Raw genomic sequence first — 72,089 nt, 5'->3', positions numbered from 1 at the left:
GCTGAAACCCCGTGGTAGATGGTAGGCCCACACGAGGCCTGCCACGTCTTAAGCGGGCCGGGCCAGCTGACATAGTTTGATCGATCAACTATATAGCTGGGCTGGTCCATTAGTTACGTGGGCCGGGCCTAACCTCTAAGGTTGACTGGTCAAAACTTAAATGGGCCGGCCCATTTAACATGTGGGGTCCACCTTACAGCAACTGGGCCGGCCCAAGAAGCAAGTGGGCCGGGCCAAAACATAGGTGGGTCCCACTTTCCTGTTAAAGGGCCGGCCCATTTAGTGTGTGGGGTCCACCATATAGCAAGTGGGCTGGGCCAAAAACACAGGTGGGTCCCACTTTCCAGTTAAAGGGTCGGCCCATTTAGTATGTGGGGTCCACCATATAGCAAGTGGGCCGGCCCAACAAGATAGTGGGCCGGGCCAAAAACACAGGTGGGTCCCACTTTCCTGTTAAAGGGCCGGCCCATTTGGTGTGTGGGGTCCACCATATAGCAAGTGGGCCGGCCCAACAAGATAGTGGGCCGGGCCTAAAGCACAGGTGGGTCCCACCTTCCTGTTAAAGGGTCGGCCCATTTAGTATGTGGGGTCCACCATATAGCAAGTGGGCCGGCCCAACAAGATAGTGGGCCGGGCCAAAAACACAGGTGGGTCCCACTTTCCAGTTAAAAGGCCGGCCCATTTAGTATGTGGGGTCCACCATATAGCAAGTGGGCCGGCCCAACAAGATAGTGGGCCGGGCCAAAAACACAGGTGGGTCCCACCTTCCTGTTAAAGGGCCGGCCCATTTACCATGTGGGACCACCATATAGCAAATAGGCTGGCCCAACAAGATAGTGGGCCGGCCCAATAAGCATGTGGATCCCACTATCGTGTAACCGGGCCGGCCTACTAAAGAAGTGGGCTGGCCCAAAATGAAAGTGGGTCCCACACTACTGTAAGTGGGCCGGCCCAATCTGTTGTAGTGCCCTACTTGTTTGACTAGTCAACTTGCATTACATTTCATGAGCCTAAAATCTGATATCAATGATACACACAATTACATACACAAATAAAACAGGTAGGAAAATTACAAGGCAATTAATGTGCCCAAACAAAAAATTTACATAGAATCATTGAGGACTTCTATTAGCATCATCAATAACACGTTGACATTTGGCAATCGCCTTGATTGAATCTTGTGTACTCTTTGTCAACATATCAGCTACAGATCTTAAAGCGACAATACCATGTCTTTTATAAAGTACAGCCTTGAGATATTCTTGTTTGATGAAAGCAATGGTCTAGGTTGACGGCTATGAGAAGATGCATCGAAGAAATATCAGAACTTTTTGTGGGCCTCACTTCTAATGAAGATTGCTTCATCACAAGCATTACGATAATAATGCAAAAAGAGTTAAACGATGAACTATGCAAACATTTATTATGCAATGCAGATATAAGATAATAACAAGTTGCATAAATAAGACAATGTATGGAACTTGTACTAAGCACAAACTTACATCATAATGTTGCACAGGGTCGCTACAGATCCTTTTTTGGCGACTATCTTCTAATGATGACTGCTTCATTAAAGCGCATTACAGTAACATTGCAAACATAGTTACAACAATTAACTATTCAAACATGTATTACGCAATGTAGAGATCAGATAACAGCATGTAGCAGAAATAAGCACAAGATAAGATAAGATGCATGTACTAAGCACATACTGGCTCGCTGCAGGTCCTTCTCTTGCGTGCACTAGTCGTGGTCAACATGCCTGTCATTTTAGGTTCAGCCATCAAGTGAAATGCTAATCCTCCTGCTCCATTGTCCTTAATCTGTGTTTAGATATCACATTTAAGACCAAGTCAGCTGGTTTCAAATAACAAAAAACTTGAGCTGCCAAATGAATAAGCCAATATTTACCAGATATCGATTAAAACCAACTAGATGTTGCTTTGCATGAGATACGAATTTCAGACATTCAGATTTAGAGTAGGGTAATGCCAAGGTTTTCCACATAAAGTAAACTGGCATTAAGAATGACCAAATGTCAGGTTCAAATCACCTTCGCAGTTTCTCCAAGACAAGCATATCAAATAGGCAGAAACATAGTAAAGCATGAATGGCATTGCTATGGCAGGGTTCCAAGTGTTAATCTCTTGCATAAGGAACAATGCATATAGGTTATAGATAATAACGGAAGTAAGCGCCAAAATTACCAACCAAGAACTCAGATTCCAACCTTCCCTAGCGTCCCGCTGTTAATGTTGGATGTTCTAATAAGTGGTTCGCATGATCAATCCCTAGGAAAAATAACATTGACAAGTCAGTCTACGATAATACAAAGACCAGACATGCACGCAGCAATAACTATATAAGCTAAAGATGAGGTATAAGAGCAAGCAGATTGGAAATGCACATAGCATGATTATAAAAGCAGTGTGAGAATAGCAGACACGAGAAAACAGCTAGCAGCTAGCGGTGAGCTAATGACGTGGTATAAGAACAAGCAGATTGGAAATGCCCATAGCATGACTATAAAAGATGCGACAATAGCATGCAGTACAAAAACAAGAGGCGACAAATGAATGGGTATAAGGCTATAAATATGTGGATGCACACAGTGTCGATAGAATGAACATGATGGTAGCGACCGGATAATGCTTTTGTCTTGTACAATATTTAAACAAACTTCATGCGAAGCAACACATCAAGAAAGTTAACGGCATATGAGATCTGCAAATAACTACACAAAACATGGCTAAAGAAACACCGCGATCTAACGGGCCAGCGTACTAACCAAGCTGCGGCGGGGTGAACGGGGGCGGCAACTTGCATTCCAGCGGCGGCGAACGCGGGAGACGATGAATCGACCCTGTTTCAGTAGAAGCGGGCGTTAGTGAAGCAGATCTGGTTGGCTGGCAAGGGATTCGGTGAAGTTGATACAGCCGCTGCGCCGAGGTAGTCGGTGGTGAGGTCGGCGGTGAAGCAGATCCGTCGGTGGCGAGGTCGGCGGTGAAGCAGATCCGTCGGTGGCGAGGTCGGCGGTGAAGCAGATCCGTCGGTGACGAGGGCGGCGGGGGAGCGGATCAGGTGGGTGGACAGCCAACACGATCAAGGCTACGCCGTGGAGGAGTATGCCGGCGGCGAAGCAGATCTAATCTTGTAGAGAGTCAGAGCTTTGGCGTGTGAGAGTATTTTTGAGCTAATGGGGCGAATGGTTGGTGGGTGGGTGTGGGCCTGTGGGGAGGGTTCGGGATCTAGGCAAGATATTTCATTGTTACCGAATGAGCCCTCCATGGTCGGTGGGTTGTAGCTTCCGGACTAGGGTTAAAAGGGTAAAACTGGTCACGGGATTTTCGAATGGATGCGGCGGGATGATTTGGCGCGCGGCCGAAATTTTTAGTTTCAAGCTACGAGCAGAACGATAAAAATAATGTTCTTCCCCAGGGAGCTCTCATTTCTTCCTCTTCTCTTTCTCTCTCGAGTCTCTCCCACTCCCCCGGCTCCTCTCCCCCTTCTCTCCGGCGGCCTCGCTGGCCGGAGACGAGGCCGACTTCTCTCTGTATATTGTACACCCTCCGAACTAAATTAATTGATTCAACTTTCCTTAGACGTGTATGTATCTAGAGTAAAAACATGTGTGGATACATCCATATTTAGATAAGCAAAGTTGAGTCAGCTAATTTGGATCCGAGGGAGTTAGTGTTGTTGTAAGCTTAGATCCAGTGTTTCCCATGAGCAGAATGGCGCAATGGAGTCGGGGATCTCGTCATCGGCTTCAGAACTGGCCTATGGTGAATGCGGCGGATCTTGCCGGCCAAACCCCGATCTGGTGCCATCAATGTGATGGCGCTAACGGTGAGGCTTGCTTTGGTCAGTGCTTCAGATCTGGTCAATGGGGAAGTCAAGCTGCTAAAGTTCACAAGCTCGGGGCATACGACGGCGTCATCCGTCTTGCCCGTGCACATCTTGGCCTTTCAGCGGCCCTTCTCAGAGCCAATATGCCATTGCTGAGGCCCTTCTTCTCCTTCGTCCTGGCGACTACCGGCGACACCGTCCCAAGTGGTGCGTCCCCGGCGATGGAGTTGCTGGAAAGGATGCGGAGCAGAGATCTGATGTGCGGTCGAGAAGGACTCGATTGATTTTCTTCTATATGTTTTGGGGTCCTTTTTGTAAAGTTGCAGGTTCTATTAGTTATTGTCTAGTACTTTTGGTCCTCTATGTAATTTTTTGGACTAGTTTCCATTGGCACTGATAAACTTGAATTTTGACAAGTTCACAGGGAAAAAAATTCCTTTGCACATATGGCCTATCATGTATAAACATTCTTGAGATTTAAACTATATGTAATGTGCCATGCATTAACCCTAAACCATATATATGTAACTAACCCTAGCTGATCAAACCCAACTTAATTAAAACAAATAACCCTAAACTATACGCATGCACTTTATGCGCATAGGCGCGGGTGCCTCTAATAATGTGTGTGCGCACTCGATCGATGATCCCTAAACCTTATACAACCCTGAAACCCTAATCCCTAATCCCTAAACCCTAAACACCCTAAACACTAAACCCTATACCCTAAACCCTAACCCTAACCCTAAACCCTAATTAAACCCTATATATAGGCCAACGACACTTAATTGTGCATCAAGCGGGCCGGGGTGCCTCGCGGTCCTCTAATTAAATTAAATGTGCCATGCATTAACCCTAAACCATATATATGTAACTAACCATAGCTAATCAACCCTACTTAATGAAAACACATAACCCTAAAGTATACTAGCTATAACCCGATCTAATAAAAACATGCTCTATATATAGCAGCTAGCTAGCAAACCTTAGATTAACACCAATTAATATATACATGGCCTATATCGATCATGTTGTATAACATATCCTGAGATTCATTAATTAATTATATAATTATCGTGATAAATTAATTAACTCTAATTTTGACAAGTTCTCTCGAATGAAAACACATTTGATTAAGTTGCCTCATAATATATATATAATTAGTGTGCATGCATGGCCTACCATGCATTCGTGCATATATTTTAATGTATATTTGAACATATTCTTGGGGATTTCAATCTCTCTCTCTCGATCATCTATATATCGTTGGTGGCCAAAAAACACACATATATATGCATGCAATTTATGCGAAAATGCGCGGGTGCCTCTAATAATGTGTGTGCGCACTCGATCGATGATCCCTAAACCTTAAACAACCCTAAAACCTTAAATCTCTAATCCCTAATCCCTAAACCTAAACACCCTAAACACTAAACCCTAAACCCTAGACCCTAAACCCTAACCCTAACCCTAACCCTAACCCTAAACCCTAGCTAACCCTAAACCCTAATTAAACCCTATGTATAGGCCAACGACACTTTAATTGTGCATCGAGCAGGCCAGGGGTGCCTCGCGGTCCTCTAATTAAATTAAATGTGCCATGCATTAACCCTAAACCATATATATGTAACTAACCCTAGCTAATCAACCCTACTTAATTAAAACACATAACCCTAAACTATACTAGCTAGCTATAACCCGATCTAATAAAAACATGCTCTATATATAGCAGCTAGCTAGCAAACCGTAGATTAACACCAATTAAAATATACATGGCCTATATCGATCATGTTGTATAACATATCCCTGAGATTCATTAATTAATTATATAATTATCGTGATAAATTAATTAACTTGAATTTTGACAAGTTCTCTCGAATGAAAACACATTTGATTAAGTTGCCTCATAATATATATATAATTAGTGTGCATGCATGGCCTACAATGCATTCGTGCATATATTTTAATGTATATTTGAACATATTCTTGGGGATTTCAATCTCTCTCGATCATCTATATATCGTTGGTGGCCCAAAAAACACACATATATACGCATGCACTTTATGCGTAAATGCGCGGGTGCCTCGATCTAATAATGTGTGTGCGCACTCGATCGATGATCCCTAAACCTTAAACAACCCTAAAACCCTAAATCCCTAATCCCTAATCCCTAAACCCTAAACACCCTAAACACTAAACCCTAGACCCTAGACCCTAAACCCTAACCCTAACCCTAACCATCTGCCCTAGCTAACCCTAAACCCTAATTAAACCCTATGTATAGGCCAACGACACTTAATTGTGCATCGAGCAGGCCAGGGGTGCCTCGCGGTCCTCTAATTAAATTAATTAAATGCGCCATGCATTAACCCTAAACCATATATATGTAAATAACCCTAGCTAATCAACCCTACTTAATTAAAACACATAACCCTAAACTATACTAGATATAACCCGATCTAATAAAAACATGCTCTATATATAGCAGCTAGCTAGCAAACCGTAGATTAACGCCAATTAAAATATACATGGCCTATATCGATCATGTTGTATAACATATCCCTGAGATTCATTAATTAATTATATAATTATCGTGATAAATTAATTAACTTGAATTTTGACAAGTTCTCTCGAATGAAAACACATTTGATTAAGTTGCCTCTTAATATATATATATAATTAGTGTGCATGCATGGCCTACAATGCATTCGTGCATATATTTTAATGTATATTTGAACATATATATTCTTGGGGATTTCAATCTCGATCTCTCTCTCTCTCGATCATCTATATATCGTTGGTGGCCCAAAAAAACAATTATATGTGCATGCACTTTATGCGTAAAGTCCCTGGTGCCTCTAATAATGTGTGTGCGCACTCGATCGATGATCCCTAAACCTTAAACAACCCCTAAAACCTTAAATCCCTAATCCCTAATAATCCCTAATCCCTAAACCCTAAACACCCTAAACACTAAACCCTAAACCCTAACCCTAACCCTAACCCTAACCCTAAACCCTAGCTAACCCTAAACCCTAAACCCTAGACCCTAAACCCTAGACCCTAAAACCTAACCCTAACCCTAACCCTAAACCCTAGCTAACCCTAAAACCCTAATTAAACCCTATGTATAGGCCAACGACACTTAATTGTACGTGCATCGAAGCGAGCCGGGGGTGCCTCACGGTCCTCTAATTAAATTAAATGTGCCATGCATTAACCCTAAACCATATATATGTAACTAACCCTAGCTAGCTAATCAACCCTACTTAATTAAAACACATAACCCTAAACTATACTAGCTAGCTATAACCCGATCTAATAAAAACATGCTCTATATGTAGCAGCTAGCTAGCAAACTGTAGATTAACACCAATTAAAATATACATGGCCTATATCGATCATGTTGTATAACATATCCCTGAGATTCATTAATTAATTATATAATTATCATGATAAATTAATTAACTTGAATTTTGACAAGTTCTCTCGAATGAAAACACATTTGATTAAGTTGCCTCATAATATATATATATATAATTAGTGTGCATGCATGGCCTACAATGCATTCGTGCATATATTTTAATGTATATTTGAACATATTCTTGGGGATTTCAATCTCTCTCTCGATCATCTATATATCGTTGGTGGCCCAAAAAACACACATATATACGCATGCACTTTATGCGTAAAGGCACGGGTGCCTCGATCCAATAATGTGTGTGCGCACTCGATCGATGATCCCTAAACCTTAAACAACCCTAAAACCCTAAATCCCTAATCCCTAATCCCTAAACCCTAAACACCCTAAACACTAAACCCTAGACCCTAGACCCTAAACCCTAACCCTAACCCTAACCCTAACCATCTGCCCTAGCTAACCCTAAACCCTAATTAAACCCTATGTATAGGCCAACGACACTTAATTAATTAAATTAATTAAATGCGCCATGCATTAACCCTAAACCATATATATGTAACTAACCCTAGCTAATCAACCCTACTTAATTAAAACACATAACCCTAAACTATACTAGATATAACCCGATCTAATAAAAACATGCTCTATATATAGCAGCTAGCTAGCTAGCAAACCGTAGATTAACACCAATTAAAATATACATGGCCTATATCGATCATGTTGTATAACATATCCCTAACATTCATTAATTAATTATATAATTATCGTGATAAATTAATTAACTTGAATTTTGACAAGTTCTCTCGAATGAAAACACATTTGATTAAGTTGCCTCATAATATATATATATATAATTAGTGTGCATGCATGGCCTACAATGCATTCATGCATAAATTTTAATGTATATTTGAACATATATATATTCTTGGGGATTTCAATCTCGATCTCTCTCTCGATCATCTATATATCGTTGGTGGCCCAAAAAACACACATATATACGCATGCACTTTATGTGTAAAGGCGCGCGCGGGTGCCTCTAATAATGTGTGTGCGCACTCGATCGATGATCCCTAAACCTTAAACAACCCCTAAAACCTTAAATCCCTAATCCCTAATAATCCCTAATCCCTAAACCCTAAACACCCTAAACACTAAACCCTAAACCCTAAACCCTAACCCTAACCCTAACCCTAAACCCTAGCTAACCCTAGACCCTAAACCCTAGACCCTAAACCCTAACCCTAATTAACCCTAAACCCTAGCTAACCCCTAAAACCCTAATTAAACCCTATGTATAGGCCAACGACACTTAATTGTACGTGCATCGAGCAGGCCAGGGGGTGCCTCGCGGTCCTCTAATTAAATTAAATGTGCCATGCATTAACCCTAAACCATATATATGTAACTAACCCTAGCTAGCTAATCAACCCTACTTAATTAAAACACATAACCCTAAACTATACTAGCTAGCTATAACCCGATCTAATAAAAACATGCTCTATATGTAGCAGCTAGCTAGCAAACCGTAGATTAACACCAATTAAAATATACATGGCCTATATCGATCATGTTGTATAACATATCCCTGAGATTCATTAATTAATTATATAATTATCGTGATAAATTAATTAACTTGAATTTTGACAAGTTCTCTCGAATGAAAACACATTTGATTAAGTTGCCTCATAATATATATATTATTAGTGTGCATGCATGGCCTACAATGCATTCGTGCATATATTTTAATGTATATTTGAACATATATATTCTTGGGGATTTTAGTCTCGATCTCTCTCTCTCTCTCGATTATCTATATATCATTGGTGGCCCAAAAAACACACATATATACGCATGCACTTTATGCGTAAAGGCGCGGGTGCCTCTAATAATGTGTGTGCGCACTCGATCAATGATCCCTAAACCTTAAACTTAACAACCCCTAAAACCTTAAATCCCTAATCCCTAATAATCCCTAAACCCTAAACACCCTAAACACTAAACCCTAAACCCTAGACTCTAAACCCTAACCCTAACCCTAACCTAAACCCTAGCTAACCCTAAACCCTAAACCCTAGACCCTAAACCACCCTAGACCCTAAACCCTAACCTAACCCTAACCCTAACCCTAACCCTAAACCCTAGCTAACCCTAAACCCTAATTAAACCCTATGTATAGGCCAACGACACTTAATTGTGCATCGAGCAGGCCAGGGGGTGCCTCGCGGTCCTCTAATTAAATTAAATGTGCCATGCATTAACCCTAAACCATATATATGTAATAACTAACCCTAGCTAATCAACCCTACTTAATTAAAACACATAACCCTAAACTGTACTAGCTAGCTATAACCCGATCTAATAAAAACATGCTCGATCTATATATAGCAGCTAGCTAGCAAATTAAACGGTAGATTAACACCAATTAATATATACGACATGGCCTATATCGATCATATGTTGTATAACATCTCCCTGAGATTCATTAATTAATTATATAATTATCGATGATAAATTAATTAACTTGAATTTTGACAAGTTCTCTCGAATGAAAACACATTTGATTAATTTTCCTCATAATATATATATAATTAGTGTGCGCACTCGATCGATGATCCCTAAACCTTAAACAACCCTAAAACTCCCCTAAACCCTAAACACCCTAAACACTAAACCCTAGACCCTAAACACCCTAAACACTAAACCCTAAACCCTAGACCCTAAACACCGTAAACACTAAACCCTAAACCCTAAACCCTAAACCCTAAACCCTAAACCCTAAACACCCTAAACACTAATTAAACCCTAAACCCTAGACCCTAAACACCCTAAACTAAACCCTAGACCCTAGCTAAACACCCTAAACACTAAACCCTAAACCCTAAACCCTAGCTAACCCTAAACCCCAATTAAACCCTATATATAGGCCAACGACACTTAATTGTGCATCAAGCAGGCCAGGGGTGCCTAGCTCGCGGTCCTCTAGTTAAATTAAATGTGCCATGCATTAACCCTAAACCATATATATAACTAACCCCTAGCTAATCAAACCCTAGTTCATTAAAACACATAACCCTAAACTATACTAGCTAGCTATAACCCGATCTAATAAAAACATGCTCGATCTATATATAGCAGCTAGCTAGCAAATTAAACGGTAGATTAACACCAATTAATATATACGACATGGCCTATATCGATCATATGTTGTATAACATCTCCCTGAGATTCATTAATTAATTATATAATTATTGATGATAAATTAATTAACTTGAATTTTGACAAGTTCTCTCGAATGAAAACACATTTGATTAAGTTTCCTCATAATATATATATAATTAGTGTGCATGCATGGCCTACCATGCATGCATTCGTGCATATATTTTAATATATATTTGATCGAACATATTCTTGGGGATTTCAATCTCTCTCTCTCTCGATCATCTATATATCGTTGTTGGCCAAAAAAACACACACATATACACATGCACTTTATGCGCAAAGGCGCGTGTGCCTCTAATAATGCGTGTGTGCGCACTCGATCGATGATCCATAAACCTTAAACCCTAATTAAATAAACCCTAATCCCTAATCCCTAAACCCCTAAACACCATAAACATTAAACCCTAGACCCTAGACCCTAAACCCTAACCTCCTAACCCTAAACCCTAAACCCTAAACCCTAATTAAACCCTATATATAGGCCAATGACACTTAATTGTGCATCAAGCAGGCCAGGGGTGCCTTACTCGCGGTCCTCTAATTAAATTAAATGTGCCATGCATATATATATGTGTTTAATTTGGGGATTTCAATCACTCTCTCGTATGTAGATCTCTCTCTACCTCTCTCTCTCTCTGTCTCTCTCTCTCTCTCGTTAATTGGTGGCCAACAACACACACATGCACTTTGTGCGCAAAGGCATGCGCCTCTAATAATGTGTGCTTGATCGATCAATCTAGTTTTGATTAATCATAGCACACAAATAAAGAAGTTGTATTTGAATCCACACAACCTAATCTAAAACACATAACCCCTAACATGGCCTAATTAATTAACCCCTTCTCTCTACCTAATTAGTGGAAATTGCACAAAATCAAAAGGGGTCCCTCACTAATTGTGCATATCTGCTAGATTGTGATAAACTTTTGCCCCATATATATTTGGTGGATGGGTGCATCTTGGCATGTAAAACAATTAGTGTTTGCAAATGGCGTTGTCAAAATTTATGTGCAAATGATTTCTTTCCATCCAAAGTGCATAAAATGGGAGTTTTAATGAAGAAAGTACAAATAAAACAGCTCAACATGCTTCCACACCCCGATTTCCACACAAAGTAGAGCATATTTAAAGGATAATTCCAGAGTTTTACTATTTTTCAAGCAACTTTGCTAATTTTCCCCCACTCACATGACTTTATGTCGATTTAACGAAAATATGGCGAATTTAAACTACATGGGCGGGATAGTTTGAATTGTGCGCGCGGCAAAGGGAACCACCTATTCCTCAACCTTGTGCACGGCAAATTACACACGCAACTCCATTAAATGCCACCTACCGACCTTAATTATCACCCCGGCGGCCCGGCCGCATGACCCCCCACCCACCCCTACACAACTTATCCCCGTCCGTGCGAAGAGCTTCCCCTCCCCGTCCCGTCCGTGCGAAGAAGAAGCTTCCCCTCCCCGTCGTTCTTCTCGAGACGCACCGGCGGTCAAGTTGATCCACGGTAGGGCTGCTATCTCTAGCTCAATCATGTATCGGGCAAGATGGCCTAACGATTTATATTTTCTTGATGCTGCTAAAAAAATTCGTCAGTATGCTCGAACTAATTGGCACTTTATAGTTTTCCGCTCGATTTGTCATCGATCAATTTGTTCATTTGCGTGGGCATATAGAGTCAGTTCTGCACTCGATCCGTTAATTTGCTGAAATGCCATGGCAGAGTTTTGTACACGATCTGTTTGCTAAAATGTCGATGGGCATTTTTTGTTTTGTACTCGACATGATTGCTGAAATGCATAATCATGTAGTATAGTTTTGTACTCGATGGATATACATTTCCTACTTCGCCTTAAATTAATCACCAACCACTGTATGTCATAATTAAACAGATGGACAGAACTTGGATACTGCATGGACACTTATGTCCCCCTTCATATATAAATGGTGTTCAACCCTTTATGGGGTTTATTAGAGCTCATGAAGGTCACAACCTGGACGTGTATTGCCCGCGCTGCACATGTATGAATGGTGAGAAGAGGCCTCACCTGTAGTGGCAGATCATTTACACATTTTTGGGATGGACCGCACATATGTTAGGCGGGTTTAGCATGGTGAACCATATAATGATCCTTTAGCAGAGAAGCAGATCTTGCTCACACCGTATGTGTCTTGGCATATGTAGTTAATTATTTATATTGATGCTGCCGCTATTTCAATCAATAGTTTGCATTGCTGTGCAAGGTTCTGTACTCAAATTTAACTTGTTGCAGATGGATGGACGGGAAGGAGAGAAAAAGCGCTTGCTTCAGGAAACGGGTTTCAGCTCTGGGACATGTGTTGTGCCAGATGAGAAGGTAAATATGTAAAACGGCATTTCTTCAGGTTGCATCCCTTAGATGTTTGTCTAATCGGTTGATGTACTAATTGCAGAAGCATAGAGTTGAAGAGGTCTCTCAGTTTGATGGGAGATTTGAAGATGAATCTCAGTTTGATGCACCTGTGGATGGTACTGATGACGAGCCTTTCATAGACGAAGGTCCTGCACCTGAGATTATCCAGCCTACAGAAGGAGGCCGTGGACCGAGTACACAGCTTTGCGTTGAAGTGGATGCACACCGGAGATCATCGGGCGTCCGGGTAGTTTCAAGACCACCCAGCCCTGATGCACCTGTGGATGGTACTGATGACGAGCCTCTCATAGACGAAGGTCCTGCACCTGAGATTATCCAGCCTACAGAAGGAGGCCGTGGACCGAGTACACAGCTTTGCGTTGAAGAGGATGCACACCCGGAGATCATCAGGGGCGTCCCGGTAGTCTCAGGACCACCCAGCCCCGATGCAAAATGTTGAGCTACTTTATGATTCGTACTCTTATGTTCTGGTGCTGTAGTATGTTATGATTTGTACGCCTTTGGCGCTAGATTAAGCATTCAGTGGATGATCGCGTTGCAAAATTCGACACCCACACAATCAGTTCATCGTATGAGTAGTAGCACAATTACTTCTACAGCGATTCCTGCCAGCGCATTAGTTGGTAGCATGAAACACTTTCAGGTACTCCCCTCTGATTCATATTAATTGACTCAATTCTGTCTAGATATGGATGTATCTAGATGCATTTGTTAACTAGACTAACAAACTTGAGTCAGTTAATATGAATCCGTGTAAACCGCCCAGTCCTCGAGCAGCTAGTTTATTGACTCTGGACTCCAAGCCTCTCGCGGCAAGCCATCGACGAAGCTTTGACCAGATCTTGGCCCGCAATTTTTTGTGTGTGGCGAATAGCAAAGCTTTGACCAGTTCCTCTCGGGATGCAGCACGCCGGTGAGCTTGCACGGTTGCCATGAGCACTTTCCGGCGGAACTTCCTCTTGGCCGCCCTCAAGGCTGCTGCGAGACAGCACGCGGTGCCTCGAGGTGGACGGAATTCCGGATCTCGGGGCGGGGGTCCGCATCGTCCGGGAACGATCTCCAGCGGGTTAACGAGGACATGCATGGCGGCCAGGGGATTTTTTTTTTTTGGTTTGAGCTTGGGATTTGGTGTTTTTCGGATAGGGGAGGAGGAACCGAGGAAGAGGAAGGAACAGCCGGGTGCTTGGCGCGTGGCGGTGTGCTTGAATTTCGAATTTTTGTGAAATGTTTCATTTCCCCGCTACAATTCGGGGGTTTCTTGACGCGCCAATGCGTCCCGCCGGGCAGCTTCAAGTGAATTTGGGGTGCCACGCTATGGGCCCTAGTTTCAGTGAGACATGTAATGACTATAGTCACATCAGTAAGTTCACTGTGTAATAAAATATGTTACCCCTCCCCTTTATGTAGCACCCCTTCTCTCCCGATCGAGTGCCGATTGCCGACGGATGCAAGCCGCTAGCTCGATCCCCTCCTTTCGCCTCCACCGTCCAGGCATCCAGCTTGGAGGGGCAAGCTGCATCTAGACCAAGCGGATTAGGTAGGACTAGTAATGTTCTTTCCTTTCTCGAGATCGGTTCTTTTTTCCTCTCCTCGATATCTTGCGCATCTCTTTCCTATTAAGGCGAAGGGGGGTCTTTCGGGCCACCCTCGAGATTGGGGTTATTGTTGGGGGTGGGGGCGGGGGCTACCTTTGCTTGGATTGGGGTGTTCTTCCTTTATTTGTCGACATTTGCAACCTTTGTAGTTTCTCTGATCCTCACCGTATCTTTTGTCGGCTTGTACAGGAAAGGTAAGACCTCGGCGGTGGGGGCAATGGAGCGTAAGGCCACCACGCATGTGGGCAGTTGGCTGAGCTTTGAGCGTCCCCAGCCCCGCAGCAGTACTCCGTTTGCTTATCCACTCTTTACCTTTTAAGTGTCTCTCGCATCCTCAATCTGTTCCTGTTACGGAATATGCTTAAAGTAGCACATGTCTTCGTGTGTTTGTGCGTAAAGCCTCTGTGACACCATGCTCTATATTCTCTGTATCAGGTTGGTACCTCCAGGTTCCGTGCTTGAGGCTATGGGGAACGAGAATAGCGCCCCACCCGCTGCAGGAGCATGGCCCGATCCGCAAGACAAGAAGCGAAATGCCACCGCCGAGCTGGGTAGGGACCGCCAGGGGTAATTTTTTAACCAACTTACCATGATGTAGTCTGAATCGATACTCCCTCGGATCCAAATTAATTGACTCAACTATACGTAGATACGGATGTATCTAGATGTGTTTTAGCTCTAGATACTATCGCCTCCATCCCAAAGCTTTGGGCTTATATTATTTTTAGAAAGTCAAACTATACCATGTTTGACTAAGCTTTTACCAAAAATCAGTAACATGCAAAATACAAAATTAATATCATTAAATAGATAATAAAATATATTTTCCTACGGTATCTACACAGTATTATATTTGTTGATAGAATGTTCTAAAATTTTGGTCAAACTTTGCTTGTTTTGATTTCTCAAAAATAAATAAGGCTTAAGCTTTTGGATGGTGGTAGTACATTCATATCTAGACAAAGCTGAGTTAACTAGTTTTTTGTCTGTCCATAGCTAGTGTTCACGCTGCAAAAGGCTAACAGCATCCACTATATGCATCAGTCTATCTCATACAGTAATTCAATATCACTGCTGAGGTCTGCCTTTTGTTTTGCTATTCATATGCAGACTGAAACTTTAGGGCCTTTACTCAAAAGGAAGATCAAAACTGCGGTTGATCAGGCTGCCAGTATGTTGATGCCGCCCCCATCTTATAAATGCCTCTACAAGCACAAGGCCACGCGCCAGCTGGGTGGTGATCTTTTAATGAATATGGTATATTTTCTTAATCCACAAAACATGCCTTGATTTTTTTCTGTTTATTGTCGGTTTTTTCTATGCTTGCCAAAAGTTTACAACAACAACAACAACAACAACCAAGCCTTTCAGTCCCAAACAAGTTGGGGTAGGCTAGAGTTGAAACCCATAAGATCTCGAAGCCAAAAGTTTAGAAACACCAAATTTGTTTGCTTACAATCATCATACAGTAATGTTCATCTACTCCAGTTCCCCTAACCCAACAAAAAATGATGTTAATTACGATTTTTAGATTAAAAGAGCACCATTAGGCGCTGTTAATTACGACTTTGAGATTAAAATGTCATTTGCAAATGTTAATTATAATTTTGAGACAATTGGTTAGTTTAACCTCGATCTCTTCTGCTCTCCATTTATCCCAACCGAACAAAAATTTAACCATTCCATTCCTCTGAAATGGAACCATTCCATTCCATTCCACGCTGTTTCAGAACCGAACACACCCTTGCATTTTTGTGAACTGTTGTCCATACACGGCCATACCCTTCCACTTACATCCAGCACTATATGCATCAGTCTGTCTCAGAGTCATTCAATATCAACTGCTGAGATCTGTTCCCATTCTTATGCAGGCTGAAGCTGCTGCGCCTTTACTCAAGTGGATGCAAAATGAGGCTAATGAGGCTCTTGTGAGGACGATGGTGCCGGCACCATCTTCCGAAAACCTCTACAAGCACGAGGCCATGGGCCAGCTGGGTGGTGACCTTTTAATGAATCTGGTATATTTTCTTAATCCACATACATGATTTCATTATTATCTGTTTAATTACTGTTGGCTTTGTCTAATGCTTACCAAAAGTTCAGAAACACTGCGTTTGCTTACAATCATCATACACTAATTTTTCACTTTTCAGTCTGTCTCATCCAGTATATAAACTGTTGATTTCCATTGGCTTCTTTTGTAATCATTTGCATTGTTGTCGACTGTTCTCTATGCACAACCCTATTCTTCCACTTACACCCGCACTATTTGCATCAGTCTATCTCATAGATTTATTAAATATCAATGATGAGTTCTGTTGCTATTCATATGCAGGATGAAACTTCTGTGCCTCTACTCAAATGGATAAAAAATGATCCTGATGAGGCTGCTTGTGAAGACGATGGTGCCGCCACCATCTTCGAAAACCTCCTCAAGCACAAGGCCACGGGCCAGTGGGTGGTACCCTTTTCGATAGCGGTATATTTTCTTAATCCTCATACATGATTTGATTTTTGTCTGTTTATTGCCGGCTTTGTCTAATGCTTACCAATAGTTCGAAACACACACACCTATTCTTACACTTACATCCAGCACTATATGCATCGGTTGTCTCATAGATTCATTTTATATATCACTCACGATGTCTGTTGCTCTTCAATTTTCATATGCGGCCGCTAACCCTTCATTGGTCAAAAGGATTGCAAGCTGCTGCTGATGAGGCATCTGCAGAGGCTGCCACCAAGTTCTTGTCGGCCCCACCTTCGGATGCTTATATAAGCTCAAGTCCAAGGACCAGCCGGGCCGTAACCATCCAAGGGTTCGGGTATATTTTCTTAAGCCACATATACATGCCACGATTTATGTCTGATATTATCACCAGCTCTGTCTAATGCTTTTTGGAATTCGGAAACACCAAATTAGCATGCTTATATTCATCATACACTAATTTTTCACTGTTCGAGTTTGTAACATAGTGTTATGCACTCGCTTGTCAACATTTGCATTGCTCTGAACTATGCACTTTACACAACCTAATTCTTCCACTTACATTCAGCGCTACGCACCAGTAGTACCTCCCATGTTTCCTTCACCATCCCGATGCCGAGCTTGCGGGAATATGGCGGGCCCATGTACATACCCCGCATATAACACCTCCTATGGCTCTATCTACCTTTCTAGTAGCTCCTTCACGAGTTACGGGTATGTATTCTCGGTGGTTTAGCATGAATTGGCATATAGTAAAGTCTTGTTTTTAGTCTTCTGCTTCTTACATTTGTATCAATTTTCACATGCAGATCGTACCTTGTGAACTTCGTCCAATGATTAACCGGATGTGTCCGCATGAAGGGTCTTTCACTATGCATGGCAATGGCAAATTGATGAACACCTACACGGTCTATGAGGTGTATGTCTACAAGACGCATGAGGCCATCACATATTTGTATGGACATGATTGGAGAAAGTTTGCTTTTGACTACGGTGCGAAGAAGGGCGACGAGTGAGGATCGAGAAACTCAAACGGGCAGATATACGTAGCGCTTACGAGTTGGAGACACTTCCAAATATATAATATGTAACTTTTTTCTACTCATATCTTTTGATAACTGTTACGAGCAGTTGTTCTAAACCATTCCCTCTGTTCTAGCTTGCTGGGTTTAACATGATCAAAGCTGCAGATCCCACGATGGAACATGAGCGGATGTCACAAAGGGCAACCACACCGGCACCGGCACCAGCTTCCCACTCTCTGCATCAGCACCGGTTCTGTACCAGCTCCGTTTCTGCATCTACCCAGCAGTCCCCTACATCAGCATTGGTTCTGTAGAGGCCCCATATACTACACCTGCCCGACGGGCTCTGCATCAACCTTGGTTCCTCTAGCTGCACCGTTCTGCACCTGCCCTTATGAGTCTCCTGCATCGGCACCGGTTCCTCTAGAGGCACCGTTCTTGCACCTGCCCAGTCTCTGCATCGACACCAGCTCGTGTACCAGCCCAGGCTCCTGCACCTGCCCGGATCACCGAGGTCTCGGCTCATTGCTGTGGCCACCCGTGTGGTGACCAGGACGCATCTGAAGGCTATGTTCGTGAGTATAAGACAGCAGAACTCCTCGTATCTTGATGTCTTCTCTGCTCAAAGTCTCACATGGTTCAGTGCATTGGTGCCATTGACTAATTTTTGGTGGTATCTCTTGCTTTGAATCAGAAATTGCCTAAAAGTATCTCCAAGGATCTCAATGCTGGCCGAAGGGGCAAGATATCCCTCGTCATGGAGAGTGAAGGTCTCACCGTGGAGGGACGGTACTCCGTCGGTCCCACAGGATGGCCGCTTGGCTGTTACTTCCAGGTGGAAAAAGTTCATTGACGGTGCCAAACTTCGCATTGGATCAAAGTTGAAGGTCAAGATCTTTCGATGCCACCGTGACATGCTGGTCATAAAGTTCGCGGTTGTCTAGTTACATTGCCCCATGAGCCCTTAGCAAATGCATTTGTAGTTATACTTATATAAGGTTCTCTTATCTGAACTGCTAATTAACTGTATGGGTGGTAAAACTGTGATAAGCTTTTGCTCTTAGCAAGTATGTATGTATGATCAGCTATTATGATAACTAATGTTTGTGTTCATCTTAATTTGCATTTCCGTTTTAGAAAAAAACTTAATTTCTATTTTGGCTGACCTGTTAGAGAACTATCAGATTGAACCCACAACATGATTCAAATAGATTCATTACACCGAGCCACATGTCTTGACCTTGCTATACACTACTTCCATTAATCAGTGCAAGAAGGCTTAGCTGAGCTGCCTGAACCATGGCAGATTCGAATCCACCTTATCTATCTAGAAATACAACCTTTGCAGAAAGAGGATTTGCAGTATGGGGAGGCTAACATTGGGGACCCATGAGCCAGCAGCGTCGTCAACGTATTAAAGGTGGCAGGAGATCAAAAGAAAAATTAAGCCAAAAATCAGTTGGTAAACAAATTCAAGAAAAGAAACATTTACCTTTCTGAGAGGATGACATGCGGGACCCATGAGGCAGCAGCATCCTCAACTATTTCAAGGCGGCAGGGGATCAAAAGAAAAAAGGAAATAGCCAGAAATTAATTAGGGTCAAAAATAAATCCATCAAAGGAAACTTTTATTGTTCATAGAGGATGACATGTGGGACCGACTTGCCGGCTGCGTCGTCATCGTTTCAAAGGGCGAGGGATCAAAAGAAAAAGGCAAATAGCCAGAAATTAGGGGAAAAAAATAAATCCAACAAAGGAAACTTTTATTGTTCATAGAGGATGACATGCGGGACCCATGAGCTAGCAGCTTCCGCAACGTTTCAAAGTCGGCATGATATTGAAAGAAAAAGGCAAGTGACATAATATCAGGAGCCAAAAATAATCCAAGAAAAGAAACTTTATTGTACATAGAGGATGACATGCGGGTCCCATTTTGTAGCAGCGGTCTCAACGCTTCCAAGGCGGCACAGGACCGAAAGAAAAATGAAGTAGCCGAGAAATCGGGGTGTGAAAAAAAATCCAAGAAAAGAAAGATTTCATTTGGGCTGTATCTGGACATCTGGGCCTTCGAACTATCTGCTTGGGCCTTTTGACTCGTACAATTTCAGCCCACTCCAAAACAGGAAAGGTCGGATTTTTCTCAAAAAAAACAGGAAAGTCCTATGCTTCGCAAAAACAAAAAACAAGGAGATTCAACATATAAGTTTGTTTATGTAGATATAAAGATTTAAATTTTCCCTTTGCAATACCTCATAGCGACATACAAAGTTTATTATATGCAAAATAAAATATCACATGTTTCTTGTACGGGGAGGCTGACATCGGGGACCCATGAGCCAGCAGCGTCGTCAACGTTTCAAAGGCGGCAGGGGACCGAAAATAAAAAAAGACAAAAATCAGTTGGTAAAAAAATACAAGAAAAGAAAACATTTATCGTTCTGAGAGGATGACATGCGGGACCCATGAGGCAGCAGCATCCTCAACGTTTCAAAGTCGGCATGAGATCGAAAGAAAAAGCCAAGTGACATAATATCAGGAGCCAAAAATAATCCAAGAAAAGAAACTTTATTGTACATAGAGGATGACATGCGGGTCCCATTTTGTAGCAGCGGTCTCAACGTTTCCAAGGCGCCACGGGACCAAAAGAAAAATGAGGCAGCAGCATTCTCAACAATTCCAAGGCGGCAGGGGATCAAAAGAAAAAAAGGAAATAGCCAGAAATTTATTAGGGGTCAAAAATAAATCCACCAAAGGAAACTCTTATTATTCATAGAGGATGACATGTGGGACCGACCTGCCAACAGCGTCCTCATCGTTTCAAAGGGGGCAGGGGATCAAAAGAAAAAGGCAAATAGCCAGAAATTAGGGGTCAAAAATAACTCCAAGAAAGGAAACTTTTATTGTTCGTAGATGATGACATGCGGGACCCATGAGCCAGTGACTTACTCAACGTTTCAAAGGTGGCATGAGATCGAAAGAAAAAGGCAAGTGACCAAATATCAGGAGCCAAAAATAATCCAAGATTTATTGTACATAGAGGATGACATGTGGGTCCCATTTTGCAGCAGCTGTCTCAATGTTTGTAATGCGGCTTGAGATCAAAAGAAAAAGAAAGTAGCTAGTAATTAGGGGGTGAAAAAAATCCAAGAAAAGAAAGTTGATGGACATAGAGGATGACATGCGGGTCCCTTGAGCCAACAGCTTACTCAACCTTTCAACGGGGGCAGGGGATCAAACTACACAGCCACGCCTAAACTCCGCGGCTGACAAAAAATCCCACCAAGGTAACTTTTATAGCACATAGAGGATGACATGCGGGTCCCATGAGCCAGCTGGTTCCTCAACGTTTCAAACGTGGCATGAGATCGAAAGAAAAAGGCAAGTGACCAAATATGAGGTGCCAAAAAAAACTCCAAGAAAAGAAAGTTGATTGCACATAGAGGATGACATGCGGGTCCCATTTAGGCTGCAGCGGTCTCACATTTGAGAGGCGGCGGGGATCGAAAGAAAAAGTCAAGTGACCAAATATCAGGAGCTAAAAATAATTCAAGAAAAGAAAGTTTTATAGTCCATAGAGGATGACATGCGGGTCCCATTTAGCAGCAGCGGTATCACCGTTTGAGAGGCGGCGGGGGATCGAAAAAAAAAAGGCAAGTGACCAAATATGAGGTGCCAAAAAAAATCCAAGAAAAGAAAGTTTTATAGTACATAGAGGATGACATGCGGGTTCCATTTAGCAGCAGCGGTATCACCGTTTGAGAGGCGGCAGGGGATCGAAAGAAAAAGGCAAGTGACCAAATATGAGGTGCCAAAAAAATCCAAGAAAAGAAAGTTTTATAGTACATAGAGGATGACATGCGGGTCCTATTTAGCAGCAGCGGTATCACCATTTGAGAGGCGGCAGGGGATCGAAAAAAAAAGGCAAGTGACCAAATATGAGGTGCCAAAAAAAACTCCAAGAAAAGAAAGTTGATTGCACATAGAGGATGACATGCGGGTCCCATTTAGCAGCAGCGGTCTCAACGTTTCCAAGGCGGCAAGGGACCAAAAGAAAAAGGAAGTAGCCAGAAATCAGGGGGTCAAAAAAATCCAAGAATAGAAAGAATTTTGGTTCATAGAGGATGACATGCGGGACCCATGATCCTGCATCGTAAACGGCTCGATCGGAGAACGTTGAACGAGATGGCGCGATCGAGAAAAAAAACAATGCCAGAGAGGCTGCCATCTGGGCCCTACATCCCTCGGCGGTGCGGATTTGCATTGACTCGGCCGGCGAACCTGAGATTTCGAGATGCACCACGTCCCGGGCCACCATACGCGACATTTTGGCCGCTTTCGTCGGGCTAGGTGGCCTCAAAAACGAGAAAAAAAAAGTTTTGACATGCACCACGGAGGGACCCAAAATCGTCGGCCATGGTACACCAGCAACCACGGCGCGACTTCAACTTCGTCGGCCATGGCAACTTTTCTTGTAGTGAGTGTCCACCATAAATACCTATGCATGGCATTTCAAACCATTCCAAGTAAATTTTCATGTGCTACCTTTAAAACCTTCAAAGTACTTCTCAATTTGTGTCAATGTTTTATAGCTCATGAGGAAGTATGTGGTGTTTTATCTTTCAATCTTGTCAGTCAGACTTTCACCAATGGACTAGTGGCATATACATCCGCTTATCCAATAATTTTGCAAAAAGAGCTGGCAATGGGGTGCCCAGCCCCAATTAATTACAACTTTCATTAATAATTCTCTTCACATGTTTTGCCCTGATTTATCAGTAAGCAACTTAATTTGCAAATAGACACTCCTCCATGGTATGTGAATGTTGGAAGGCACCCGAGGATTCGGTTAGCCATGGCTTGTGTAAGCAAAGGTTGGGAGGAGTGTCATCCATAATGAAACTAAAATACATGTGTAAACAAAAGAGAAGAGGGATGATCTACCTTGCTGGTAGAGATAACGTCCTTCATGGGAGCCGCTCTTGAAAGTCTGGTTGACAAGGTAGTTAGAGTGACCACTACCATTCGTTGACAACAACAAACACCTCTCAAAACAATTTTACTTCTGTTTTAAAAATGAAAAGCTCTAGCACATGTTAATCTCTGCTTCCCTCTGCGAAGGGTCAATCTTTTACTTTTATGTTGAGTCACCATCCTTTCTTTGAGCACCTTCTTGAGAGCATAATTGTCATTCTTAGTGTAATATGTTTGTCCCAGAATATGGTTAACTTTGGTATAATTTTGATGCTTTTATCTTTGATAATCTTTACTTCTAGTCTTCCCATGAACTTCAGAGGTGCCTGGGCATTTATGTTTTGCTGTACAAATACGGGCAAGCGAGATACCACTTTATCATATCTTTTTATGAGCATTGCAATCCTGCTGATAGATATGTTTCATGATGCTTATTATTAGTTTGTTGGTATCTTTTTCATGATTGACATAACTATTAGATGACTTTATTTGCATTTATCTTATTATGAATTGCCTAAGTACTCATCCATATAATGAGAATATTTACATCATATGAGCAAATGTGTTCGTGAAAGTTCTTTTATCGCACTCAGTTGTTAACTGAATTGCTTGAGGACAAGAAATAAGCTAAGCTTGGGGGGAGTTGATACGTCCAAAACGTATCTACTTTCCCGAACACTTTTGCTATTGTTTTGCCTCTAATTTGTGTATTTTGGATACAACTAACACGGACTAACGCTGTTTTCAGTAGAATTGCCCTGATGTCTTATTTTTGTGCAGAAAATCAACTTTCAGGAAAATCCCCGGAAATAATTGCAATGGGCCTATTTTTACAGAAGACCCACGGAGCCAGAAGACGTGACGAAGGGGGGCCACGAGGCGCGCACACCACGTGGCGGCGCGGTGGGCCCATGGTCGAGCCGCCATATGGGGACGCCACCTCGGCCAGCCCCCGGCGCTCCCCTCTGGACTACTTAAAGCCCTTGACCTAAAAACGCACGGGGGTTTGACCAATTTTCCAGAAGACATCCAGAACTCCGCCGCCATCGAAAACCCTATTTCGGGATCAGAAACTCCGTTCTGGCACCCTGCCGGGACGGGGAATTGGAGGAGATCATCGCCATCATCGCCACCGACGCCTCTCCATCGACCATCCATGTTTCCCCCATCCATGTGTGAGTAAATCCCCGCTGTAGGCTGAAGGGGATGGTAGGGATTGGATGAGATTGTTCATGTAATAGCCATAAGATTGTTAGGGCATGGTGCCTAGTATCCGTTGTTGGTACTTTTATGATATTGTTGCAACTTGTTATGCTTAATGCTTGTCACTTAGGGCCCGAGTGCCATGATTTCAGATCTGAACATGTTATTGATTCATGATGATATTCATTGTTTTATGATCTTACCTGCAAGTTGTATACACATATTGATGTCCGGAACCCGAGGCCCCCAAAGTGATAGAAATTGGGAAAACCGGAGGGGAAGGCTGTGATATGAGGATCACATGTGTTCACGGAGTGTTAATGCTTTGCTCCGGTACTCTATTAAAAGGAGTACCTTAATTACCAGTAGTTTCCCTAGAAGTCCGGCTGCCACCGGCTGGTAGGACAAAAGATGTTGTGCAAGTTTCTCATTGTGAGCACGTACGACTATATACGGAACACATGCCTATGGTTATTTAGTACTTGGATACTGTTTTATTATTATCTGCAAATGCCTAGTCTTGATTATTACATGAGTTATCTTATCCATGCAGCGCCCGTTCATCCATCCCTATGCCTACAGTATTTTAATCATGTTGTTTACTATAATCACTACTGCTGTCTTTATTACACTGCTGCTTATATTTCACTACTGCTACTTCTATAAAACTGTTGCTACTGATAAACTGTTGCGAGCAAGTCTGTTTCCAGGTGCAGCTGAATTGACAACTCCACTGTTAAGGCTTACAAATATTCTTTGGCTCCCCTTGTGTCGAATCAATAAATTGGGTTTTACTTCCCTCGAAGACTGTTGCCATCCCCTATACTTGTGGGTCATCAATGCCTCTAGTAATCTGGGAGAGTGACAGTAACTTCTAAGATTGTAGATGTGATGTTGCTACTAGGGAGAAAACAACAATGTTTTATCCAAGGGTAATTCTATATTTTACTTTACACACATAGCTTAATGCGATAATCGGTTGCTTGCAATTTTATACCAAAGAGGTTCAGACGATAACCGGAAGGTGGATTATTAGTCATAGACGCAGTTGGATTACGGCATATGTATTATGTTGTAATGCCCAAACAAATCTCATAATAATCATTTTGTCATGTATGGTCGATATTATGTCAATTGCCCAGCTGTAATTTGTTCACCCAACATGCTATTTATATTTATGGAGAGACACCTCTAGTGAACTGTGGACCTCGGTCCTTTCCTTCACACTGGTAAATTCAACCACTACAATGTTGTTCTGTTTACTTACTGCAATTCATGTTCTCTTTAATTACTACAAACATGTCTTTTCACTCGATACGTCTAATCCTTTGTGTTTAGTGAACCGATGAGATTGACAACCTCACTGTAAGTTGGGGCAAAGTATTTTGGTTGTGTAGTGTGCAGGTTCCACTTTGTTGCTGACGCCGGTAGTGCGCCCTGCCATTAGTCAGCTAGCAACACCTTCAGAAGTCACGCTTTCTTCTACTGGTCAATTAAACATTGGTTTCTTACTGAGACAAAACTTGCTGATGTGCTCATCACACCTTCCTCTTGGGGTTTCCCAACCGCTTCCACAACAATCGCCACCAAGATTGTCTGGCGCCATCACCGGAGCACCATCAAGATTTTATGGCGCCGTTGCCGGGAAGAAAGAGGATTTCTGCAAGGGTAGTCTCTCATCTCCAATCTCTTTACTTTGTTATTGTTTTGCTTAGTTTATTCCATTCTCACCTCCCATGTTGATGTTTTTCTTGTTTTTCACTAGTTAGGCTTAATGAAAAACAACAACAAAATTAGATATCTTTATAGTATTTATCTTGAGCTAGGACATGAGGTGTTTGAAGAGAAAATTAAAAAACCTATGGAACTTTATTTGCATGCTAATAGCAATGATATTAGTATGAACTCTTTGAACACTATTATTGCTAATGCTATGGAAAAGTCTAAGCTTGGGGAAGCCAGTTTTTATGAAAATGATCTTTTTAGTTCCCCATCTATCGAGGAGAAAGTTAATTATGATTACAATATGTCTCCTATATCTGATGATTAAGGTGATGAGAATAATAATGATAGCTATTTTGTTGAATTTCCTCCACTACAATTAATAAGAATGACTATGCTTATGTGGAGAGTAATAATTATATTATTCATGTGGATCATGATAAGAATGTTTTATGTCATAGTTATATTGTTTAGTTAATTCATGATGCTACTAAAAATTATTATTAGAGAGGAAAATATGGTTGTAGAAGTTTTCATGGTACTAAAACACCTCTCTATGTGCTGAAAATTTTGAAGTTATACTCTTGTTTATCTTCCTATGCTTGTCACTTTGTTCTTGTGTACAAGATTCCTATGAATAGGAAGTGGGTTAGACTTAAATTTGTTTTATAGTTTCTTCTTGATGCTCTCTTTTACTTCAATGCATATTTCTTATGTGAGCATATTCTCAAACCATCAAGCCTAGCTAAAAGGTATTAAAGAAAAGCACTCTTGGGAGATAATCCATGTTTATTTTCTATAATTTTTATTTTGTTGAGTTTTGGAAGTTATTACCTCTGTAATAACCTCTCCTTATCTTTTTATTTTGTTTTTGTGCCAAGAATAGCCTCTAATAGGAAGAAAGTAAGATTTGGGGAAGTTGTTGTCCAGAAAATAGATTCTATGTTGTTACCATAAAAATTCGTAAAAATAGCCAGAGAGGAATTTTGATATGTTGTTGTTTATGAATATGTCCAGGTTATTATCTAACTTTCTTTAGTTTTCCACTTTTCGATATGAGCAACAGAGGATTTTTGAAAAAATCGATATTACCTGCTGTTCCGTTTTGACAGATTTTTGCACTATTTGCATTTGCCTCTAAAATCTCTTTCTTTTTGAGTTTTTTTTTTGATCAAATAGCTTTTTTAAAGGTTTCTACAGTAGCTAATGATTTAATAGATGTTTGATATATGTTATCACTGAATCCAAGTGGAATTTTTATTTTGATTGTACTAATGCTGCTAATAGAGAATTATATTAAGTTTTGTATGAAGAAAATTTTCAAGTGTAGGAAGAGAAGAATGATGTGATAAGATGAAGTATGGACAAAAGCTCAAGCTTGGGAATGCCCCTGCACCGCAAGAAATGTCCAAGAGTGATACGTCTCCAACGTATCGATAATTTCTTATGTTCCATGCCACATTATTGATGTTATCTACATGTTTTATGCACACTTTATGTCATATTCGTGCATTTTCTGGAACTAACCTATTAACAAGATGCCGAAGTGCCGATTCTTTGTTTTTCTGCTGTTTTTGGTTTCAGAAATCCTAGTAAGGAAATATTCTCGGAATTGGACGAAATCAACGCCCAGGGTCCTATTTTGCCACGAAGCTTCCAGAAGACCGAAGAGGAGACGAAGTGGGGCCACGAGGTGGCCACACCCTAGGGCGGCGCGGCCCCCCCCCCTTGGCCGCGCGGCCCTGTGGTGTGGGCCCCTCGTGTCGCCTCCTGACCTGCCCTTCCGCCTACTTAAAGCCTCCGTCGCGAAACCCCCGATGCGAGAGCCACGATACGGAAAACCTTCCAGAGACGCCGCCGCCGCCGATCCCATCTCGGGGGATTCAGGAGATCGCCGCCGGCACCCTGCCGGAGAGGGGAATCATCTCCCGGAGGACTCTACGCCGCCATGGTCGCCTTCGGAGTGATGTGTGAGTAGTTCACCCCTGGACTACGGGTCCATAGCAGTAGCTAGATGGTTGTCTTCTCCCCATTGTGCTTCATTGTCGGATCTTGTGAGCTGCCTAACATGATCAAGATCATCTATCTGTAATTCTATATGTTGCGTTTGTTGGGATCCGATGAATAGAGAATACTATGTTATGTTGATTATCAATTCATGTCTATGTGTTGTTTATGATCTTGCATGCTCTCCGTTACTAGTAGATGCTCTGGCCAAGTAGATGCTTGTAACTCCAAGAGGGAGTATTTATGCTCGATAGTGGGTTCATGTCTCAGTGAATCTGGGGAGTGTGAAACCTCTAAGATTATGGATGTGCTGTTGCCACTAGGGATAAAACATTGGTGCTATGTTCGAGGATGTAGTTACTGATTACATTACGCGCAATACTTAATGCAATTGTCTGTTGTTAGCAACTTAATACGGAGGGTTCGGATGATAACCTGAAGGTGGACTTTTTAGGCATAGATGCATGCTGGATAGCGGTCTATGTACTTTGTCGTAATGCCCAATTAAATCTCACTATACTCATCATAATATGTATGTGCATGGTCATGCCCTCTTTATTTGTCAATTGCCCAACTGTAATTTGTTCACCCAACATGTTGTTTATCTTATGGGAGAGACACCTCTAGTGAACTGTGGACCCGGTCCAATTCTCTATCTTGAAATACAATCTCTTGCAATCTTGTTCTCTTGTTTTTACGCAAACAATCATCATCCACACTATACATCTAATCCTTTGTTACAGCAAGCCGGTGAGATTGACAACCTCACTTTTTCGTTGGGGCAAAGTATTTTGGTTGTGTTGTGCAGGTTCCACGTTGGCGCCGGAATCTCTGGTGTTGCGCCGCACTACATCCCGCCGCCATCAACCTTCAGCGTGCTTCTTGACTCCTACTGGTTCGATTAAACCTTGGTTTCTTACTGAGGGAAACTTGCCGCTGTGCGCATCACACCTTCCTCTTGGGGTTCCCAACGGACGTGTCAACTACACGCATCAAGCAAATTTCTGGCGCCGTTGCCGGGGAGATCAAGACACGCTGCAAGGGGAGTCTCCACACCCCAATCTCTTTACTTTGTTTTTGTCTTGCTTAGTTTTATTTACTACTTTGTTTGCTGCACTAAATCAAAATACAAAAAAAATAGTTGCTAGTTTTACTTTATTTGCTATCTTGTTTGCTATATCAAAAACACAAAAAAATTAGTTACTTGCATTTACTTTATCTAGTTTGCTTTATTTACTGTTGCTAAAATGGCTACCCCTGAAAATACTAAGTTGTGTGACTTCACAACCACAAATAATAATGATTTCTTATGCACACCCATTGCTCCACCTGCTACTACAGCAGAATTCTTTGAAATTAAACCTGCTTTACTGAATCTTGTTATGCGAGAGCAATTTTCTGGTGTTAGTTCTGATGATGCTGCTGCCCATCTTAATAATTTTGTTGAACTATGTGAAATGCAAAAATATAAAGATGTAGATGGTGATATTATTAAACTAAAATTGTTCCCTTTCTCATTAAGAGGAAGAGCTAAAGATTGGTTGCTATCTCTGCCTAAGAATAGTATTGATTCATGGACTAAATGCAAGGATGCTTTTATTGGTGGATATTATCCCCCTGCTAAAATTATATCTTTGAGAAGTAGCATAATGAATTTTAAACAATTAGATACTGAACATGTTGCTCAAGCTTGGGAAAGAATGAAATCTCTGGTTAAAAATTGCCCAACCCATGGACTGACTACTTGGATGATCATCCAAACCTTCTATGCAGGACTAAATTTTTCTTCGCGGAATTTATTGGATTCAGCTGCTGGAGGTACCTTTATGTCCATCACTCTTGGTGAAGCAACAAAGCTTCTTGATAATATGATGATCAACTACTCTGAATGGCACACGGAAAGAGCTCCACAAGGTAAGAAGGTAAATTCTGTCGAAGAAACCTCTTCCTTGAGTGATAAGATTGATGCTATTATGTCTATGCTTGTGAATGATAGGACTAATATTGATCCTAATAATGTTCCATTAGCTTCATTGCTTTCACAAGAAGAACATGTTGATGTGAACTTCATTAAAAATAATAATTTCAACAACAATGCTTATCGGAACAATTCTAGTAATAACTATAGGCCATATCCTTATAATAATGGCAACGGCTATGGTAATTCTTATGGGAATTCTTACAACAATAATAGGAACACACCCCCTGGACTTGAAGCTATGCTTAAAGAATTTATTAGTACACAAACTGCTTTTAACAAATCTGTTGAAGAAAAGCTTGGGAAAATTGATATACTTGCTTCTAAAGTCGATAGTCTTGCTGCTGATGTAGATCTTTTGAAATCGAAAGTTATGCCTAATAGGGATATTGAAAATAAAATTGTTACTACAGCAAATGCCATCCAAGTTAGAATTAATGAGAATATAAGATTGATGGCCGAACTGCGTGCTAGGTGGGATAGAGAAGAAAATGAAAAACTAGCTAAAGAGAAGAATGTAGCTAAAGTTTGGACTATTACCACGACTAGTAATGCTAATGCTACACATGTTGCTGCACCCCTTACTATTAATAATAAAAGAATTGGTGTTAGCAATGTTTCCACTTCTAATGCAAAGCGCGAGAAACTGCCTGAAACTGCTAAAACTGCTGAAACTGCCTGTGATTAAACTGCTGAAATTTTTTCCAACATTGGGGATGATGATCCCATTGCTTTAGATTATAATGGTTTGAATTTTGATGATTGCCACATCTCTGAAGTTATAAAGTTCTTGCAAAAACTTGCTAAAAGTCCTAATGCTAGTGCTATAAATTTGGCTTTCACGCAACATATTACAAATGCTCTCATAAAAGCTAGAGAAGAGAAACTAGAGCGCGAAGCTTCTATTCCTAAAAAGCTAGAGGATGGTTGGGAGCCCATCATTAAGATGAAGGTTAAAGATTTTGATTGCAATGCTTTATGTGATCTTGGTGCAAGTATTTCTGTTATGCCTAAGAAAATTTATAATATGCTTGACTTGCCACCGCTGAAAAATTGTTATTTGGATGTTAATCTTGCTGATCATTCTACAAAGAAACCTTTGTGGAAAGTTGATAATGTTCGCATTACCGTTAACAATAACCTTGTCCCCGTTGATTTTGTTGTCTTGGATATTGAATGCAATGCATCTTGTCCCATTATATTGGGAAGACCTTTTCTTCGAACTGTTGGTGCTATCATTGATATGAAGGAAGGTAATATAAAATATCAATTTCCTCTCAAGAAAGGTATGGAACACTTCCCTAGAAAGAGAATGAAGTTACCTTTTGATTCTATTATTAGAACAAATTATGATGTTGACACTTCGTCTCTTGATAATACTTGATACACACTTTCTGCGCCTAGCTAAAACGCGTTAAAGAAAAGCGCTTATGGGAGACAACCCATGGTTTTTACCTACAGTACTTTGTTTTTATTTTGTGTCTTGGAAGTTGTTTACTACTGTAGCAACCTCTCCTTATCTTAGTTTAGTGTTTTATTGTGCCAAGTAAAGACGTTGATAGAAAAGTTCATACTAGATTTGGATTACTGCGCAGAAACAGATTTCTTTGCTGTCACGAATCTGGGCTGTTTTCTCTGTAGGTAACTCAGAAAATTATTCCAATTTATGTGAGTGATCCTCAGATATGTACGCAACTTTCATTCAATTTGAGCATTTTCATTTGAGAAAGTCTGGTGCCTCGATAAAATTCGTCAATACGAACTGTTCTGTTTTGACAGATTCTGCCTTTTATTTCGCATTGCCTCTTTTGCTATGTTGGATGAATTTCTTTGATCCATGAATGACCAGTAGCATTATGCAATGTCCAGAAGTGTTAAGAATGATTATGTCACCTCTGAACATGTTAATTTTTATTGTTGCTAACCCTCTAATGAGTTGTTCTAAGTTTGGTGTGGAGGAAGTTTTCAAGGATCAAGAGAGGAGTATGATGCAACATGATCAAGGAGAGTGAAAGCTCTAAGCTTGGGGATGCCCCGGTGGTTCACCCCTACATATTCTAAGAAGACTCAAGCGTCTAAGCTTGGGGATGCCCAAGGCATCCCCTTCTTCATCGACAACATTATCAGGTTCCTCCCCTGAAACTATATTTTTATTCCATCACATCTTATGTGCTTTGCTTGGAGCGTCGGTTTGTTTTTGTTTTTGTTTTGTTTGAATAAAATGGATCCTAGCATTCACTTTGTGGGAGAGAGACACGCTCCGCTGTAGCATATGGACAAGTATGTCCTTAGTTTCTACTCATAGTATTCATGGCGAAGTTTCTTCTTCGTTAAATTGTTATATGGTTGGAATTGGAAAATGATACATGTAGTAATTGCTATAAATGTCTTGGGTAATGTGATACTTGGCAATTGTTGTGCTCATGTTTAAGCTCTTGCATCATATACTTTGCACCCATTAATGAAGAAATACATAGAGCATGCTAAAATTTGGTTTGCATATTTGGTTTCTCTAAGGTCTAGATAATTTCTAGTATTGAGTTTGAACAACAAGGAAGACGGTGTAGAGTCTTATAATGTTTACAATATGTATTTTATGTGAGTTTTGCTGCACCGGTTCATCCTTGTGTTTGTTTCAAAATAAGCCTTGCTAGCCTAAACCTTGTATCGAGAGGGAATACCTCTCATGCATCCAAAATACTTGAGCCAACCACTATGCCATTTGTGTCCACCATACCTACCTACTACATGGTATTTTCCGCCATTCCAAAGTAAATTGCTTGAGTGCTACCTTTAAAATTCCATCATTCACCTTTGCAATATATAGCTCATGGGACAAATAGCTTAAAAACTATTGTGGTATTGAATATGTACTTATGCACTTTATCTCTTATTAAGTTGCTTGTTGTGCGATAACCATGTTCACTGGGGACGCCATCAACTACTCTTTGTTGAATTTCATGTGAGTTGCTATGCATGTTCGTCTTGTCTGAAGTAAGAGAGATCTACCACCTTATGGTTAAGCATGCATATTGTTAGAGAAGAACATTGGGCCGCTAACTAAAGCCATGATCCATGGTGGAAGTTTCAGTTTTGGACATATATCCTCAATCTCATATGAGAAAATTATTAATTGTTGTTACATGCTTATGCATAAAAGAGGAGTCCATTATCTGTTGTCTATGTTGTCCCGGTATGGATGTCTAAGTTGAGAATAATCAATAGCGAGAAATCCAATGCGAGCTTTCTCCTTAGACCTTTGTACAGGCGGCATAGAGGTACACCTTTGTGACACTTGGTTAAAACATGTGCATTGTGATGATCCGGTAGTCCAAGCTAATTAGGACAAGGTGTGGGCACTATTAGTATACTATGCATGAGGCTTGCAACTTGTAAGATATAATTTACATGATACATATGCTTTATTACTACCGTTGACAAAATTGTTTCATGTTTTCAAAATCAAAGCTCTAGCACAAATATAGCAATCGATGCTTTTCCTCTATGGAGGACCATTCTTTTACTTTCATTGTTGAGTCAGTTCACCTATTTCTCTCCACCTCAAGAAGCAAACACTTGTGTGAACTGTGCATTGATTCCTACATACTTGCATATTGCACTTATTATATTACTCTATGTTGACAATATCCATGAGATATACATGTTACAAGTTGAAAGCAACCGCTGAAACTTAATCTTCCTTTGTGTTGCTTCAATGCTTTTACTATGAATTATTGCTTTATGAGTTAACTCTTATGCAAGACTTATTGATGCTTGTCTTGAAGTACTATTCATGAAAAGTCTTTGCTATATGATTCACTTGTTTACTCATGTCATATACATTGTTTTGATCGCTGCATTCACTACATATGCTTTACAAATAGTATGATCAAGGTTATGATGGCATGTCACTCCAGAAATTATCTTTGTTATCGTTTTACCTGCTCGGGACGAGCAGAACTAAGCTTGGGGATGCTGATACGTCTCCAACGTATCGATAATTTCTTATGTTCCATGCCACATTATTGATGTTATCTACATGTTTTATGCACACTTTATGTCATATTCGTGCATTTTCTGGAACTAACCTATTAACAAGATGCCGAAGTGCCGATTCTTGTTTCTCTTGTTTTTGGTTTCAGAAATCCTAGTAAGGAAATATTCTCGGAATTGGACGAAATCAACGCCCGGGGTCCTATTTTGCCACGAAGCTTCCAGAAGACCGAAGAGGAGACGAAGTGGGGCCACGAGGTGGCCACACCCTAGGGCGGCGCGGCCCCCCCCCCTTGGCCGCGCGGCCCTGTGGTGTGGGCCCCTCGTGTCGCCTCCTGATCTGCCTTCTGCCTACTTAAAGCCTCCGTCGCGAAACCCCCAGTACCGAGAGCCACGATACGGAAAACCTTCCAGAGACGCCGCCGCCGCCGATCCCATCTCGGGGGATTCAGGAGATCGCCGCTGGCACCCTGCCGGAGAGGGGAATCATCTCCCGGAGGACTCTACGCCGCCATGGTCGCCTCCGGAGTGATGTGTGAGTAGTTCACCCCTGGACTACGGGTCCATAGCAGTAGCTAGATGGTTGTCTTCTCCCCATTGTGCTTCATTGTCGGATCTTGTGAGCTGCCTAACATGATCAAGATCATCTATCTGTAATTCTATATGTTGCGTTTGTTGGGATCCGATGAATAGAGAATACTATGTTATGTTGATTATCAATTCATGTCTATGTGTTGTTTATGATCTTGCATGCTCTCCGTTACTAGTAGATGCTCTAGCCAAGTAGATGCTTGTAACTCCAAGAGGGAGTATTTATGCTCGATAGTGGGTTCATGTCTCCGTGAATCTGGGGGAGTGACAGAAACCTCTAAGATTATGGATGTGTTGTTGCCACTAGGGATAAAACATTGGTGCTATGTTCGAGGATGTAGTTACTGATTACATTACGCGCAATACTTAATGCAATTGTCTGTTGTTAGCAACTTAATACTGGAGGGGGTTCGAATGATAACCTGAAGGTGGACTTTTTAGGCATAGATGCATGCTGGATAGCGGTCTATGTACTTTGTCGTAATGCCCAATTAAATCTCACTATACTCATCATAATATGTATGTGCATGGTCATGCCCTCTTTATTTGTCAATTGCCCAACTGTAATTTGTTCACCCAACATGCTGTTTATCTTATGGGAGAGACACCTCTAGTGAACTGTGGACCCCGGTCCAATTCTCTATACTGAAATACAATCTACTGCAATACTGTTCTACTGTTTTCTGCAAACAATCATCATCCACAATATACATCTAATCCTTTGTTACAGCAAGCCGGTGAGATTGACAACCTCACTGTTTCGTTGGGGCAAAGTACTTTGGTTGTGTTGTGCAGGTTCCACGTTGGCGCCGGAATCTCTGGTGTTGCGCCGCACTACATCCCACCGCCATCAACCTTCAACGTGCTTCTTGACTCCTACTGGTTCGATTAAACCTTGGTTTCTTACTGAGGGAAACTTGCCGCTGTGCGCATCACACCTTCCTCTTGGGGTTCCCAACGGACGTGTCAACTACACGCATCAAAGAGGTACAAGCTTCAAGGCATCCCCTCTTCATCAACAAAGCAACATGTCATCTTTCTATGCGCTATATTTTTATTGCTTCATACGATATGTGTTGTTCTTGGAGCGTCTTTATTTTTGTTTTTAGTTTAGTTTTGTTTTGTTTTCTATATCATATGTTGGATCCCGGCACATTTTTTTTGGAGAAAGACCCGCTTCGTTTTAATTGCATAGAATGCTTTAGTTTTTGCCGTTATTGTTTTGCGAGTGTTCTAGTTTTCTAGTATTGCGTTTAGCTCTTGTTCTTTCACTTGAATTTTGTTCAGAGCTTGTTAGTATTATTTATTTATATATGATTATCTCTCTGGTCCATATTGTATTTCATCTCTGAGAGTTATTTCAAATAAGTTGATTGGTGTTGGATACGAGTAAAAAGTTTCATGACTATAGTGATGCAAAAGGAAGCTTGTCTAGACGATGGCATAGACTTTGGCATGTCATGTTACATATTATTCTTGTCATATTATTAGTATTTATTGTTGTAGCATGACTTGTTTCAAATGGCTGAGAGTGCATAATGTGTCATTGAAAGAATCATGTGTTATTTCCATCATAAAAGCATAATATTGTGGTATTCTCCTTTGATGCTTTATTGGGTTGACTTGGCGCATGCTTATACCATGTTATGACTATAACCAGTCAACTAAAGCCTCTATGATCATTTAGTTTTTGATTTGTAATATCACTTTATGCTTTGATTGATAATGTTTTGTAGTTATGCATGATTATGACCATTGTTGCTCTCTTAGTTGGTCGCTCTCAGTCTTTTGCTAGCCTTCGCCTGTGCTGAGTATGATCTCTACTCGTGCATCCAATCACCAATAACCAAAGTTTTCCAATTGTGTCCACCATATCTACCTAGTAGAATTATTGCTATTCCAAATAATTCATCATGTTTTTATTTATCTTCCAAATTAAATTTTGGCATGAGAAAATTAGTCAGTAAAGCTCTCACGAAGTTGATGGCACATTTACTTTCGTGTACTTAATAAACTTGATCATTGTGCCTATCTTATGAAGTTTATATAGTTGCAAATTGCATGTTGGGAGTTAGTATAACCATATTTTCATGGGGAACACTTTCAACATTGCACTTATATTTAGTTGATGTCATGTTCTTTTGTTTATGGATGCCTAGCGGTGCGAAATAAAATGGAAACTTGTAAGTTCATGGAGTTTGTATATGAGTTAGGGAAACACCTGGGACGCAAATCTAAGCCATGCATCATTCATGGTCGAAATTTACAGCTAAACCATAGTAGGCATTCTATGACGCATTTGCAATAAAAAGCTATACTCATAGTAAATAAAAAATTGTTGAGATGTTCATTGTCTGTTTGTCTTGTTATTTTGGCATGGGATTGCTCTTACAAGAGTACCTCCATATCATCGGGCAAGAGATACCTCGTTGGTGGTTCTCAATGATACATGTATACTTACAATTACAATAACTTATTTGGAACCTAAGTTGAGTAGCATGAGGTTTAGGTACTCGCATTTAAGGTGCATGAGATTTTCAACTTGTGATTTGCAAGCATTTAGCTCATTTTTTATTCACATTAAGTTTAACCATTCAAGATGCTTATGATAGGACAATGAGAGCTCAAAGCTAATAAGTATCATACTTTTTGGAAGGTTTATAAAACTTGTTTATCTTGCTTACTCTGCAAAGAGTATCTTTTTTACTATTGTGTTGAGTCTTCATCTTCTACTTTATGCACCGATTAAGAGAGCATAGTTGTCATTCTTAGTGCAATGTGCATAGTCCCAAAATTTTTTTTTGAGAAACACAGTACAAACGTAGACGCCCATATACACGCGCATACACTCACCCCTATGAACGCACACACGCACACCCTACCCCTAGTCCCAAAATTATTATTGATTGATTCATCATTATGCTATTGCTTGTTCTTAGATTACTTGTATCTAGTCACCCTTTGAACTTTGAAGGTATCCTAGCATTTATATTTTGTAAAACTCTGAATATTATGATATATCATGATGTGGTCATAACAATGGACTGACTTCATTATGTTGTTATAGCTTTGTTTTTTTTTTGTTTTCTTTGAATTATGCTCCCATCATATTGGATGAGTGAGAAGGTGCATGTGCTTTCCTATTTAACCATACTTTCCTGTTGACATGAACATAATTGGTTGATGTGTTCAACTCAAATGTCTCAACCATGGATATGATCGGATACAACTATTGTATTAAATCAATGGCACATTAGAGCATCTCCAGTCGCGTCCCCCAAACCGTCCCCCAAAACGCACCGGATTGAGCGTTTGGGGGACGTTTTTTGTTCGTGCCGCGTTTGGGGGACGTCGCTCCCCAGACGCGTCCCCCAAACGCCGCCCCCAAACATTTAAAATACTTTTTTAACACATAACCATTTATCAAATGTAGCATATGAATAAAAATGTTGGCGAGGATTGTTTTCAAATTAAATTCCAACAAACAATAAAACAAGTAAACAAATATAATAAATAGGGCTAGATGCTACATCAAGGTGCCACAGTATTTCCTTTGATCCTCCACAAATGCTCAACAAGATCAGCTTGAAGTTGATCATGAACATTGCTGTCACGGATCTCTGCGTGCATAGCGAGAAAATCAGCAAAATCTGCAGGCAACTCATGATCAACCTCCGCGAGAGGTCCCTGACACTCATAGGGACCAACATGTGTCCTCGCATGATTCTTGCGGTCATCCTCGATGATCATGTTGTGCATGATCACACAAGCCTGCATCACCTCCCACATTTGGTCGTGAGACCAGCTTAGAGCAGGGTACCGGACAATGGCAAATTGTGCTTGAAGCACACCAAATGCCGCCTCGGCATCCTTCTGCAAGCCTCCTGTCGGGTAGCAAAGTGGGAATTCTTCAGACCAGATGGATCCGAGATTGTTTTGACAAAAGTGGCCCATTTTGGATATATACCATCGGCCAGATAATAGCCTTTGGTATATTGGTGGCCATTGATCTCATAGTTGCATGGTGGAGCATGCCCTTCCACTAGTCTGCTGAACACCGGAGACCGCTGCAACACGTTGATGTCATTGTGTCATCCCGCCATGCCAAAGAAAGAATGCCAAATCCACAGGTCATAATCTGTCACAGCTTCAAGCACCACACTGCAATATCCATGACGCCCTTTGTATATACCTTGCCAAGCAAACGGGCAGTTCTTCCATGCCCAGTGCATGCAATCGATGCTTCCAAGCATTCCCGGAAATCCTCTGGCAGCATTTTGTGCCATGATCCTTGCAGTCTCTTCCTCAGTTGGCCCTCTCAAGTAGTATTTGCCAAACTTTCCCACCACAGCTCGGCAAAACTTGTACATGCACTCAATGGCAGTAGGCTCACTCATGCGAAGGTAGTCGTCCTGTGTATCGGCAGGTGCTCCGTATGCAAGCATCCTCATGGCGGCGGTGCACTTCTGAATGGACGAGAACCCGAGAACGCCTACAACGTCGACCTTGAGCTTGAAGTAGGGGTCGAACTCTCGAACGCCGTGGAGGATATTCATGAACAGGCCCTTGCTCATCCTGTACCGGCGCCGAAAATTGTCGGCATGTGTTGCCTCGTCGGCGAAGTAGTCGTTGTGCAGCATGGCATGCCCCTCCATCCTCTGCCGGGGCTTCGACTTCCTTCTTCCCGGCCTTGATCCTCCGCGGCGCGGCCTCTTCCTCTTCTCCGCCTCAGCGTCAAGCATGTCTTGGAGGGACGCGATGATCAGCAAATGCTCCAGCAAGTCGTCGTCGAAGGCTTGCTCGTCCTCCAACAGCAGGGCAAGCATCTCACCGTCGCTGTCCATGGCTAAAGCAAAATCAATGGTTAAAATTGCGCCGAGGCAGACGACGCAACAAACAGCGGCCAATCGCGCCTACCTGGCAAGTCGTCGAGCACCTTCTGTGCGCGGAGGTGGGGCGGATTTGACGGCGCGTTCTGGGACGCGCTGGCGACGCGGCGGCGGCGGCACGACCGGCGGGAGCCCCAGCCGCGCCGACGGTGCCGACTCTCGAGAGATCAGACGCCCAAACGGCTGGGAAATCCAGCGGCGGCGGTGGGGTGGGAGGCGCGGGAAGGAAGGAGCGACGAGAAAAGAGGCACCAACCAACGGTTTATGCAAATAGTCGCCGACATGTGGGAGCCCGCCTCGCTTTTCGGTGTGTCCGGCGTCCCCGGTGCGTCCCCGTGGGACGGGGACGGGCTCGGGCGCCGGACACCGTATCGGGGTGCGCCGGACAAAAATGTGTTCCAGCCGCGTCCCCCAAAGCCCATTTTTGTCCGGCGCGCCCCGATACGGTGTCCGGCGCCCCGAGCCCGTCCCCGTCCCACAGGGGACGCACCGGGGACGCCGGACACACCGAAAAGCGAGGCGGGGAGTGGCGGGGCTGACCCGTCAGCGGAACAATTGATTTTAACCTAACCGTCGCCTACCTCGCGATGGAAGTTATTGGCGCGCAGCGACGGTGCAGTTCCCGCAGCGACGGTGTAGTTCCCACAGAGGGCGCAGCGACGCGTCCCGTCGCGCCTAGCTCTGCGTGTCGGCGTTAATGAGCGCCACCGCTCATCCGCCTCCCTCCGGCCTATAAAAAGGGGCGCCTCTCATCGTCCCTCTCACACACAAACCCTAGCGCCTCTCTCCCAAACCCTAGCCGCCACCATCTCTCAACAAGACTCGACGCTATGTCTGGTAGAGGCGGAGGCCGACCTCGCGGCCGCGGCCGTGGTCGTGGTCGTGGTCGTGGCCGCGGCATAGCTGCACGCTCGCCGTCGCCTCCCACGCCGTCGTCTTCATCGTCGGAGATGGACGTGGAGCCGGACGTGCTGTTCGAGTTCGTCCTCGTCCTCAAGGGCGACCCGCGCGGCATCCAGAGGCTGCCGGACTCCTTCGCCGAGTACGTCGACGGCGTACGCCCGCGCAAGATGCATCTGCGGGAGCATTCGTGCGGCTACTACCGGTGGATCGTCGACGCGATCTACGATGCGCGCGGCAAGATGTACCTCAACATCGGCTGGGAGAAGTTCGCGCGCCACAACAGCCTCCAAGCCGGCTTCATCCTCGTGTTCTCCTACTTCAGCAACAGGGACATGAGCGTCATGGTCTTCGACGAGAGGCGCTACCGCCGGGACTGCTGGAATTTTGGGCATTTGGCCTTTGGCCCATGGCCCATTATCAAATTCTGAAACTCACATGGCCCATTCCAATAATCAGTGGCAGCACTAGTGGGGGCTAAAGTTTAGTCCCACATTGCTAGTTGGGAGAGAGTTGGAGTGGTATATAAGGTGGGCTGTTCTAGTCCTAGTAAGTGAGTAAGTAGAGAGAGAGAGCCCTCGCGCACTCCTCCTCCTCCGCCGCCCGCCTCGCCTCGCCACGCCACGCCTCGTCACGACACGTCGCGCCGCGCCGCGGGTTGCGGGAATCTCGCCGAGCCGAGCTTATCTTTTAGCTGTTTGGGAAATTAATTGTGTAATCAATTTTGAGTCATTAACGGACGCGTTACTCAGCCATTTTGCCTTCCGGTTTTTCTGGATCGTGGTTGTGCCGACTCGGACGTGAGCTGCGTCCCACGACCTTCCCGAACCGCACTATATAAGCGCGGACGCCAACCCTAGTCTGTACTAGACGCATATGCGACTACCTATTTCCAGTTCATTGCGCCGCCGCCTTCGTCTTCCTCATCCCGTCCGTCGGCGTGCACCGACTGCCGGGACAGTAGGCCTCCGGAACCCTGCCTCTCGTGAACCTGTACGGGTGAGGGGCAATCAGGTTTTTGGGGAGCGCTCCGGCGCGACTACTGGCATCACGACGTCGTCATCGGACGACGAGTTCCTCCACACCGACAACTTCTTCCCGGACCTCAGCGACTTCTTCGACAACCTCAACATGGGTGACAACGACGCTGCTGCGAAGTATGTGATCTTGTCGTTTCTCTTTCAGTTTCTGTTAGAGTTCCTTCTTCTAATTTATGTGGTAGATGCGATCGGTTTATCTTGTTTAGACGTGATCTGTTCATCTATCTTACTAATCTACATGATTAGTTTATTTGTTATTTTCTTAGTCATGATTTATCAATTACTTGTACGGATTATTTCATATGGATATTTGCTAACATTTTCAACAATCCAAAAACCTGATTTTTGGCAAATAAATTCAAGCAGCGTTGTTGCCGCTACTCGACCTCCCCTCTTTGATGGTCTGCATTACAAGAGGTGGCGCACAAAGGCAGTTCTATGGTTTACAAACCTAGGCTGTTTTAGCGCCACAGATGCTAGACCTGAGGGGCCTCTTTCTGCAGAGGAGCAGGAAAAGTTTGAGAAGGTCGACGCCATGTTTAAGGCGGCCTTGTTCAGCATTCTTGGGGACAACATTGTTGACCCGTACATGGATTTCGACCATGGTAAAGATGCGTGAGATCCGCTCGAGGCTAAGTTTGGGGTCTCGGACGCTGGCACTGAATTGTATGTCATGGAGCAATACTATGACTACAGGATGACTGATGAGCGCTCCGTGGTTGAGCAGGCTCATGAGATTCAGTCACTTGCCAAAGAACTCGAGCAGTTTAAGTGTACCTTACCGAACAAATTTGTGGCCGGTGGCATTATTGCCAAGCTTCCTCCTTCGTGGAGGAACTTTGCTACTTCTCTGAAACATAAGAGACAAGAGTTTTCCGTTTCGGATCTCATTGGCTCGCTTCATGTGGAAGAGAAGGCGAGAGCAAAGGACACACGCGCTCGTAGTTTTGAGGGAGGCTCTAGTGCCAATGTGGTACAGAAGAAAAACTTCCAATCCCACAAGTCTAAGAATAAGAACAATGGAAAAGGCAAGTTTGACGAGAAGAACAAAGCCTCTAACTCAACCAACTTCAAGAGGAAGACTCCTTATAAGAAGAAAGGGAACTGCCATGTTTGTGGCGCTCCTGGACATTGGGCTCCTTATTGCCCAGAACGCCATGATCGGCGTGGGAACAGCGGCAAGTCCGCAAATGTTGTTATTGTTGTTGATACTGAGATGAAGGACGCTGGGTACGGTATTTCTCCTACTGTCCTTTCAGTATGTAATTCTCCTGATTGGTGGATAGACACCGGAGCCAATACACATGTATGTTCTGATGTCTCTATGTTTTCTTCTTATCAGGTCGCAAGGACTTGCTCCGTGCTGATGGGAAACGGCTCACGTGCTTCTGTTCGTGGTGTTGGTACGGTGGATCTGAAGTTTACTTCGGGAAAGACCATCCAGCTGAAGAATGTGCAGCACGTTCCCTCCATTAATAAGAATCTTGTTAGCGTATCGCTTTTATGTCGAGATGGTCTTAAGTTGGTTTTTGAGTCCAATAAAGTTGTAATTTCCAAGTGTGGACAATTTGTTGGAAAGGGTTATGTGTGCGGAGGCTTGTTCCTCTTATCTCTGTCAGACATATGTACTCAAATTATTAATCATGTTTGCAATGATAGTGAGTCCTATATTTGGCATTCACGACTTTGTCATATTAATTTTGGGTGCATGACGCGGCTAGCGAATATGAATATAATTCCGAAATTTGCTATTGTCAAGAAATCCAAGTGCCAAGTATGTGTGCAAGCTAAGCAACCACGTAAGTCTCACAAGACTGCGGAGGCAAGAGACTTGGCACCGCTGGAGCTTATACATTCGGATCTTTGTGAAATGAATGGTGAATTGACAAAAGGAGGGAAAAGATACTTCATGACTTTAATTTATGACTCTACTCGATATTGTTATGTGTACCTCCTGAAATATAAAGATGAAGCCCTTAATTACTTCAAAATCTTTAAAGCTGAAGCAGAAAACCAACTTGATCGAAAGATCAAGCGGCTAAGGTCTGATCGTGGTGGAGAGTATTTTTCCAATGAGTTTGATTCTTTTTGTGTGGAACATGGTATTATCCATGAGAGTACGCCTCCCTACTCACCTCAGTCAAATGGGGTGGCCGAAAGAAAGAACCGTACTCTAACTGATTTGGTTAACGCCATGTTAGACACATCGGGCTATCCAAGGCATGGTGGGGGGAGGCGATATTGACTGCATGTCATGTCCTAAACCGTGTCCCCACAAAGAACAAAACCATTACCCCGTTTGAGGAATGGGAAAGGAAAAGGTTGAAACTCTCTTACCTACGAACTTGGGGTTGTATGGCGAAAGTAAATGTGCCAATACCCAAGAAGCGCAAGCTTGGACCAAAAACCGTGGATTGTGTTCTTCTGGGATATGCTTTTCATAGCATTGGCTACAGATTTTTGATAGTAAAATCTGAGGTATCCGACATGCATGTTGGTACAATTATGGAGTCGAATGATGCGACTTTCTTTGAGGACATCTTTCCTATGAAAGAAACGTCTAGCTCATCAATTCAGGAGATGCCCAGTTCATCTACTCAGGAATTATTTCCTGAACCTACCATGGCTATAGAACACTTTGATAATCCTGTGGAGGATGACAATGAAGCTCCAAGAAGGAGCAAGAGACAGAGGACTGCAAAGTCCTTTGGACATGATTTCATTGTGTACCTCGTGGATGATACTCCCACTTCTATTTCAGAAGCTTATGCATCTCAGGATGCCGATCATCTGGAAGGAAGCAGTCCGTAGCGAGATGGATTCCATCTTAGCCAATGGAACTTGGGAGGTTACTGATCGTCCTTATGGGTGCAAACCTGTAGGATGTAAATGAGTGTTCAAGAAAAAGCTTAGACCTGATGGTACTATTGAAAAGTACAAGGCACGTCTTGTGGCCAAGGGTTATACCCAGAAAGAAGGTGAAGATTTCTTTGATACATACTCACCTGTTGCCATATTGACCACCATTCGAGTGCTACTATCCTTGGCTGCCTCACATGGTCTTCTCGTTCATCAAATGGATGTTAAGACTGCTTTCCTAAATGGAGAGCTTGAAGAGGAAATTTATATGGAGCAGCCTGATGGATTTGTAGTAGATGGTCAAGAAGGAAAGGTGTGTAAATTACTGAAGTCTTTGTATGGGCTTAAGCAAGCACCTAAGCAGTGGCATGAGAAGTTTGAAAGAACTTTAACCGCTGAAGGCTTCGTTGTAAACGAAGCTGACAAGTGTGTATACTATCGCCATGGTGGGGGCGAGGGAGTTATTCTTTGTCTCTATGTCGATGACATATTGATATTCGGGACCAGCCTTACTGTGATTAAGGAGGTCAAGGAGTTCCTATCTCGTTGTTTTGAGATGAAGGACTTGGGAGTAGCTGATGTGATCTTAAACATCAAGCTGCTGAAGGATGACGATGGTGGGATTACATTGCTTCAGTCCCACTATGTGGAAAAGATCCTGAGTCGCTTCGGGTATAACGACTGCAAATTTTCTCCAACGCCTTATGATCTTAGTGTGATAATTCGTAAGAATAAAAGAGTTGCTAGAGATCAATTGCGATATTCGCAGATCATTGGCTCGCTTATGTATTTAGCCAGCGCCACGAGGCCTGACATCTCCTTTGCTGTAAGTAAACTCAGCCGTTTTGTGTCTAGACCTGGAGATGTTCATTGGCATGCTCTTGAGAGAGTTTTGCGCTATTTGAAAGGTACTGCGAGTTATGGCATTCACTATACTGGGTATCCAAGGGTACTTGAGGGTTATAGTGATGCAAATTGGATATCTGATGCTGATGAGACTAAGGCCACAAGTGGTTATTTGTTTACACTTGGAGGTGGCGCTGTTTCCTGGAAGTCTTGCAAGCAGACCATCATTACGAGGTCAACTATGGAAGCAGAACTCACAGCACTAGACACAGCCACTGTTGAAGCAGAGTGGCTTCGTGAGCTTTTGATGGACTTACCTGTGGTTGAGAAACCAATACCCGCTATTCCTATGAACTGTGATAATCAAACTGTGATCACCAAAGTAAACAGTTCTAAGGATAATATGAAGTCATCAAGGCATGTGAAGAGGAGGCGAAAGCGTCGGAAAATGAGAAACCCCGGAGTTATAGCGTTGGATTACATCCATACGTCTAGAAACCTGGCAGACCCCTTCACAAAGGGACTATCACGAAATGTGATAGAAAATGCATCGAGGGAGATGGGTATGAGACCCACACTATGAGCTGCCCACGGTGGTAACCCACTCTATGTGATCGGAGATCCCGTGAATTAGAGCTGGGAGACAAGCTGTTGGTCAGCTGGGAGGAGAGTATATATCCCTATAGCAATTTTACCACTCCGTAAGATGCAATACTCTCCTAATCTGCATGGCAGGTTGATAATTATCTTAATGTGTTCTAAGTGGCTTATTTTAGCAGAGATGTTGTCCTGCAGAACATCTTTTGAAGAACACACCTATATGAGTCTGATTGTTAAACGTCGCAATCTATGAGAGTTGGGTGCTCTCTAGTAAACTCATGAAAGGCCCTGGAGTATGACGTATAAGCTCCAAACCGCGAGGAAGCCTCGCGGCAGCCTAGTATCGGTCTAGGCTTTGTATGAAGCTAATGTGCAGAAAACTTGTAGTTCAAGGCATAGTCCACTATCCAAGTTGCAATCTAGTGTAATATGAAGCTTTAAGTGGAAGTTCAACTTAACAGTCTCCACGACATACCGGTATATAAAACAATATTCTGGAAACTTACTGATGAGATGTGCCAATGAGAGTTTGTGGGGGATTGCTGGAATTTTGGGCATTTGGCCTTTGGCCCATGGCCCATTATCAAATTCTGAAACTCACATGGCCCATTCCAATAATCAGTGGCAACACTAGTGGGGCTAAAGTTTAGTCCCACATTGCTAGTTGGGAGAGAGTTGGAGTGGTATATAAGGTGGGCTGTTCTAGTCCTAGTAAGTGAGTAAGTAGAGAGAGAGCTCTCGCGCACTCCTCCTCCGCCGCCCGCCTCGCCTCGCCACGCCTCGCCTCGCCTCGCCTCGTCACGACACGTCCCGACGCGCCGCGGGTTGCGGGAATCTCGCCGAGCCGAGCTTATCTTTTTGCTGTTTGGGAAATTAATTGTGTAATCAATTTCGAGTCATTAACGGACGCGTTACTCAGCCGTTTTGCCTTCCGGTTTTTCTGGATCGTGGTTGTGCCGACTCGGACATGGGCTGCGTCCCACGACCTTCCCGAACCGCACTATATAAGCGCGGACGCCAACCCTAGTCTGTACTAGACGCATATGCAACTACCTGTTTCCAGTTCATTGCGCCGCCGCCTTCGTCTTCCTCATCCCGTCCGTCAGCGTGCACCGACTGCCGGGACAGTAGGCCTCCGGAACCCTGCCTCTCGTGAACCTGTACGGGTGAGGGGCAATCAGGTTTTTGGGGAGCGCTCCGGCGCGACTACTGGCATCACGACGTCGTCATCGGACGACGAGTTCCTCCACACCGACAACTTCTTCCCGGACCTCAGCGACTTCTTCGACAACCTCAACATGGGCGACAACGACGCTGCTGCGAAGTATGTGATCTTGTCGTTTCTCTTTCAGTTTCTGTTAGAGTTCCTTCTTCTAATTTCTGTGATAGATGCGATCGGTTTATCTTGTTTAGACGTGATCTGTTCATCTATCTTACTAATCTACATGATTAGTTTATTTGTTATTTTCTTAGTCATGATTTATCAATTACTTGTACGGATTATTTCATATGGATATTTGCTTACATTTTCAACAGGGACTACCTCGGCGACAGGGACTCCCACGACGACAGCACCGACGAGGAGGACGACTGAGTGTTGTTTCTTCGCAGCGAATACGTGCACGGAGGTTTCTGCCTGTTCGCCTCATCGGTAGAACCAACAAGGGCACCATCCTCCCGCTGGATTTTCCAGTTTAGGTGACTGGGTGTGCCCTCGAGTGTTCTTTCTTAGCAGCGAACGAAACCTCCGATGCACGACCTAGTTAGGTTTAGTTTATTTGCAATATTTTATATTTGTGTCCACCACAGTTCCAACTATGTATTAGTTTGTGGAAACCACGTACCCAATTATGTATTAGTTTGTGGAAATTGAAATAAAAATGCCAAAAAAGTATTTTAAATGTTTGGGGGCGGTGTTTGGGGGACGCGGCTGGGGAGCGACGTCCCCCAAACGCGGCACGAACAAAACACGTCCCCCAAACGCTCAATCCGGCGCGGTTTGGGGGACGCGGCTGGAGATGCTCTTAGCTCATTTTTTATGTATCTTCTAATATTGCCTCACAACGATTAAACCAACGTACACAATCACCTGCGGACGGAGGGGGTAGTTATTATGGCCTTCAGTAAAATGTTGTTCAGAAACAATCTGTGAAGGGTAACATTAGAGCCCTTGGGTTGTATATCTTTCACCAAATAGTTTAGGTTGTATATGTTTTACATGTACTCTGTATGGTGTATGTAAGGGGTGATATTCGGATCAATTAAGAAAAACCTTATAAATACGTGCATTGCACGTGCACGTTACTAGTGGAGGTATAAAAAGCAGGGAGCGGACAACTCCAATCGCTGTCTAATTTCCCCCCAAAACACGTAGGCCACGAGACAGGACCCAACGCCGCCGCACGTCCCCAGTGTCGCCTACCGTCCTGCGCGGCTGTCGCCGCCGCCCTTCAGCAGATCGGCCTTCGCCAGCGACCGTCCCCAGCGCGTACGCCGCCGTCCTCGACGAAGCCGTGTTCCCGGACGCCTCCACCCTGCAGTCTCGTGTACGCCGCCGCCCGTCGGCTGCTCCCAGCTCGAAGGCTTACTCCCCCCCACCAAGCCCACATCACTGCACACGGATTCGACGCAGAAATCTGAAGGTACTTGAATTGCATATTCTGAACCTATACCTAATATCAGCGGATTCCCTTTGAGATCGAAACCTAAGCTACAATAGATGGAACGTGAGCTGGATATATGTGTACTTCGTGGTTTTTGCTGTCTTGTTGTTTATCCCATCAAGATGTATATTATTCAATCTAATATGGGGGCATGAGTCCATGGAAAGTTATACAATTAATGGTAAAGTGAATGATATGGCTTACCTGACAATTTTGCTTTGCTTAATTCAGAGATATTTCAAATATATATTATAGTGCCTGAAGCAATTGATCTGTGCAGAAACATCATACTTACTCAGCCTTTTAACAATTTCTAAATAATGAATGAGTTTGGGTATGTAAAAATTTGCTTGTGTGCAAGTTTTGGAAAAAAGTACTTATCTACTTGAGTTGTTGTTTGATTTTATGAAGAGGACAACTTTGCCAGTTTCCTTTTGTATTTGTGAGATTTTGATTAAATTTGCATTGCATGGTCTGTCAGATTATATTTCTGTTTCTTGATGATTTTTTTCCTCGGTTAAACTGAGAGCACGTGGGAGAGACATTGGCATTAGCCGGCTCTATTAGAAGAACAATACCCTGAGCTTACCATTTGCAAGCTTGTGGTGTAAATTTCACTTTATTTATTTGGTAAGTCTATTTGGATGACTACAAGGCTACAATTGAGATGTTTATCTCTTTCTTGATCAAAACCGCCGCTGGTACATCACCCTCTGACTGCCACCGACGTCGATCCTGAATGTCTCTTTCCTGGCACATATACATATGGATCTGCATCTAAAGCTAGCTCCTTATCTAAGAAATATATGCCGTTACCTGAGTGTCACTTTCCTTCACGTGCATATGGATCTGAAACTGTCGGAACTTCTTATGAGTTTGTAATTTCTTTTGAAATAATTAGTTATTTATTGTGTTACAGTTTCATTGCTCAGTGCTATAATCTCCACGAGATACTTCGATTTGTGATATTAGTATGCCATTCATATATATATTTCACATCAATTATCTAATCTGGGCAATGCTATTTTGGTTTGGGATACTAATCCCTATATTGTATATCAGATCTGCTTGGTCTGTTCGACAGTTATCCATGATGTTCTTAATACAATTGTCTGATGGATTTGCTAATGTGGTCCTTTGCGCTTGCTGCTGCAGCTTATAAGTATTTCACTAATTTGCTGGTACAACGAAACAAATGTGATGGTCAATTTATTACTAATCTGATCGTTGGTTTCATGGCCAATTTACTTCGCCCTCTGCTAACTAAATACATACTGTATTGTTTTTCTTATTTTATAAATCTTGGTTTCCTGGTTACTTTACTTGGCTTTCTCTTGATGTGTGAGGTCAGTCCAGGTATTAAATATTTCCAGTACAAAAATCTGAGAATTGAATATGCCATTATTGTATCCATGATATCATTGCCCATTCTATCATTATCATATGTAAGGTTCTGTAAACTACACACTTGCTATTTTGTTACTCCATCCGATCCATAATAACTATCGTGGATTGAATTTTATGGATCTGAGGAGGTATTACATTTGATTTTTTCTCTGGTAGCTAAGAATGGACGTGACCTTGCTGACATTATTTGGTATCCAACTCCTGCAGATTAAGAGGACTTGAACAAAGCATACGCCAAGCAATGTACACGAGGAGCTTGCCAATTATAGCAAAGGAAATTCAATTGACTAGGTCATCTCTAGATGCTCAGTGTGATCACCAGCAGCAGCTTCGTGAAAAGCCAATGTTAGACTTTTGATGTATTGATTTAATTGAATCTTGTGCAATAAAATTGGCACCGTGTTTGGATATGGTTTAACTATGCATTTTATGTAAATATCTCAGTTTTATGTCTATGATAAATTGCTAATAATTTTGGATTGTTATAATCTCCTAGCAATGTTTCTCAAATGTAGGGGAGGGATTCTGATTTTGTGGACACCTATATAAATTTAGGTCAATCAACACGTGCATTGCACGTGCAACATTACTAGTAACAAACAAGGGGAAAAAACCTCCAACCCTAGCCGGCACGGCACGCTGCGGAACATTCTGCAATCTTGATCGCCGAAGACCCGGCGATGTCCGTTTTCTCCAGATCTGCCCCTTCTCCTTCCCCAACTGCGAAAAGCTGCGCATTGTGAGTGTCTATCTCCTCATGTGCTTAATTGCTCATGGAGCAGTTGTCCAATCGAGTATACCCCTCATAGACTCGAAGATTCTAACTCAGTAATGTTTCAGTTCTGTCTCCAATCTCCACTGTGGATTGTTTTTCCGTCAATCCATTGTTGTTTTCCCGTCAATCGTAGTCACCCCCTCTCTAATCACATCAATAATTAGGTCAATTTACCAATTTTGGATTTCAGTTTCTGCTTTCCTTTAACCCAACTCTCTGATTTGTGCCATTTATAAAAAATAATGGGATTTCGTGAGGTTTGTTTATTTAAATAGGTATGCATATATATTTTCTGAGATATTTTATGTTGCAGCACTGCAGAGATCACCATCACGGAGGAGAACAGCGGCAGTCAGCGGACCTTTCATGTGGATGAATCCGTTTTGAAGAAGTGGCAATGTGAGTCCTGGATCGATCTTTGAGCTCTCTTATTGCAGCTGGTTCTTCCTTTCATTTCTTGTACTTGCTAGGGCACAGTACTGCACGCCTAATTAACTGCTAGATCACTCACGATATGCTCGTTTATCATGCATGTTCTTTTTAATTCTTTTCATTTAGTGGAATGGGATATGAGAAAGGAGCAAGACGATGAGGAACAGCAGTACAGGAATGAGATGAAGGAAAAGATGATGGATGCTGCATTCGAACCGGAAGCATTTGGTGACCCAGTCAGCATTTACCAAAAACCACACCACACTGACCAAGCTTCACTTTTGATATCCAGTGTTGTCTCAATTGCTTTGTTCAATGGTGATTATTCTGCTATATGCATAAGATTATCCATTCTTCTGCATTCCTTACCAGTTAATGATCTAAATCATGATCCTGTGCAGGAGACGTGTTGGTATATGCATGCTCCGGAATAGCTGTACGCCACTGGCATGGTAATATAAAAGATTTCCATACAATATTTGCGACTTCTGCACGTTTGGCCCAGAAATTTAATGACAATAGAACCAGAGATGATAATTTGAGGGTTGGTGCTGCTACTCACTGTTGTCATATTTATTTTGCTTCACGTATCTTGAAGATAATTGGGGTCAATCATTCTGTGATGTTGTACTGAGGGTTTTCTCACTGTAGATCGAAGTTCGTACTTCTGATAATAGAACTCTAGTTGGCTTTTTGGGACTATATGATGAAAAGAATGGTATCGCAATTGTCACGTCTTTGAGCGTTGAATGTGTCTACACTATGGATACCTGTAATCCTGTGGATCTGTCCCGAGGCCAACCCGATGGTGAGCTATTTGCATTTGGCTGTGCTACCAATGGCACTTTGATGAGAGCAAATTGTTCCCATCCTGTTTTAGAGGATAAAGACCTTGTGTCAGTCAACTGTATGATAACAGAGGTACACTCTTGCATTTGTTTTCTTGCTTCTTTGGCATTATTTGTGCCAACCTTTTCCTTTCTAATTCCTGACACTTTACTAGAGTGGATGTGGAGGGCCAGTTATGTATTTTGACTTTGGTGAATCTGTACATATTGATATTGCTGGGCTTATCGTTGAATCTTGTCAAGGCAAGATCACCCTTCTATCAGCGAAGAAACTTCATAATTGGTTGCAGCATGTTCTTCTGATAACCAGGTATATCTTCTTTGCAAGTCTAATATTTATGAGCCACTAGTAAATAGTCCGGGCAGAAAACATATAAAAACATTAATTAAATTGTTGCCCTATTTGTTGAGTGAGCACTTAGAGCTAGTTCCATGCAAGTAGGTTCTCCGACAGAAATGGTTATTTAGAAGAAAGATTGTAGAGGGAAAAAACCTATTCAAGTAACATCTTAGCTGAGGAATAATAAAATTATATTTTATGCGTAGCACTCACCCAAAGAACTTGGCAGCAACCTGAAATAAGTGGCAATAACATTGGGAGACTGTTCCAAACTTGAAATTGAAATGCAATCACCATTTAAGACACAACTAGTGCAGAAACAGGATATACTATGTTCTAGAATAATCACTACTTGTTTGTCTTTCCAAACAAATAACAAAAGGAACACTTCTTACAAAAGATAATGTTCATTGAACTATTTACAGTTATGCTACAGAGGTTGTAGCTCATGCTCAATACTACCACATTAAAATTCATTTATCATACCAGAAATGTAACTAACATAGTATGGTGGCATGGTCTATACAAAGGTCACGAAAATTAAGATGCAGTAGCTTATTATTTGCGTGCCGCTTGTCCAAGAAGCAGCAACTTGCTTTTTTTTCCATCATATTTTGAATCTTGCTATGCATGTCGATCCAATGCCAAGAAGTATTGGCCACTCTCAGGTTCATTCGTAGTTCAATTTTTTGGTTTGGAAGTTTGTAGATCAACCCATCTGTTGCCCACAAAATGCATTTTAGACTTATAAGTTGAAGAAACAAAAGACAAATCAATACTGCCTGTAGTGATGGATTTAACTTACTGCCTTTGCCACTATCTCAGCTTGTGCTGGAATGTGTACTTTAACCTCAGATTAAGAGAACTACTTACTTGGGAAAGTATTAAGTTAACAATTATCTAGCATTTGGCACTCCAGGGCAAGTACAAAACAGATATGTTGAGTTCAACTCAAAATAGGTAAGAGGCACCGCTAGCCAACACCAACAACAAAGAGTTTAGACAAAGCTGTACATGTATTGTGGAGTAACATCCAACATGGTCTACGACCAATGTACAACTAAACAGGCATACAACGGGTTGCTGAATACCACCACAGTATCATTTTATTACATGTGTATAGTCCACTGCAGCAAAGTAAATTATCATCAAACTATCACATTGCATAAATATAATGATGATTACAAGGTAGAATGACAATGTCAGGTGGGATCCAACTGGTGACAGACTTTGAATGGTATTACCAAAGTCTATAGGAACTGAGAAAGAAAACAATAGACATATGCAGACCAAAAAGACAGAATAGGAAAAAACTAACAGAAGGGCAGGCCATATAAAGAGCCAATTATTACAGAAGACTACATACGCATGGTAGATCCAGATAATATATAGAGCAAGAATATGAAGTCCAAAGGCTTTGCTCATAGGCTCGTGGGTAGTTTAGTCGTGTTTGTTCAGGAAGTTTATTTGCCTATCTTCATCTTCATCCTCACGTCATTTTTTTAACATCTTCATCCCCACGTCATTTAAAAAAAAATTATAAGTTGATATCCAAGTATTATTGAATTTTTATAAGTTGATATCCGAGTATTATTCATACTTGTCTCCTGTTGTAAATTTTGGTTTATGTGCACTTTTTAACCTGTATTCAACATGTTTCTTTGCAGTACAACTTCCCACTTTCGTGGATATTCATCGCCTGAAGGTGTAGAAACAGTCATCCCTTCAGGTGTGAATTATCATGCTTGCCACCATTCTAAATGTTGCCTGCTGGCCATTAATTTTGCGCACCATATTGATTATGTGAATGACACACCTTGTTGCATCAGGATTTATGGTAGAATCTAAGATTCTTCAGTCCTTGGGCTATCCCCTGCCGCCGCCACTCTTGTTTGAGCGTAAGTGGTGCTTTTATATTGCTCACTTCTCCCTTGTGCACTTGTTCATTGCTAACTTGTGTACGCCTGTCCTAATAAACCAGTCAATGGGAGATTGGCTGGTAGTTTTGAAGAGCATTTTGGTCAACTTCATTATTGGGAAGGGTATCCTTTCGATTTCTCTCACGATTATGGGAGGTATCCTATCTGGGATCAACTTGGTGGAACATTAACTCGGCAAATTTCCGAAAGTGTTGTCTCGGTTGCTTCATTCAAGGGTGATGTTTACAGTTTTATGCAGTAATAGTATTTTTATCCTCACTAACTAATTCTTAAAATTTCTGATGTGCAGATAACAAGAGGTGTTTTGCTTGCACAGGCCTGCTTATAACAGGCGGAGACTGCCAGTTTGTTCTTACTTCGGCCAGTTTGGTCAGGACTGGTGCTGTTGAAGGCGAGATTGATGAGAAGTTGACGGTTAGTGACCCTATTAAGTTTTCTTGGTCAAGTTAAGTATTGCTAAATTAGTTGAGCGTGATCGCTATGTTTGTTGCAGATTGAGGTGTTCCTCCCGCCAAACCCCCCCGTGGAGGGGTTACTGGAACTGTATCATCAAAGTTACAACATTGCCCTTGTCCGTCTAAAACGTGATCCCATTGCTGGTATTTCTCCAGAAGGAATCTTGAATGTCCAGCAGTTTAGAGATACAGAGTGGATGGCAGATATGCAGGATGACAATATGATAAGGCGTCGCCGTGACAGGCATCGGGTAGTAGCTATTGGGCGTGCGACTAAACAGTCTCACGGATTATTGATGGCATCAATTGGTGAATTGAAGGGTAAATACAAGGCGTTTCTCTCTACTGGTATGTCAAAAAAGCCTGATTGCCGAGACCTTCGTTTGTCCACATGTCAAATCAAGAAGGTACAGTGGTAAATTTCTCTGGTCATTCTTTACATGGTACGGATGTGGATAGTTAATCTATTGAGCAGTATGTTCAATCTATTAATACATCTACTGAACTGTTGGCACAAGTTCTTGTAACTGTCTGTGCTCTTTGCTATTAGGTTGGAATTGGAGGCCCCCTTATTAGTTTGCATACAGGCATATTCTTTGGCATGAACTTTTATGATGAAAGCGGAACAACTCCTTTTCTGCCAAGGAAGGAGATTCTAACAGTTTTGATGGAGGGGTTTGATCTGTTAGAAAGGTATTTTTTTATTCCAGGCTTATTGCAGACACATATATGTGTTGTTTATGTTCAGCACCAACTTAAATAGAACATATGTTGGACAGTTCTACTTTGGTCGGTCGTCCCTTAAAGATGGATTTGTCTTCCAAGACCCTAAAGAGAAAGAGAAACCAGTAAGTAATTGTTCTGTTTCTCAATGCCAATTGCTTTTGGTAGTATATACCATCTATTCAACAATGAACTTATATTAAAAGTAATCCTAAAAAACTTATAATTTTTTTTTCTGATGGCAGGTGGCCTGTGTCCAAGCCATATTGGTTTCTTGGTGGTCAAGACCATCCTGTAGACTAGCTTGTTGGAAAAGTTCTCATGTAGAGGTGAAGCTGCTGCTGGAATGCTCTCAGATGTGCAAGTATCTATTTATGGTGTTTGTTTATGTGTATCCTTGTGAGGTATTTAAGGACATATTTGTCCTAGCAGGAGATTACTCAGGATTCTTCAGTCCTAGTAAGAGTAGGGAGGTTTAATGTATGTGCTAGTTCGTGTTGGAGCAGTTGGTTAGACATTCAGATATCTTTTGAAGTAAAACATGCCTATCCCTTGATTCTCGTGACCAATCAAATATCTAGCTAAAGCTGTACCCAACTACTTCTCATTCTCTTATGACCAGTTTAATCCCTATAGCTTCCCCGATCTTGGTCGCCTGCCCATCTTTGTTGTATTGCTTGCCGCTCCCATGAATAGCTTCTGCATAACTTCTGTTTGTTGTGAACTAGCTCATAAACTTATACTCTCTCCATCCCAAAATATAAGGCGTCTAAGGACTGGTCAAAAGTCAAACTTTACTAACTTTGATCAAATATTTAGAAAAATATATTTACATCTACAATATTGAATGGACATATTAATATCTTATGGTGAATCTATTCATGTTGATTCAGTACTGTAAATATTTATATTTTTGTGTATAAGCTTGGTCAAACTTAAAAAACGTTGACTTTTAACTAATCCTTAGACGCCTTATATTTTGGGACGGAGTGAGTAATAGCTACGGCTGGATTTTTGTATCGGAACATCATATAGCTGTTGGCGCAGGTTCACGGGAAGTCCCTGTGTCAAGCTAGCAAAAGTTGCGGTGATCGATTCGGTGTTGTAACCGATTGATTTTGCCTTCGCTACCTAGGAAGTACTTTTAGATAAATAGTAGCCAGATGTATTAAGGTCACTACTAGTAGCTCCTCGTGGTTCGATACTCTTATTTCGAAACTAGCTACAACTAATCTGTGTTCTTGCAGTTATCAATTGCCTATGAACAACTCCTACAAATATAACTAGATGCAAACATTAGTCAATAAGGATTGCTATTAATTATCAAAACCGCACATGTAGCTCCATGGACTTCCAAGCGTTGAGCCACCTAATCGACCATAAGGCCTAGGGCACCAGCTTTGTGGGTATGAATCTGCCACCACATCAGATACTCAAGTTGAGGATCTATCTTGGCAAGTACTACGCCAACATGTATTGCTGCCCTTGGGGCCATGGGTAGGGGATGCATGCATGGATGTGATGGTGATGACGATGGTGTGTTGACTTCATGATGATGATGATGTACATTTTGCTTGTAGCTAGAGATTAAATACTTGTTATGCCTTGTAAGTTTGACGAGGTGGTATATACTAACCCCTCATGTGATGGTGAACTTGCGGTATTAGGATGACATCCACTTTTATTGTGGTGGTAGGATTACACCACAGTTCTGATCCACTTTATAATAATCATGCATGTTCCACTTAGCTTATGATGTGTTGTCAACACTCTCTTGCTATGTTCTGACTTGTTTTTTTGTTCTTGTGATCATCAACAACCTTACTTGCTCTTCTAATGCCATGCTAGTGGTATGTGGTCTTTTGAGAAAGGAATCCAGTTATCTACAACCCCGTAGCCACCGCCAAGATCGACGACAATGGCAGAATGGGTCGGCGGCGACAAGTGAACATGCTCGATGGCGCTAGGGTTCGTCCACAGCGACGCAGGTCATTTTTCCAACAATTCCTATACACCGACCAGGTCGGCCGCTAAAGCGCGCCACACACACCCCCGCGCGTGGTATGGGCCAGCCTAGTCGGCTCATAACGTTGTTGTTTTTTTTTCCTTTTCTCTTTATTTTGTTTTCGTTTTTTCCCTTTCCCTTTTTCTCTTATGTTTCTTTTATGTTTTATGTTTTTCTTTTTTGTTTCTTTTTAATTTTTTCTAGATTCGAAAATTATAAGATTTAAAAATTGTTTAAATTTTGAAATTGTTGAGATTTTGAAAAGTGTTCATATGTAGATTTAAGAAAAATATTCGATTTTTTAAAAATGTTAAAATCTCAAAAAATGTTCATTTTTTAAAAAAAAATCAAAATTTTAAAAAGTTCAAACTTGAAAATTGTTCAAATTCGGAAAAAGTTTATACAAAAAAATGTTCGTATTCAAAAAATGTTCATCTTCAAAAAATTTAAATTTTGGAAAACAAAAAAAATTGAAAAAAAATTCAACCTCAAAAAATGTTAAAATTTGAAAAAGTTCAACAAAGCATTTAGATTTAGAAAATCATTTTAAAAAATAAAAATAATCGGATTTAAAACTATTTCATTTTTTGAAAAATGGAAAAGAAAAAAATCATTTTTTCATATATTGAAATTCATTCAATATTCAAAATGCGTTCATATTTTTAAATTCTTCCAAATTTCGGGAATTGTTTTTTTTTATGTTCCAATTTTGGAAATGGGTATATTTTGAAAATTGTTAAAAAATTTAATTGCTTCATATTTCAAAAAATGTTCAGATTTCGAAAAATGGAAAATAAATAGAAAAACAGAGAAAAGAAAAGGGGGGTGTGCGGAATATGGGTAGGCTGCTATATCTAGAAAGAGAAGATGAAAGGTTTTTTTTTGATTATTAGCAAAGGTACTTATCTTATTACTCAGCTAGGCACTTACAAACCTATTTATTTAAAAGTTCCACAGTCAGGAAGACTCGGAATCATTCTCACGGCCACCCCACACGGGAGCGGCTTCTCCGCCAATCGATCATCACTTGCATACAAAAGCCCCTTTTCCAATGGAAACCTGGGGAAATACAGTTGCTCAATTCATTCGATTTCGAAATAGCTAGCTGTTCCCGCGGACCTGGTCTGCAGAAAGCAGCCCCCGTTTTTCCTCGGCCCAATGTTTGACTACAGAAAGCCCATGGTTACGTTGGGCCCTGGATAGTGAAACACCCCACGGCCCTCTTTTCCATGAGAGAGAGAGCAAGAGGAGGTTTCTGGAAGCGGAGGGGAAGCGAGCCGCCGGCGGCGACACCGCCGGAGAAGACGCTGACACCGCCCACCTCACCGTCGTCTCCGGCGCACTCATTATCTACAAGGCATGCTCTCCATCTCTCTCCCTCTCCCCTGCCCCTCGAGATCCTGAACCTCGTTTCTCTTGTTTTCTTCGTTCTGTCTAGCACATATATATAGACCTTTGTTTTGGATGCAACAGTAGCAAGTTGTAGAACAGACCTACAAACTGGATTGGAATCATCATAGGATTTGGAAGCGGCTGTGAGGTTTGGTGGGCTTTTAGCACAAATTAGTCTGAATGCTGTCGCTTACCCCACGAATCGATCTGTGAATGGGAAAGGTCAAGGGGGGATTAAGACCACCAAAGTCGAATTTAGACTTTGTTATTAGTAGAGAGCTAGAGATAGAACGGCCGCTGTCTTTTTGCTGCATATATATACTAGGGGAAAAGAAGGTAGAACCATCAGTAGTCTGCCGTTTCCGTGTCATGTTCTGAAGATACATATGGGTCTAATTTTGACACAGTTTTGTTTTTTGGTAGAAGATTATTCCACTTTGTGTTGCAGTGTGTTGGTATTTCCTCATGAATACGACAGCTGTCCGCATACTTCCATGTGATGGGAAGCACGGCTGTATGTATTTTTTTTTTTTTGTTTCATCTGTTGATATTGCCGGTCCAGCGTGTTGAACTAATCACCGATGTTTGCAGGAAAGGACAGTCAGAGTAGTATGTAGGCCAAAGTTATAAAAAATCTACTGTGTTTGATTATCGATGTTGTTGTCAGCACCAGACTAGTCTATAAGAATCTAATCTCTTGATCTGTTAATTGTGTCACTAGTTTTCATGTTTTATCGAGTTAGCTCATATAGTCATATATGTTGTGCTTACAAGCTAGAACAGTAGAACTAGTGTCTCAGGAACCACACATGCAATAGTCATTTTCACTTGGCACTCTGCGTATTGCTTCTCTGCTCGTTACTTTAGAAATTATTCACTTCATTTTTCTCTTTTCATAATTTGTTTCAGAGAAGCTGTGTACGCCTATAACACCAAGTCCTGCTGCATTTGTGTCTCTACCATCTCAGGTAGCTATGTCCGGACTTGAAGGTTGGGTAGACCTCCCGGAAGGCCTCCTTCACTCCATTGTTGCTCGGTTGGGATCCTTCCCTGACCTACTTGCTTTCGCTGCCACCTACCCCTCTTGGCGTGCTTCCTTCTCCTCGTATCCATCCAAATCAACGCTCTTGCCACCTCTCCACCTCCAACCTAATGTCCCTGTGTGCTCTGCTCGTCCTCGCCCATTTACTAACAGCCTCATACCGAAACGTTCATGTTATGTAACTGATCTGGCCAACCAGGGCACCTACATGTGCTGTCAAGTTCCCCTGTTCAATGGTTTTAGTAACAGCAAATACCCACCGAGCTATCTGGATGGTTTTTCTTTCGGAGCTGTTTCCTATGGCCATCTCATCTTGTCCAATCAACAACGAGCATGTCTTGTTGTTGATGTGTTCACTGGTGTTAGTGTCTCAGCTCCACAACTACCGGTTGATGGATACGTTCTTCTCTACTATGCTGCCCTCACGGCTCCACTTGCGTCACCTAACTCACATCTCCTGGTCAATGCTGGAGGCCACAATTTCTTTTGGCGTGTTGGTAGCCAATCTTGGTTGAGACGTTCTCCTCGCAATGGAACAATTAAACAGATCGTGGTCTTCAAGGGCCAGGTCTTTGGCATGGATCATGACCGCAGGCTCTATATCGTGCACTTGGTACCTCAGATTCGCGTACAGAAAATAGCAGTCGATCTGGATGGAAGCATGACCAGCAAATGGCATCTTTCCCACCCGTGGCTTGTTGTGTGTGGCGACATGCTCCTCATGGTTGGCAGTCAGCAATCTTCTCTATCAACGGGGGATGCCTTCGAAGCCTTCCGACTCGATTTATCGACTGAACCTGCAAAGTGGGTGAAGGTGGAGAAACTAGAGAATTGGGCGATCTTTATCAGCATCGACCAGAGGAGCCAGGCATTGTGTTGCATGAACCCAGAGAGATGGGGAGGAAAGAGCAACTGCGTATACTGCTATAGTTCTAAAGGATGGACCGAATTTGAGTTGGGCCAGCCACTGCAGGGAGATGCTTCCACTCCAAGAGTCTTTATTTTATTTAACTGTGGCAGTATGTTGCAATCTATGTGGGTCGTACCCAGTATGTTCTATTCATGCTACGATGATCGATAATTTTTTCGTTTTTGACATGTGATGATCCATAGTACCAGTCTTGATGCGTGGTTTCTATTGCTCGCTGTGGAGCTTCTGCTGTAAGAGTTTGTAAGTTGCAGGCTTGCAGCACTATGATGCATCTGTGTACTAGCCCTTGGGTTAGAGGAATATTTGATGGTATTATGCAGAGTGTTGTTAATTCTAGCATCATATATAAAAAAGAAGCCAACTGTAACCTCGTTTGGTGATATATCTGATGGTACACAAGTTCTTGTTGATCCATTTAGTATGTTTTGCTTCCTGAGATTTTTGCAGCAATATATACATGTTTATACACCTGCTTGGCTTTAGTCGGTGAAACAGAAGTATAAAGTTCATTTCTTGGCATTTTTTGCTTGGTTGTAGCGGAGAGGTGAAGAGCACCAAAAAAAAAGTATCAACTTCTATGGCTGTGCTCTTCTTCTTTCATGTTCAGAGAACGCAATGCCTGGGTGAACCTATGGTATTTGTTCTCTCCATTCAACCAAACATAATGGAACTGCGACATAAAATGCTTTTCGCTCCATTCTTTTTTTGACAATCAATACCACATATATTCATAGTTTTTCGCTCCATTCTTGAGTCTTCCTCATACGACAATTGGGCACTGTTTGCTATAGGTTACTCTTTAAGTGCCTCATTCAACGGTGGCTAGTGAGAGCCTCTTTGATAGTAGAAAGGTTCCGCTTTGTGCGATGCTTGAGTAAGTCTGGCAGCTTCACCTTAATCGAGCGGTCAAATAGCCGTTGGTTATGCTAGACACTGGTGAGCGCCCCGTCTGTGATATGGAACACCACCGAAGCAGCGAAGATTTGCTGCACCCCATCGTCTACCGGGACTGGCAGCCCAAACCAAGGCTTAGATAATCGTCCATCCAACGCTGCCACAGCCACGCAGAGCAGCACCATGGAAATGAAGGTTTGAGATGCCCATCCCAGGCTCCCAGCAAATTCCTAGTTCGTTATAGTTGACTGATCCCTAGTTGTTGATCGCCTCGTATTCCTTCTCCTTTTAACGAATGACATGATCAATTAACGAGAAGGACATACTGCACGCTAGTTTTGGTTCAAAAGAAGATATAGGGAAAATCTTGTTATTACACATTTTGTACTTCTTTTTCGATAAAGGGAATATATTAATATGAGGAGATACCAAATACATTCAGCCTTTGCAACAACATAATAAATTGTAATACGGGTGCACACAACTAAAAAAAAGTAAGAAATAAAAGTCTCATTATATTATTCCAGTTCTAGCAACAACAATACAACCACCACCACCAACACAACACCTAAATTTCAGGCTCTTCAAAAGAGACGCCTCCATTAAGAAAACAATGCCCAAACATCGTCGTCGCCTGATTAAAGATCTTAGGTTTTCACCCTGAAGATAGTCTTGAAAGATCGAGATGTCGCCTAGAGGGGGGGGGTGAATAGGCAATTACAAACTCTTGCGGATTTGTCTTGTAAGAATGCGGAATTAAACTAATGTTTAGTTTACAAGCACAAACCCTAAATATGCTAAGCTCAACTAAGTGTAACAATGGCAACTAGAGCTAAGCAAGATAGGCACAAGATATATGTAGCACAAGTGATAGCAAGATATATGTACTTCAAGCACGATGGCTATCACAAGGAAAGAGAGCTCGGGTATAGAAATAACCGAGGCACGCGGAGACGAGGATGTATTCCCGTGTTCCCTTGCTTTGCAACAAGGTACGTCACGTTTGGAGGAGTGGAGGTCCCACGAAGGATTCCCCGCGCCACGAAGGCTCACCCTATTCTCCGAACCACACCCACGAAGGATAATGGCCCTTTCCTTATGGTTAGCTTTTCCTCCGCTCCGGAGATGGCAAGCTCCACAACCACTTCACAAGCTCCACGAAGGAGAAGCCCGGGCCTCTTCACAATCTTCTTGAAGAGATCACCGGAGCACCAACCGCCAAGCCAACTAGGAGGTTTCCCTCCAAGAGTAACAAGCTCACGGTCTCTCACTCGAACTAATCGTGGTGGAGAGCTCAACACTATGCAATGATGCAAAGCAAGAACACTAGAGGTGTTCAAATCCTTCACTCTCAAATCCCACCCAAACAACAAATGCTAGGATGAGATTGGAGAGGAAGAACAATGGGGAAAGTCAACAAAAGACTCCAAGATCTAGATCCCAAGAGATTCCCTCACTTAGAGAAGAAATGGTTTGGTGGAAGTGTAGATCTAGATCTCCTCTCTCAAATCCTCAAATATGAGCAAGAATGGTTGGAGGAATCAAAGAGGAGAGCAAGTTCTTCAAATGCAACAATGGAGGAGAGAGAATGGGAAGAACTGCTCAGCCCAAGGTGGAAGAAGGGCTATTTATAGCCCAAGAGCAAATATAACCGTTGGGGAAAAGTTGGGCTGAGAAAACCGTCGAGGAGACCGGTCAACCGGGCCTGGGGCCGGGCCGTCCGGTCCAGGGCCCGGTCAGACCGGACCAGCCGGTCCAAACCGGGCGGCAGACCGGACCTCGACCGGGGACACTTTGCGTCTTCCAGGAACTCATCCGGTTGGCGCCCGGTTGGCGACCGGTCGACCGGACGGCACGCCGAGCCCGCCGGTTGGTAGGCCGGCTGACCGGGCGGCAGGCCGGAGCTAGTCCGGCGCACGGGCCGTCCGACCGGGTCCCCGGACCGGGTGAGCAGGAAAACATGTTTATACAAAAACTGTGATAACTTTTGTGTCCGGACCCCGATTGACATGAAACCAATTTTGTTGGAAAGATAACGACGAATAGAACCCCAACAAAAACTGGAAATATGGAGACTCCTCACAGAACATTTTATATGATTTTAGAGAGAGAGTCTCCCACCGTCAAGAAACGGTGAAGACGTCCAAACTCGAAAACGCAATAGAAGATGCATGCGGATTCCGTTTTCGATGAACTTGGGCTTGTTGTAAAGCTAGCAACAAGCTCAAGAACCTCACACAGAGAAACACCAAGAAGCAATAAGGATATGCAAAGTATGCAAAGGATTGAGCTCCCTAAGACGATGCGATCAAGTTACCCAACCGAAAGCCCCTCTTGATAGTGCGGCTATCTATCCTATAATCCGGTCTCCCAACAACCACCTTGAGACCGGTAAAAGGAAAACCTAGCAAGGTCATACCTTTGCCTTGCGCATCCCGCTTGATCTTGATGATAGCTCTTCAAGCTCCACTCAAGCCGGAATGCCTCACTTGATCATCGTCGCTTCGTGAAGACTCACAAATGCTCCCCCATACACCATGATGGGAAAGCTCTATTGATGCACATCTTCACAAGTCCATTATCACCAAATGGACGGCAAGCTTCAAGCATGTGATCCACTTGAGATGCTCAACTTGAACTTGCACGGCTCAACCTTGTATCTTCTCATACTCACATAAGATAGAGCATGGCTAATATTGAGTTCCACATAAGAACTCCATCTTCATTTCTTCTTGTTGATCATATCACATATTTATCTTCAAACCGATGATCATGATGCCAATACACAAGATATATCTTTATCTTCATGGCATCCATACTTGAATCCAACACATAGAGTACAAGTAGTACCTATGGAATATTCCTTCATATAAACTCAATGAAAACATTAGTCCATAGGGGTTGTCATTAATTACCAAAACCACACATAGGGGCAATGTACCCTTACAATCTCCCCCATTTTGGTAATTGATGACAACCACAATAAGAGGGTTTATATAATGAATATTAGTGACAAGTACGCAACTTATCCGAGAATAAGTTGTATACAAGAGGTTGTATTTGATATGGTCAAGTAACGCAAGGCTACTAGCCCATATCAAAACCGGCTCTACTCACACAACTACAACAAATGCAAGAGATGTGAGTAGAACCAATATATATAGAGAAAACTCCCCCACAATGTATGCACATGTGATGAACATGAATTCATTGCATATATTGTCAAGATTAACCTTTGGGATAGTTTCCACTATATATACACAACCATGCAAGACATATAAATATGGAATGCATGAGAGGCAAAACACCTAAGCACAAACCGAACTTAAGTATAAAACCATTCCCTTAAACCCTCTAAACTTCTCCCCCATTGGCATCGATTGTCAAAATGGGTGAAAAATTTAGAAGGCCAATATAATGTAAGTTCCTCCCCAAAGTGTGCACTTCTCATAATTTGAGTGGAATCAAGTGCACATATCCAATGATGAATACTTGAAGGAAATCAAACTATATTGAGGATCAAAGATTGCATAACGGATGAAGCCTAGTGACCGGGTGTATACGTGAGCACGCGCTTCTTGCTTGACACGTGTCTAACGTCGTTTGCTCTCCGTTAGTCTGTGAAATCCGTGCAAATCTGTGATAGGGAAAAGCACAGCAGCGAGCTGCAAAACGTTGTCGGCTAGCATGCTAGATTGCATGCGAGTGGGACCCGCTTCATGGAGGAATAAAAAGCTGCATCCCTTACCAGCGACAGATACACTTGTTTTTTACAACTTGTTCCATCCTTTCCTTAACCAAGTAACAATAAGCACTAATGAAATCATAAGCGCCCAAATTAACTGGAGTAATTAAACCCAATTCACCCTATGAGATAATTATAGTTAGAACTGTATATGAATCGATTGGTTTCCGAGGGTTACTAGCTAACAAATACAATCACGGTTAGTTCAGCAAACGAGTATGCGTTTCAAGTATAAAATAATTCCTCAAAACATAGTAGTACTCAAAATTTTTTTATAGCTAATCGACTCTGCATTTGAGGACGCACAAGACCTTTGTCACCGGCCGAGCCAGGAAGCAGTGGATATGTTGAAAGGAGCAAGGCTGCTGGAGAGCGTCCTCCTCTCCGTCTGTGCTGGCGGCCCTGGCCGAAGCACCCAGCCTATCCTCTCGCCGGTGCCAAAGATCTGATCGAGAAGCTGGGGCAGGGTCACGTCGGAGCGGGGGATGTCCCATCCATCGAGCTCGTCGCCGCTGCCGCCGCCCCCTCCCTCAAAGACGTCATGTCCCTGCTCCACCCGGAGCCTGCCGCCCACCAGTCGCCGCAGCCCGGCGCGTCGTCGCCGCGCGTCTTCCATCGCCTCCGCGTTGCGGCCTCCGCTCTCCGTCTCCTCCACGCCCTCCACCCGGCGCAGGTCGCCGCCGGGGAGGAAACTCAGGTCGCTTGCGACGAGGAAACTCAGGTCGCCTGCGACGAGGAAGCGCAGGCCGCCGCCGGGGAGGAGGAAGGCGGGCGGCTGGTGCTGTAGTTCACCTCGCTCCAAGCCATCCGCCGCACCTTCGAGGACTGCAGCGCCGTGCGCGCCATCCTGCGGGGGCTACGCGCCGCCGTCGACGAGCGCGACCTCTCCATGGACGCCAGCTTCGCCCCGGAGCTCGCCGCGCTCCTGCCAGACATCCCCCGCTCCGACGTGACCCTGCCCCAGCTCTTCGTCGGCGGCCGGCACCTCGGCGCGTTCGGGCGGAGGGCCGTCGAGGCCGGCGCGGATCCGCTCCCTTTCCCGGCAGCGGAGGCGGAGGTGCAGCCGGTGGTGGTGGTTGCATGCTCGCGGTGGCGGCGGTGGCCTCCCGAGCGACTCGGTGCTCACGGCGATGGCGGCGACCTCCGGCGCGGCTCCGTGCTCACGGCGACGGCGTCGGCGTCCTCCCGCGCGGCTCGGTGCTCACAGCGACGACGGCGACCTCCGGTGCGGCTCCGTTCTCGCGGCATCCGGCGCGGCTCCATGCTCGCGGCGACGGTGGCGGCGGCCTCCGTGCTCCTCCTCCTCTCTTCCCTGCTTCCTATCGCGATTTCACAGACTAATGTTTGGTCGAGGGAAATCGGATAAGGTGGGGGTGGTGGTTGCCAGGAGAGGAGCGAAAGAGATACAGTACTAGTTTGTTTGCCCCGCGCCGTTTGGCTCCGTTTGTCAGGCACGCATCTTAAAGCAAATCCAACGCTAATGGCTGCGTGCTCACGTATACACGCGGTTACCAAATCCACTTTCGATTGCATAAAGATAACATGGTGAAGTGAGCTTCAACAAATAAAGCAAGCAATCAAGGATCCAATTGGACAAACAAAGATATCATGATAAGAGAGATATAGTGCTCAAAAAATAAGAAAGCTCCCCAAGGTTCGTGCACAATTTATAATGTTTGCATTTGAATACAATATGCACAAACATGGAATCCTTACTCCCTATATATCATTTAGAACACAACTAAGATAAAGAGAGTATGCTTATCAAGAATAACTTGAGTCCAACAATTACGAGATATGAGTGCATGAAGAAAAACAAGTAAAGCAAGCACTCATAAATCTTCTTTACCAACACCACTAAAAGCAAAAGGGTAAAAGATGATTGGCAAGGAACAAGGATATCAAGTTGATGGATTAACGCTCTCATGTATATAAGTTTCTAAAGTGGACATAGTGATCCATAAAAAAACATGCACACACAAGAGGTTAACAAAATAAATAAGACATGATATCCAAGATGAAGTCATAAAATATACCAAGGATGTTTGCTTAAAAAGCATATATAGCCTATGGCTCCAATTTACACACATGTGGTATATGAATGAGCTTCAACCAAGAAAATCTCAAAAACATCACAACTAACAATAAGGGAAGTAAAGCTAGTTGGAATGTTTTGAGAGAGGCAACAAGTATCACAAATACGGATTTATTTCACAATTTCATCAATATTGTACACAAGAGCTCTTTGAGGAATTGATATGCAATAAATTGCTAGAGGGCATATTTGTGATAGGTGAATCATAAAATATGATATATATATATGTATATAACCTATCATATGCATCTTCTCAAATTACTCAAGTGTTCAACAAGAAGTTTTACTTAAAAAGGGTTTTTCAAGAACCGCAATATTTTCGAAATAAATAATTTCATGCCAAGATACAACCTACAAGAGGTTGGATGCTATATGAGAGTGCATGAATAAGATACTTGTTACCGAGATGGCAATGGCTTGATGTAGTAGATAAGAGTTCATCGATCATCCTAGCTTGACTCCAATCCTCATATGGTGACAACACCTTCCTTATAGATGAGACAAGCCTCCATTGCATCTCCAATGTACCTAAAACATCATTCAAGTACATCTTGGTCCCCAAACTTATTGGGTCCAACATGGTTAGACTAACCACAATATATAGGACACACTCCATATAAACATGTGCATATTTAGATGAAATTTGAATTTCATGCACATCTTAGCCATTTAGGATTTGATGGAGTATATCCTACATAATGGATCAAAAGAAAGCAAGCATGCTACAAGCATAAACAAATTACATATAAGCATGCACCAAAACTTTTAAAGATCCAAGAAAGATATACTTTGGACAAAACACCAAAAGAATTAAATAAGGCATAGAGGTGTCACAAAACAAATTTGTTGTCCGAATTATATCTAAGAAGCAAATCACAAAAGATTTGTTCAACAAAGTTCAACAAGTGAACTAAGAAGAAACCATTGAGCATAGAGGATGAAATAAAGCAAACATGCTCAAAGATTTATCTCATTCAAGCTAATAAAATATGTAAGAAGGAATGAGATAGCAAACTCCCCAAAAGAGCAAGGTTCAAACAAAATAAACCAAACCCTATACACTTTTCACAATGGCACAATGTACCGTAAGGAAAAGGTTTGTCTTCCAAAACAAACACTTGATATGAATCAAGAGAATTTATCAAAAGATTTTTCAAAGGGACAAGGAAGACACATGGGAGCAACAAGGATTTGTTGGAAATAAAATAAGACAATAAGAAGCAATCCAAGGTGAAGGTGATCCATAAATTCAACCACATATAAGGTTATCAATTGTCAAAGACAATGAGTATATTGGAAATAATTTCCGGTGGTGAATTGATAAAGATAGTAAGGATCAACTTCACAATAACAGGCATAGGATAAGTATATAGAATTAAGCACTATGCATGGATGAAGATTCTTGATAACTTCAACTAGTCACACAATCACGCACGGCAATGATTAGAATAACTTGAAGCAAACGGTGTCCCAAATAAGATATAGAGATATGTACTTGAGGAAAAACCGCACCAAGAATTTCTTATTCAAACAAGAACCAAAAGATGAGCAATAAAATCTTTTTACTACAAGTGGAGCTTGTTTGAGAAAACATGCCACCTAGGAACAAGATAATTAAGAGCATCAACTCTAAGTGGCATAACCTCATATGTTCACATTTTCTAGGCTTGTGATATGTACAAAACATATTACTCCCCCATAATGTGATAAGTCATTTCTTCTAAACAAGAGGCAACTAAAAATTCAACTAGAGATGATTAATGGATATTTAGAATTTGAATTTCTCATGAGTATGACACACCACATAGTGACTAGATAATCTTGCAATATCAATACTAAGTGGTGGTACCCATGTACACACATTTTAAAGGAAGAGAGATGCACAAAGCATATCACTCCCCCAAAATGGGATGTTCCATTAATCACTTCAAAGAGAGCCAAATAAAATATCATCAAGATGCATTAGGCTCAAAACAATACACAAGTATATGATGAGTCAAACAAACATACTTGAATACACAAGATCGGCAAGTAAGACACAACACATACATACACATATTTGGTACAAAACCAAACATGGAAAGGGGCAAGTAACTTACAATAAACTTGAAGAGTTGAAGTATAAGTTACCGCAAAGAGGAACATTGGATATAAGATATAGATGATAATCCATACGACTTGGCTTGGTAAAAATATAATATATGAAGATCCCTTAATTCTTCATGAAGTAGCCAAATCTCCAATGCCCTCCACATGCACCTATTGATCAAGTTTGAGATTGTTGGTCCCCAACCAAGTTGGGTCCTAAGAGATTAGTCACAATAGGCTTGGCAACCCAAATGGTTCTTTTCTTGAAACCACTTTGAGTTCCAACAAACTTGGCAAACACATTGCCATCCTTATCCTTCCCTAGAGAATAATCATCATCAACAATTATAAGGTTAGATAAGGTACCACCTAAGCAAGAAGAAGCAAAGTGCCCCTTCTCACGGCATAAGTAGCAAGTGTTCCCCTTTCTCTTCTTTATTGATTTCTTCTCTTGGGGAACAATATCTTGATTCTTCTTGGGAAGTGGCCTATCTTCAACTTGAGGTCGAGCATGAGCTTGACCTTGACCTTGTGGCCGTTTCCCTTGTTGTTTCTCACTCAAGTGCTTCTTCTTCTTCAATGGGCATGATTTAACATGATGCCCTTCAACCTTGCACTTGAAGCAAACCAACTTGGCCGGATCCTTGACTTTGTCTTGGCCCTTCTTCTTGTTGCTCTTGCTCTTGGACTTGTTCTTGTTATTGGAGTTGAATCCAAGTCCACTCTTGTCATTGGGGGATTGTTGCATACTCAACATCTTGTCAAGTGCGGATTTCCCTTCATGACGCTTTTCCAAGTCTTTCTTCAAAGAAAGAACTTGAGCCTCGAGCTCTTTTATTTCCTCTACATGGTTAGTAGAAATACAAGTACTAGAGGAAGTAGAAGCTTCATTGTTAGAGCAACAAGGCAAAGTGAGAAATCCAACACAAGGTGTATCACTAGTTTGACTAGATGGATTACAAGGACTAGCACATGGCAATATAACATTTGTAGTAGAGATTGTGTTAACATCCATATGAGGCTCACAAGATGTTACCTTAGTGATACTTGCCTCATGAGCTAACTTTAGCCCATCATAGGAAATTAGAAGATCATCATGAGAGCTTGAGAGCTTTTTATGACTTTCTTCCAATTCCCTATAATTGCTAGTTAGCAACTCAAGTTGAGCCCTTAGCTCAACATTCTCCTTTAAGGTCGATGATTCACAAGAATTAGAGTTAGTAGCACAAGCATCAACAATAGTTTTCTCATTTTCATGCATATAGGATTCAATTTTTTGTGTAAGCATGAAATTAGCATGCTTCTCATCTTTTAGCTCATGCTTGAGGAGAGTGAATCTCATTTCCCCATTTTCAATATGGGACTCCAACTCCACTATGGTTTCCCTATATTTATTCAAGGTATCCATAGAGTGTTCGAGATAAGCACGAGCTTCTTTATTACCACGAAGAGAAGCATATACCATTGCCATATCATGCACCAAGATATTATGTTCTTCATCATTATCATCATCATCACTCTCATCATTAGAGGATGTGCTAGGAGTCAAAGTAGGAGATACCTTTGGTCCATTTGCCATAAGGCACATGTGCATACCGGAGGATGAAGATGAAGATATTCTTGAATCCTCATTTGAAATCATGTCTTGATCCATAGAGTGTTCGGTTTCCTCTACAATGTTAGTCAACAAGCAACTAGAGGAAATAGAAACATTTTGATTATGGGAGCAAGACAAGGCAAGCATATCCTCATGAGATCTATGTAAGCAATTTACACATGATATGCAAGGACTATCAACACAAGCATGTAGATTATTTTCAATGCAAGATGTGTTTAAGTCCAAAGAGGAACCATTGCAATGAGATAGAGATGAAGAGTCATCACTAATGAGCACAATATCAACATTGCAATTTCCCTCACCACTCACCATATCATTACCTTGTGTCTTGCAACACGTTGGTGAAGTGGAAGAAGATGATATATCATCACGACCGGAGGTGGAAGCAACTTGGAGCTCTTCATGATGTGAAGGGGAAGAGAGCTCCTCGGAGTCACCACCGACCAATTGAGAAGTGGATCCACCAAACATTTCCTTAAGCTTGATCCACATCTCATGAGACGATTTTCGCTTTATATATATCAAGAACCTACGAAAATCGGGTCTCAAAGAGAATAAAAGCTCATTAGATACTTGAGCTTCAAGATGTAAGTTTTTCTCATCCTCTAAAGATAGATTTTGAGAATCCATCGGAGGAGAAAAACCGACATCTAGAAATTGCTCTATATGTGGACACAAGGTCCGAAGCTTACAAAGCAAGCAATTTCTCCACAAAAGATAATTTGTGCCATTAAAGACAATTGTGTCATTGTGCACTATACTAGCCGACATCTTTACTCTCAAGGCGGTGAAGCCTTAAACAAGGAGAGACCTTGCTCTGATACCAATTGAAAGATCGAGATGTCGCCTAGAGGGGGGGGGGTGAATAGGCAATTACAAACTCTTGCGGATTTGTCTTGTAAGAATGCGGAATTAAACTAATGTTTAGTTTACAAGCACAAACCCTAAATATGCTAAGCTCAACTAAGTGTAACAATGGCAACTAGAGCTAAGCAAGATAGGCACAAGATATATGTAGCACAAGTGATAGCAAGATATATGTACTTCAAGCACGATGGCTATCACAAGGAAAGAGAGCTCGGGTAT

At 42.3% G+C, this 72,089-nt stretch overlaps 2 protein-coding genes and 1 pseudogene across 4 annotated transcripts; all 3 read left to right on the top strand.

The window, feature by feature from the left end:
• The first annotated feature begins 40,600 nt into the window (after nucleotides 1–40,600).
• On the top strand, nucleotides 40,601–50,038 carry LOC139831426 (uncharacterized; annotated as a pseudogene).
• A 307-nt stretch (nucleotides 50,039–50,345) lies between these two features.
• LOC127298773 (uncharacterized) lies at nucleotides 50,346–55,828 on the top strand. 3 transcript variants are annotated; one of them, XM_051328624.2, is made up of 14 exons: nucleotides 50,346–50,419; nucleotides 50,769–50,854; nucleotides 51,014–51,205; nucleotides 51,289–51,431; nucleotides 51,539–51,808; nucleotides 51,891–52,045; nucleotides 53,743–53,804; nucleotides 53,905–53,973; nucleotides 54,057–54,230; nucleotides 54,305–54,429; nucleotides 54,509–54,877; nucleotides 55,021–55,163; nucleotides 55,250–55,318; nucleotides 55,439–55,828. In XM_051328624.2, exons 1-14 carry the CDS (start codon nucleotides 50,361–50,363, stop codon nucleotides 55,494–55,496), a joined length of 1,974 nt encoding a protein of 657 aa, XP_051184584.1. In that variant the 5' UTR covers nucleotides 50,346–50,360; the 3' UTR covers nucleotides 55,497–55,828. The 3 variants fall into 3 exon arrangements, with proteins under 3 accessions (XP_051184584.1, XP_071675858.1, XP_071675859.1); XM_071819757.1 differs by lacking the exon at nucleotides 50,346–50,419 and adding an exon at nucleotides 50,430–50,508; XM_071819758.1 differs by lacking the exons at nucleotides 50,346–50,419; nucleotides 54,057–54,230 and adding an exon at nucleotides 50,430–50,508.
• A 2,586-nt stretch (nucleotides 55,829–58,414) lies between these two features.
• Nucleotides 58,415–60,905, top strand: LOC127298775 (uncharacterized). Its single transcript, XM_051328626.2, has 2 exons — nucleotides 58,415–58,555; nucleotides 59,559–60,905. Exon 2 carries the CDS (start codon nucleotides 59,565–59,567, stop codon nucleotides 60,711–60,713), a length of 1,149 nt encoding a protein of 382 aa, XP_051184586.1. The 5' UTR covers nucleotides 58,415–58,555; nucleotides 59,559–59,564; the 3' UTR covers nucleotides 60,714–60,905.
• Nucleotides 60,906–72,089: the final 11,184 nt, after the last annotated feature.

Source organism: Lolium perenne, chromosome 5 (genome assembly GCF_019359855.2).
Source record: "Lolium perenne isolate Kyuss_39 chromosome 5, Kyuss_2.0, whole genome shotgun sequence".
In the NCBI taxonomy this organism is placed as follows: domain Eukaryota; kingdom Viridiplantae; phylum Streptophyta; class Magnoliopsida; order Poales; family Poaceae; genus Lolium; species Lolium perenne.
The sequence above is the reverse complement of the archived record's forward strand: the minus strand, read 5'-3'. Positions and strand labels throughout refer to the sequence as shown.

What these genes read in the sequence shown, in the direction of transcription:
- LOC127298773 (XM_071819757.1), top strand. Translation starts at nt 50,438, where the DNA reads ATGTGCTTAATTGCTCATGGAGCAGTTGTCCAATCGAGTATACCCCTC. An exon ending in AGATTGATGAGAAGTTGACG is followed by an intron (nt 54,430 to 54,508) that starts GTTAGTGACCCT and finishes TGTTTGTTGCAG; the next exon opens with ATTGAGGTGTTCCTCCCGCC. An exon ending in GGGTTTGATCTGTTAGAAAG is followed by an intron (nt 55,164 to 55,249) that starts GTATTTTTTTAT and finishes TATGTTGGACAG; the next exon opens with TTCTACTTTGGTCGGTCGTC.
- LOC127298775 (XM_051328626.2), top strand. Translation starts at nt 59,565, where the DNA reads ATGTCCGGACTTGAAGGTTGGGTAGACCTCCCGGAAGGCCTCCTTCAC.